Source organism: Pecten maximus, chromosome 11, assembly GCF_902652985.1.
Source record: "Pecten maximus chromosome 11, xPecMax1.1, whole genome shotgun sequence".
Lineage (NCBI taxonomy): Eukaryota > Metazoa > Mollusca > Bivalvia > Pectinida > Pectinidae > Pecten > Pecten maximus.
The window spans coordinates 36,566,549-36,625,754 of record NC_047025.1 but is presented as its reverse complement, the minus strand read 5'-3'; the positions used below and the strand labels follow the sequence as shown (position 1 = coordinate 36,625,754).

Here is a 59,206-nt window from a genome sequence, read left to right as displayed (position 1 = left end):
ACACCATACAACTGTTTCGTCCTTCTAGGACTCGTCAGTGATGTTAGGGACATCATACAACTGTTTCGTCCTTCTAGGACTCGTCAGTGATGTTAGGGACATCATACAACTGTTTCGTCCTTCTAGGACTCGTCAGTGATGTTAGGGACATCATACAACTGTTTCATCCTTCTAGGACTCGTCAGTGATGTTAGGGACATCATACAACTGTTTCGTCCTTCTAGGACTCAACAGTAATGCTAGCAACACCATACACATATTTGGTCCTTTTAGGACTCATCGGTGATACTAGCAACACCATACAACTGTTTTGTCATTCTAGAACTCGTCAGTGATACTAGGGACATCACACAACTGTTTCGTCCTTCTAGGACTCGTCAGTGATGTTAGGGACATCATACACATATTTGGTCCTTTTATGACTCATCATTGATACTAGCAACACCATACAACTGTTTTGTCCTTCTAGGACTCATCAGTGATACAAGCAACAGGGAGGTGCAATAGTCCGATAATCTAATAATCATGATTTCAAGATTTGTTTCAAAAGAAAGTAAAATTCCTTTGTATAGTCTGAATCCTTTCCCTACTTAAATGAATATATTTACATCTCTCCCTTCTTCAGCTAAGTAAACTCTGACTGCGAATAAATTAGTGTAAACGCAGTGAAAAAATATTAAACGGAATAATAAGATAATATCATGACAATGTAATAGCCTACCCATGACGTCGTCTCTTTGTAACGTAACGTTACGAAAAGTCAAATAGACGGCGTCATTTTGAAAGGACTGATCAACGTAGTTTTAGCGTTTTCTGTTATCTGATGATCTCTGTACAAAAATCAAACGTCTAGAGAGTATTTTGTCAAAAAACTAGACTGAATACTGCGGAAATGGGTGCATATTTAAATTATTAGGTAGGCTAACAACAAATGGCTGAAGCATACAGCTATAGAACATTCGACCACGTCACTACTAAATCATCTTCGCTAGCCAACGCTTCTGAGTTCGTGGAGTGTAACGTAATCAGAAACTTTGACTAGCGAAGATGCTACTAAATATATGTCAATACTGTCAATACTCGCTGTACTTGAACAACCATAGTTAATCCGAGACAGAAACTATGGATTGTGAACATATCAATTAATTAAAAACGTAAAAGGCATTAAACAAAAATGTTGAGTTTTTTCTTTAAATTTGTTAACAGTAATGGTGACTTCACGGAGATTCGCTGGAACTATATTATTTTAGCAACAAACACATCCAAGCTTTTATTTTCTTTCTACGGAATTTCAACGATTTGTTTGAAATGTATTAAACGATGTTTTTATTGCGTTTACGGAGGTATATTTACATTCTGTGTTGCAGTTGCCTATATGTCGTTAGTAAACCAAATTGTATTCATGAGACTGTATACTACAATTTACAGTGATTCGGTCAGAGTAGGGATACAGCCCCAGGTGTTGCTGGTCAAAACAATGGCCGCCAGTTACTTTCGGTCTGGAGAACTTTCGAATGCTAGCATTTATAATCCACAACAAAAAATTAAAGCCACTTCACAAGTTATGAGATTAATATTGTATAATTAAAACAAAATGCAGTCAACACAAAATAACTATAAGCGCCGTTCTTGATCTAGAAAGTATCAAAATGTCAATGTCGTCACACTCACAGGGGCTCGTTTCCGATTTTTCAGAAATGTAAGATACGGCAACATTAAAAGTCCAGTATTTTATTTGTTTTTTTTTTTAATTAGAAAATAAAAATCTTCTAAAAAAAATTGCGAGTATCGACATGGTTTCCGATTATGTATGTATATAGGATTTTAGTTTTGTGGTTATTCACTGATGTCAAAGGCCTACCTTACAAAATCGAGCCCCTGTGAAGTTGAAAATCGTCTGCTAGGCCCAAGATGTGACTGGTTAGTCTTAAATCAGTTTCGAACGAAATATCCTTGGAATCGTTTTCACCTACTGTCAAGACGACTTTCATTTAGAATTTAAGAACTGATATTCTTCTGAAAATAACGTACGTAAATCCAGTCGATAGAAACTTAAGTATTTCCGAGGAATCGAGTCTGTCCTGTGCAATACCCGTTCAAAACCGCATCACTTCTAAATGTTAACCGTATAGCATTGCGCCGAAAAACGGCTTGGATTTCAAACTATTGGAAATTATGCAATTGTGAATAATTTGACGATATCTACAAACGTATATGAAAAAATGAATAAAGCCAAATTTGTGCAAAACCATCGTATGTGTTTGCTATTAATAACGACACGAAGGACTATATTATTCCTTCTGGAAATTTCGGCTGTTCCGGTATTTGAACTAGATGACGTCAGTGATAGGATAAGCGGCAAATTTAAACGCGTCATAATCTACAGTAAATAAAAAAATCTTAACGAATGTAAATATAAGCACTGAACTGTTACCAAATGGTAGTATACAGTCGATATGAATACAATTTGGGTGACAGATAAATATTTCATGTCGCCCTAACGGGCGACATTCTATTTATCTGTCACCCAAATTGTATTCATATCGACTGTATACTACCATTTGGTAACAGTTCAATGCTTAAATGAACGCATGGGGATATATACATATTCAATATATAGTGCTAACGCGCTATATAGAATATGTCTGTATCCCATTGCGTTTATACCACCTTAAACACAATAAAAACTTGTCCAAACCCTATTAAGATGTGAAATACAGGTTACAGGTGGACGATGACAGAAAGAAGTGTAAATGGACGGTAATTTCGATCACGCACGCCGCTTGTAAACATGTATGATGGAGTTGACCATTCCTATGAAATTTCGATCACGCACACTGCATGTATTTATGTACAATTGTAAATATGTATGATGAATGTTGAGCAACCCCACAAAATTTCGATCAGGCTCGCCGCATGTAAACATGTACAGTTGTATGATGGATGTTGAGTAACCCAGCACACTCTGCGATTTCTCAAGAAAGACAAAGGACAAGGTGTGTCGTAATCCAGTAACTGCTTGAGATACAAGATCATCATAATAGACATCTCTCCATTGTTAAAGAGGCTTGCCCGCAGAGAGATCAGAAAAATTGGCTAATAGAAAAAGATTTTTTACACATGACAGATTGTTGGAATTGTTGAGTTTTTCATTTTATTTTCCTTATAAAACGCTGAAAAGTGATATTAAAACCTCATTTTTTAAATATTATTTATTTAATCGCAACCCGCAATAAGTCCCCGCTATAAAGCGGAGTCTAATTTGATTGACACATCAAAGAAACAAGCACGTGCACAGTGCCGCACAGTGATAACTTCAACGGCAGCGGCGATTTACAAAGAAGATTTGCCGTTATATTCCATACATTTCCCTCTCAGGTTGAGTTTTAAAACGTCTTTTAAATACATATTCTGTAATTGTTTTTAAGAAATAAAGTCGGAAAGCCTCTAATTTTGTCACATAGAAACGTGTACTGAAGTTTATTTAGTGATCGGAGATGTGCCGTTTACCGGTCCGTCTGCGGGTAAGCCTATATTGTTGGATTCCGACTTCTTGTCGGCAATATTCGCCAAATTCAACAACCTCAAATCTCATGTCCAGATCGTATTCAAACATATTTGTGCTGATACTGTTCACACTGTCCTCTATGCTACTGGCCACCATACCAGTCACTCTGTTCAACCTGTGACGTCATAGACTGAAGAGTTCCAAATCAGCGTGACTGACCGATACGCTGATTAGCAGTCGATCGACAGGTGCAAATCGCGTACTTCGATGTGCGATATCTCGGCACTCGGCCAACCGATTTTGATGCGGTTTGCGACATTCTTCTTTGGTGGTTACAAAGAATAACATATTTGATTATCGTTTTTCGTTCAGGGTACACTTTAATCTAGATTTAAAACTATACCCATGTGGGCGGTGGGGGAGTTGCCTGCTACTGACTGGATAATGGGTCGTGAATCGGGTAATTTGATGATTATTTTTAAATACTTCGTGATAAAATGATTCAATCATTGCACAACGAATCGAATCTAAATTCAAAATCTTGTTGGAAAAATCTTAAAACTCTATGTGGGTTTAACAAATCCACTGACATACCTATACTCAAAACTAATGACACTTACATCGACAACGACATGGACAAAAGCGAGGCACTGAATGACTTTTTTGCTAGACAATGTTTTCTTGACGACAACAACACACCGTTACCACCTATTGACGGACGAAACAACATCGTACATAAACTCGACATAATCTCTATTACAACTGAAGACGTAAAAGACGCTGTTTCACAATTAAATGTTAATAAAGCTGTCGGTCCTGATCTTATCCACTCACGTATTCTTAAAGAAGCTACCAATCAGTTATCCCAACCGTTATCAAAATTATTCAATATACATTAAGACTAGGCCTGTTCCCTTCAAAATGGAAAGTTGCAAATGTTATACCAGTTTTCAAAAAGGGTGACTCTTCTTCTGTAAATAATTATAGACCAATATCCCTATTGAGTATTCTAAGTAAAGTCATGGAAAGATGTATTTTCAAGTATCTCTATAATCACTCACACACTAACAGTATATTAACTAAACACAAGTCAGGATTTAGGCACGGCGATTCCACTATAAACCAGTTGGTAGACATAACTAATAGATTTTATTCGGCAATTGATCATGGCAAAGAAATTCGGGTTCTCTTTTTTGACATTAGCAAAGCATTTGATAAGGTATGGCACAGAGGTCTTCTTCATAAATTAGAATATATAGGTATATCACTTACAAAGCCCTACAATTTTTTCACAAATTATTTACATTGACGTCAACAATGTGTTGTTATAAATGGTGCTTCTTTATCTCTTAAAACTTTGTATGCTGGAGTTCCCCAGGGGTCTATTCTGGGACCAATTCTATTCTTAGTTTTCATTAATGATATTGTTAATGAAATTACTTGCGATATTCGTATTTTTGCAGATGACACAACACTTTCCATTGTAGTAGATAATCCCATCGCCGACTCTGAACTTCTCTCTTCTGACATAACAAAAATTTCTAACTGGGCTAGTTCTTGGCTTGTTACATTTAATCCTAACAAAACTGAATCATTGATTATTTCCAAAAAAACTTTACAAACCTTTTCATCCAACTCTATATATGCTTAACACCCCTATTTCTGAAGTTGAACACCACAAACACCTAGGTTTAAATTTTAGTAATGATGGAAGATGGGATGAACACGTTGATACAATAATTAATAAATCACAGTCAAAACTTGGAATTATGAGAAAACTAAAATTTTTATTAGATAGATCTTCTCTAGAAAAAATATTTATATCCTTTATAAGACCCTTAATTGAATACGGGGACGTGGTTTGGTCTAACATCCCACAAAACCTTTCAAATTTATTAGAAAATATCAATATTGAAGCCGCAAGAATCGTCACTGGCTCGACACGTCTAGTTAACACTGACAAACTTTTACGAGACGTAGGTTGGGATACACTTGAGACAAGACGTAGACACCATCGACTGATATTATTTCATAAAATGTATCATAGCCTAAGCCCTTCTTATTTGTCGAACCTTATTCCTCGTCTTACTGACCATCGCTATCAGACAAGACAGGCTAGAAATATACCTACGACTTGGCTGTAGCAGTCTCTCACAACACCTCTTTCTCAAAAATATTACTGATAATCCTCTTTGTCACTGCGGTGAAGTAGAATCTCCTGAACATTTCCTCTTTCATTGTCCTCAATATACTCGTATTAGAAGAGAAACAATACATACCCTCCCTTATAATGTTAACTTAAAGTCTGCTCTCTGTGGGGACAATACTCTTCTTCCAGATCAAAATGAAGACATATTCCTTACTGTTCAACGTTTTATTCTAGAAAGCAGACGCTTCTCAAATTGATATCGTATATCAAGAGCTCGATCGGGTGATTCTTGGAGCTTTATCTGTCTTTCAATGGCATCATATCTCTAAATATAATATATATATAACATGTTTATCATAATAATGTATTAAATAGAATATGCGCCAACATGTATCATGTACATACTGGTACTGACACAGTTGGGACATGGATTAAGATTTTGAATTATGATTTTCATTATTACCTAATTTTACTGGTTTAAACTTTGTATTAAACTTACCATATCCATGCTCTTTTGACTTACCGTCGCCTGTATATATTTTGCTATTTCTTTTATAAGGAGACGAATTAATATAAGCTTTAGGCTTGTTTTCGAATCCTTACATTCATGTAATGTGTACAACTTTGCTGTTTACAAAATAAAATACTGTTTAAACCAAATACTTCCAAGTAAAATGTTTTTTTTGTTTTTTTTTACCAAAGGCCCCCGATATACACCAGGAAATACTATATATATATATATATCAGGTCCATTCTCTTGTGAAAATATCGATTTCAGGTCCATTCTCTTGTGAAAATATCGATTTCAGGTCCATTATCGGTAATTCAACTGAGACGGTAGGCCCGTCCGAGAATCGCGAATGATTGAAAAATTAATTTGAAATACTTCTCGGTCAAATAAACCCCTAATATTGTACATATGATACAGTATGACATCGAAGAACATATAATTGGGTCCATTCTCACAAAATATATATAGTGGTATTTGGGTGAATTATATGTGTATTTGAATATATTTGAATATATTTGAGTGGATTTGAGTGTATTCGAGTATATTTGAGTGTATTTGAGTAAAAGGAAGCCGGTGTAACGTTGAAAATGGACCCCCCATGGAAAAATTTCAACGTTAAAAATGGAACCGGGACGCCGTGGAAAACGTCATCTCCTATGAAAATGAATTCCATCAGGTCTCTCTTTTTTCCACGTGTAGCCTGTTGAAAACGGAACCCGTTGAAAAGTGAGTCATATATTGTTGCTATGAATAACAGCACTGTTATAAGATACAAGTCTGTACACATTTAACAAGCAAAAAATATTGATCGATATTGATTAACAATTCGATCTTTGGTGACCCACATACCTTTGGTACGGGTTCCGTTTTCAACAGGGCCGTTTTCGTTTTTGCGGTCCAAACCGACGGACCAATTAGACCGGTGTTGTTCGTTTATGAAATAAAGACGGACCTGATGATTTTATATTGTTTTCAAACGAGCCTTGACAAAGACTCACAAGGCCTGTATTAACATTTGCATGTCCGTCAAGATACTGTACTGATATATGTTTGAAATGTTACATTTAAAAAACGAACAGGCCCCAGGTTAGCTGTTAATTAGGACGTTAATCGAAATAAACCAAAATATATTCGCATATTACAAAACTGCCTTTCTTAAACTATAGGATCTGCGATACGAGGATGATAATGAGTTTGCGGAAATCACCGTCAAGACTGATATCAAGTTTTAATTTAACGTCGGTACTCCAGTAGGCTACATGGTAAACAAACTTGATTTGATTTGTTTGAACATGTGTCGGAGTGAAATGAACTCTTGAAAATATTGAAATTTTGTTATGACAAGCATTGCTAGGGGTGAGGGTGACAAGCAACGCTTGTAAACGTAGAAAATTATACCGGCGCACCGTGCAACAGTGGAGGGCTGTGCTCTAAATCCGGATATATTTTGAAGTCGTGTTCTATTATTAGGAAATCTTATACACACATATTGATGACGTTTCACACATTCGGCTTTCCCCGGCGACCTCGAGTACATTGCGTAAGTATTGTGAATAGGCTGTTATTAGTGCATTAATCAGTTCTGAATAATTTTCCTACCCTTTGTGACATCAGTTGTTTCATTGTCGTTTAATAACACTGTATTATTTCAAAGTAATATAGCCTATATATAATAATTGACTAAAATAAAAATGTCTCAATGACCGACTGAGAGTCGCTTGCACCTGTCAGTACTGTGGCCAGTATTAAAACTAGCAGATATCGGGAAAGACAGGGACCATGGACCATAGGCACATACAAATCTTTAATGGCACATACAAATTTGAAATTCTTTCATTGATAAAAAAAAACCAAATGGCCCGCCCCTTGAGAATTTTAAACAGTGGTAGGTCCTAAGGGACCGATACACTGAACACTGGAAAAATAAGCATTTTATCTAATTGCATTAAGAATTCCAATTCTTTCATCAAGCCAACTGCACCGAAGTATTTATTATTATGTTTTGTATTGTTACACATTATATGGATAAATAGGCTTTCAGCCTGCGTCCATCATAGATACCTACATGTAGATCTAGCCCAACTTTCCTCTGGCCCTGTCTGGTGTCAGGGCCATAGGAAACTCGGGCTACCTAGATCCAGCCTTCCAAATTACTGATCTAGAGAGACAAAAGTAATTAACACACCCTTTCATAAAAGATAATTATTGTCATTGAATACATAAATGTGCATTTTTTTGTAATTCAATTCAACAACAAGGTGTCTCCAAAGTTCATCTGGCAAGATATTTCATCAAGTGTAGATGTTTTATCAGGTTGGGAAGTACCACAGGCATCGGCATCTGGTTAGTATTTATAGAAAAAAATGTAGGCGTAAGGGCATGTTTTTTTTCTAACCATGCCAACCAGCTGCAGATGCATGTGGACCCACTCCCCTATAGCTAAATGTCTAAAAAAAATCAGTATATGTGTAAGTTATAATTACTCACCTGTGTAGAAAAATGTGTAGTAAAACATGTCATGGATATCGAGGGGGATAACTCTTACAAAGTCTACTCAAACAAAGTTGGACATTCAAATGAAAATTCTTTATTCATTCTCTCTGGATGTAGCATTTTTATGGCAATGATGTTTATTTTCTCTGGAGGTGGCATTTTATGATAATGAATGGTTCATACCAAATTAAGACATGGTGTTTGGGTTAATATATCACAGAACACCACACTGCTATATTTAATTCATCTTTGGTTTCAGGAAGGTCAGTTAGCAAACCAAAACAAAAATGCAAAAAATGTCATTGTCCATCAGATCATATGATGTTCATGTCGTAAGAAGGTATACATTACTTCCTGTTTATTGTTAGATAGGTTAGCAGTTCTTAACAGTCCATACCGGTGGCATTGCTGTGGTCAGTAGGTCTCCTGCATCCTAAATTACCTGCCTTTTGTTCCTCTCTGTGTTTGTTGTGTTATCTGATGCCCTGGCCTGGACTTACTTGAGATATTAAGATGTTACCAAATAATAAAATTTTGTGTTTGTTTTGTAAAAGACTTTTTATGTGCCAAGAAAACCATTGATGCAGTGTGATTTTGGGACTCGACTTCACTATCTTTTCTTCTCTATAACTTTAATGAAATGTTGTTTTATGTTTGAAAACAGGGGATGATTTTGTGAGAAAAACACCTTAAGACTGATTATCATTGACATACTGTAAACATGTCTGACAGAGCCATTGACCCAAATCTACACACAGGACTCTGTAATATTTACATCAAACATTATGAAAAATGCATCACGGAGGTAAGATTTTATTTTAAATGTGATGTTGATATATATATATATATATATACATTGTATAGGATTCTGAACACAGATTTCACAGGCATGTACTGGTATTTATTAATTAGAGGTGAACTTAACTGATGACTTAATGTTATTTTGTGAAAAATGTAAGTTAATGTATAAGGACCAATTAAACTATATATGTAAATCCATTTTGTCACATATTAGTATCCAATGCATTTTAATGCAGTTTTTTTTTTTGTGTCATTACATACTTTATCTACCTCTACATCTATCTTTGATTAGAATAACTTATAAGTATTAAATGTAGGTTGACGATCAATAACTATCCCCAGTGTTAGTGGAGGTTTAATAACTGTCCCCAGTGTTAGTGGAGGATTAATAACTGTCCTCAGTGTTAGTGGAGGATTAATAACTGTCCTCAGTGTTAGTGGAGGATTAATAACTGTCCCCAGTGTTAGTGGAGGATTAATAAATGTCCTAAGTGTTAGTGGAGGATTAATAACTGTCCTCAGTGTTAGTGGAGGATTAATAACTGTCCTCAGTGTTAGTGGAGGATTAATAACTGTCCCCAGTGTTAGTGGAGGATTAATAACTGTCCTCAGTGTTAGTGGAGGATTAATAACTGTCCTCGGTGTTAGTGGAGGATTAATAACTGTCCCCAGTGTTAATGGAGGATTAATAACTGTCACTAGTGTTAGTGGAGGATTAATAACTGTCCTCGGTGTTAGTGGAGGATTAATAACTGTCCTCAGTGTTAGTGGAGGATTAATAACTGTCCTCAGTGTTAGTGGAGGATTAATAACTGTCCTCAGTGTTAGTGGAGGATTAATAACTGTCCTCGGTGTTAGTGGAGGATTAATAACTGTCCTCAGTGTTAGTGGAGGATTAATAACTGTCACAAGTATTAGTCGAGGATGGATAACTGTCCCTAGTGTTACTGGAGGATGTTTATAATATATCTTTCAGAATTCCTTCATGAAACGACTTATTCATGGGCCCTGTGATTTTTTAAAGGCAAAGATGTTGAGGTGCTTTGATGAGGAGGTAAGTCTAAATCCACGTTTGATATACCCATGTTTGAAGGATTGCGTTATGATAGGGCATTGTTTATGGTCTGTCTGTGAATAATTACTATTATACAAAATGTATATAGCTCTCCCAGATACATATTGTTCATATCTTGTATAGTTTTTAAGCACTAAAATAAAATAAAACCCTTTTTAATGAGTTTGAATTTCAGACATTTGATCCAAAGATCTTGTCTCAGTTAGTAAAATAGAATTTGTGTTGTGATAACATTTCCACACTTATCTTGTACAGAATATGATGGAACATGTTAATGAAATCATGAATTACAATGACATGGCTAACATACAAGGTCACAAAATAAAAGGTCAAGGCCACAGAATGCATGTATTTGTTGACATTCTGAGGAACAGTTGCACAGATTCAAACTAAATGCCATTGGACTAAAGGTCAATGTCACCAAGTTAATGGACAAGGTCATGATGAAAGACATCAACTTTTTTTTTTAACAAGTTCATGCTTTATTATGACATTCAGAATGGAAGGCACCCCCTGCAGGACTGGGGTTGGTTTCAGCACTGTCAGGACTGGGAATGGTTTCAGCAATGTCAGGACTGGGAATTGTTTCAGCAATGTCAGGACTGGGAATGGTTTCAGCACTGTCAATACTGGGGATGGTTTCAACAATGTCAGGACTGGGGATGGTTTCAACAATGTCAGTACTGGGGATGGTTTCAGCACTGTCAGGACTGGGGTTGGTTTCAACAATGTCAGGACTGGGGTTGGTTTCAACAATGTCAGGACTGGGAATGGTTTCAACAATGTCAGGACTGGGAATGGTTTCAACAATGTCAGGACTGGGGTTGGTTTCAACAATGTCAGGACTGGGGTTGGTTTCAACAATGTCAGGACTGGGAATGGTTTCAGCAATGACAGGACTGGGAATGGTTTCAACAATGTCAGGACTGGGTTTGGTTTCAACAATGTCAGGACTGGGGTTGGTTTCAGCAACGTCAGTACTGGGGATGGTTTCAGCAATGTCAGGACTGGGAATGGTTTCAGCACTGTCATGACTGGGGTTGGTTTCAGCAATGTCAGGACTGGGGTTGGTTTCAACAATGTCAGGACTGGGGTTGGTTTCAACAATGTCAGGACTGGGGTTGGTTTCAACAATGTCAGGACTGGGGTTGGTTTCAACAATGTAAGGACTGGGAATGGTTTAGCAGGACTCGGGTTGGTTTTGCTGGACTGGGGTTGGTTTCAACAATGTCAGGACTGGGAATGATTTCAGCAATGACAGGACTGGGAATGTTTTCAGCACTGTCAGTACTGGGGATGGTTTCAGCAACGTCAGTACTGGGGATGGTTTCAGCACTGTCAGGACTGGGGATGGTTTCAGCAATGACAGGACTGGGAATGGTTTCAGCAATGTCAGGACTGGGGATGATTTCAGCAATGTCAGGACTAGGAATGGTTTCAGCAATGACAGGACTGGGATTGGTTTCACAGGACTCGGGTTGGTTTTGCAGGACTCGGGTTGGTTTTGCAGGACTCGGGTTGGTTTCAGCAATGTCTTCTGTTCAGGGGAAATTTCAGGAATAAGATCTGCTGAATTCCAATGTGTGTTGATTGAACAAGGCCACTAAAAGTTGGAAATTAAGGATTTTCTTCGGTTAATGGGACATCCGAAAGAATTAATCTGCTGCTCCACTCTCAGCACTCATCTGTTTATCCTGTCATATCTTTCCTGTCTCCTCTGTCTTTCCTTGAAATCTGTCCCGATATGGTTGTACATGCTAGGGTGTTTCATCGTGATTTTCTGGGGCTCTCCAATGTAATCCGGGGTGATTGACATCTTTGTTTTATGATCTTGTCACAAAATTGTCCTGAACCAGTATTTTGTTCATGTCTATAAATGCTTGTATCAACCTTTTTCAAAGGTAATGAATATATAGCAATTACAGCAGTCAGTTTTAGTTTCAACATTCACATTTCTCCTTGTTTTAATTTCTCCCATTGTTATCCCTGTTTTTTCAGAGAATGGAAAAAAGTCGTGATAATAGGAAATTTCAAAAGAAACTCAGGAAAGAAAAGGAAGAGGAGCAAAAAGAACGACTTCGGAAAGCAGAAGAGTTAAAGAAAGCAGAGGAATTATCCTCATAAAGCTTGTTAAAAGGTATTTTACTGTCATTGTCAGGTGTCTTGTTTTCATTGATATTACCAAATACAAAACTCACGGACAGTAAAAGTCTACAGTTAAGTTGTTTAATATGGAGCATTCATCATTTCCACTTATACCCTTATAATGTTTTAGAATTTTTATGGTACAAGATATTTACTAGTTAAGTGAAGATTATTTACTGGGATGTTTGAGATAATAATTCAAACTCTAATTTGAATTTCAATTCATTTTACAGTTCTAGATTTGACAACTGGTTGGACACCATCAGCTAATAGTGACACCTGGTGGGATAACAATGTTAACTAGTGGTGACATCTGGTGGAATTATTAATTCATTTGGTAGCGACACCTGATGGGCTACAAATTCATTTATTTGCGATAGCTGGTGGAATACTTTATCTAATAATGGCAACACCTGGTGGTGCTACAATAACAATTAGTGGTGACACCTGGTGGGATTACAAATTCCATTTACAAGCAAAACCGGGCGGCACTATAAATTCATTTATTAGCAACACCCGGTGGGACTTTATATACACTATCATCTAGTGGTGACACCTGGTGGAGCTATGATATCAACTAGTGGTGACACCTGGTGGAGCTATGATATCAACTAGTGGTGACACCTGGTGGAGCTATGATATCAACTAGTGGTGACACCTGGTGGGGCTATGATATCAACTGGTGGTGACATCTGGTGGAGCTATGATATCAACTGGTGGTGACATCTGGTGGAGCTATGATATCAACTAGTGGTGACACCTGGTGGTGACACCTGATGGACTTACATATCAACTAGTTGTAGTACTTGTTGGGGCTTCAATATCAACTGGTTTTGACACCTCAGTAACCTGGTGCGACTTGAATTGGATGTGGAATCGCTTTACTTTTGTTATATTTGTGTTTCTCAGTGTAATGTTACGTGTGAATAAGAGAGTCTAATTGTAGTGTTTGAAGATTGTCTGGAGAAAGATATAATATAGATCATGTATGAACAATGAAGAAATATCAAATATTTTCAATAAATAAAAATGCTTTATAATTGATAATGAATTAATTTAGTATTGTTTTAGCCCACGATCATCAGATGGTGGGGTGTTCAAATCAACCTTGGTCTGTGATCCGAAATCTTTCTCAAATCTTGATCTCTTATGTAGGTTATGTTGGTCCCTCTATATCTACACTTTAGTTGCATGACTGTGATAAATGTTTGGAGGGATTGTAAAAACAAAATGATTGACAGTTTGCCATTTTGAATTTTGACAGTTGAAATTTGTTACTGTTTTTTTAAAGAGTCTTTCTTAATTTCTTTGATTTCCTTGGTCCATAGTTATGCATGTTAATTTTGAGATTGATTGGAAACAAAATGGTCTGTGATCCGAAATCTTTCTCAAATCTCGATCTCTTATGTAGGTTATGTTGGTCCCTCTATATCTACACTTTAGTTGCATGACTGTGATAAATGTTTGGAGGGATTGTAAAAACAAAATGATTGACAGTTTGCCATTTTGAATTTTGACAGTTGAAATTTGTTACTGTTTTTTTAAAGAGTCTTTCTTAATTTCTTTGATTTCCTTGGTCCATAGTTATGCATGTTAATTTTGAGATTGATTGGAAACAAAATGGTGGACATGTCATTTGCGGTTTCTTCTTTGCTGGTAGTTGTACATGTTTGATACTGAAGACCGAAAGTACAGTAATTGTTTCTATACGTCCCATATATCACGGGCCGGAGGCAATATGATTAAAAGACAAAAGAACCGATTAAGAAGTTTCAGTGTTGGACGCCAAAATCCCTCTTAGATCATTTGTTGTAATTGCTTGGTAAGAAATTTTCATTTGCCAACCATCTAATGAGCATGGTTTTTTTTAATTCGCCCTTTGTCTAGATCTGTTGTCTTCAGCCACAGTTCTGCTTGGTGTATTCAGTTACGAGCCTGTCCCGATTTCATCTGTAGGTTTCCTTTGGTCTCTAGTTGTGAATGTTCAATTTCAAGATTGATAAGACGTCCTCCCCTGTGTATTGTTAAACATCCTATCAACAATTTTGGCAATTTAAGGACAGCCTCTCCTGTGTATTGTTTAACGACCTATATGCATCAACAGCTTTGGTCATTTAAGGACGGCATTTCCTGTGTATTGTTGAATGGCCTATCAACAGTTTTGGTCATTTAAAGAGGGCATCCCCCGTGTATTGTTTAACGACCTATCAACAGCCAAGGAAGCCTCCCCAGTATATTTTCCCCGTTATATCATTACCTTGGTATACAGCTACCACTGTATATTTATACATGAATACATAGATCTGTTCTGACAACATGCATACAATATGGACATTATTTATAACCCTTTCAAGACCTTTCCATTGTTTGGTTCTACATTTGCGGAGCAGCTGGCCTTGAAATTTGACCTACTCTTAAGAAAAAACTTATTTGGAATTTCAACTCGCTCAACGAGCTATGTTGTCTTCTGACAACTCTTGTTCTACACGGGGGCACCATACTTGGTTTACATACTCTAATGAGGTCTAACTCCAGTATTCCATTGTTCTCCTCAATACAATACAATCTGCTTTATTATCTTTTCGCATAGATGTTTATCGAATATAAGCTTTCTATATATATGGTAACTCCAATATCTTTCGGAGTCCACAAATTGTAACTGTTAATGTGATGTAAAAGTTGTAGCTGAATTTATCCATCTCTAAACGTGCATCATTTTACATTTTCCGGGTGGACGTGAAGCTGTCGTGTTTCAGACCATTTTCTTAATTCCCCGGTGTCGGGACTGCACAATTAAGTGTCCATACCCGTGATTGTTACACTTAGCACATCATATACATACAAGACAAAATGAAGTGGTCCAGCTACCAATCTCTGTGGAATACTACTGAGTAAGGGATTCCGATAATGAATCCTAACAAGCAAGAAACATTCCCGCAACGCCACATTTCTCGAGTTTATCGGAGGTATTCATGAAATCGCAGTATGTGACAAACTGAAGTATCACCGATCTATTAAGAACAGGTACTGAGTGTTTACTTGTATTTGCCTTTACAATGTATATCGATGACTGTACAGTCACTTTTACCTAGCTTTGATAACGTAGCTCTGGACGACGGACGGACAATTTCTGACAGATGGTCGTCGTCAGAGCATTGTAGGCAGAGTATGAATATTCGTTCTAACTTTTACCCAGAGGGAGTTTGTGTGTAAAAGTTTTCAATGCAATCATCTTGAATTATATCAATGGCACTTGGAGGATATTTGCCCCCCCCCCCCCCCCCCAATCAATAATGGGAAGATAAAAACTCCAAATAAGTCTGTCCTTTCTTGAATCTCGTAGGTACAATCCATTTCCACTCTAAAGTATCATTTTTGGCATTGGAAGTTGAGTGTTCGTTCATGGGAAGTCGATCTTTTCAGTGTATCGTAAAACTATGATTTAAATTGGATTGATGGGAGGAATGCCAGGGGTAGTCCGGTGGCGAAGTGATAACACAGTCGCCCCTCACCTTGATGGGAGGAAAGCAAGGGGTAGTCCGGTGGCGAAGTGATAACACATTCGCCCCTCACCTTGATGGGAGGAAAGCAAGGGGTAGTCCGGTGGCGAAGTGATAACACATTCGCCCCTCACCTTGATGGGAGGAAAGCCAGGGGTAGTCCGGTGGCGAAGTGATAATAACACAGTCGCCCCTCACCTTGATGGGAGGAAAGCCAGGGGTAGTCCGATGGCGAAGTGATAATAACACAGTCGCCCCTCACCTTGATGGGATGAAAGCGAGGGGTAGTCCGATGGCGAAGTGATAATAACACAGTCGCCCCTCACCTTGATGGGAGGAAAGCCAGGGGTAGTCCGGTGGCGAAGTGATAATAACACATTCGCCCCTCACCTTGATGGGATGAAAGCCAGGGGTAGTCCGGTGGCGAAGTGATAACACAGTCGCCCTTCACCTTGATGGGAGGAAAGCCAGGGTAGTCCGGTGGCGAAGTGATAACACACTCGCGCCCCTCACCTTGATGGGATGAAAGCCAGGGGTAGTCCGGTGGCGAAGTGATAACACGGTCGCCCCTCACCTTGATGGGAGGAAAGCCAGGGGTAGTCCGGTGGCGAAGTGATATCACAGTCGCCCCTCACCTTGATGGGAGGAAAGCCAGGGGTAGTCCGGTGGCGAAGTGATATCACAATCGCCCCTCACCTTGATGGGAGGAATGCCATGCGTAGTCCGGTGGCGAAGTGATAATAACACAGTCGCCCCTCACCTTGATGGGAGGAAAGCCAGGGGTAGTCCGATGGCGAAGTGATAATAACACAGTCGCCCCTCACCTTGATGGGATGAAAGCGAGGGGTAGTCCGGTGGCGAAGTTATATCACGGTCGCCCCGCACCTTGATGGGAAGAAAGCCAGGGGTAGTCCGGTGGCGAAGTGATAATAACACATTCGCCCCTCACCTTGATGGGATGAAAGCCAGGGGTAGTCCGGTGGCGAAGTGATAATAACACAGTCGCCCCTCACCTTGATGGGATGAAAGCCAGGGGTAGTCCGGTGGCAAAGTGATAATAACACAGTCGCCCCTCACCTTGATGGAATGAAAGCCAGGGGTAGTCTGGTGGCGAAGTGATATCACGGTCGCCCCTCACCTTGATATGAGGAATGCCAGGGGTAGTCCGGTGGCGAAGTGATATCACGGTCGCCCCTCACCTTGATGGAATGAAAGCCAGGGGTAGTCTGGTGGCGAAGTGATAACACGGTCGCCCCTCACCTTGATGGGATGAAAGCCAGGGGTAGTCCGGTGGCGAAGTGATATCACAGTCGCCCCTCACCTTGATGGGAGGAATGCCAGGGGTAGTCCAGTGGCGAAGTGGTGACAAAACCACCCACCTTGATGGGAGGAAAGCCAGGGTAGTCTGGTGGCGAAGTGATAATAACACAGTCGCCCCTCACCTTGATGGGAGGAAAGCCAGGGGTAGTCTGGTGGCGAAGTGATAACACAGTCGCCCCTCACCTTGATGGGAGGAATGCCAGGGGTAGTCCGGTGGCGAAGTGATAATAACACAATCACCCTCACCTTGATGGGAGGAAAGCCAGGGGTAGTCCGGTGGCGAAGTGATAATAACACAATCACCCTCACCTTGATGGGAGGAAAGCCAGGGGTAGTCTGGTGGCGAAGTGATAACACAGTCGCCCCTCACCTTGATGGGAGGAATGCCAGGGGTAGTCCGGTGGCGAAGTGATAACACAGTCGCCCCTCACCTTGATGGGAGGAATGCCAGGGGTAGTCCGGTGGCGAAGTGATATCACGGTCGCCCCTCACCTTGATGGGAGGAAAGCCAGGGGTAGTCCGGTGGCGAAGTGATAACACAATCGCCCCTCACCTTGATGGGAGGAAAGCCAGGGTAGTCCGGTGGCGAAGTGATAATAACACATTCGCCCCTCACCTTGATGGGAGGAAAGCCAGGGGTAGTCCGGTGGCGAAGTGATAACACAATCGCCCCTCACCTTGATGGGAGGAATGCCAGGGGTAGTCCGGTGGCGAAGTGATAATAACACAGTCTCCCCTCACCTTGATGGGAGGAATGCCAGGGGTAGTCCGGTGGCGAAGTGATAATAACACAGTCGCCCCTCACCTTGATGGGAGGAAAGCCAGGGGTAGTCCGCTGGCGAAGTGATATCACGGTCGCCCCTCACCTTGATGGGATGAAAGCCAGGGGTAGTCCGGTGGCGAAGTGATAACAGTCGCCATTCACCTTAAGGCTACATGGGGTTTCCTAATCCTATGGTACTCGGTTGTTTCACACAGTAAGGTTTATCGCACGCTTCAACAAGAGTGCGATCTGATTATAAGTCTCTGGTCACCTAAATCAGCTGTTATATGGCTATGTTTACTACGTACTTCGCCTTAACATCTGAAGGTGCTTCGATCAGGGTCAACGTTCAGGCACAGGTGCCTGACTCGTTTTATAAAATAATAACATATAAGAGTACAAATAAATGAGATTAAAACGAGTCGGGCACCTGTGGTTCAGGAGACCTTTCGATTAGCCAATCACATTGCTGCTTGCAAGATCTGTCCAGCGCTTCGATATTTCTCGTGACGGCAATCGGAACACCTCGCCTCCGTCTGCGAACAGAAAATGACGAGGGGTTCCGATTATCGTGACGGTACGCTTAGTTTTGATAAGATCCGAAAGTAATCGAACAGAGCTCAGTGATGCAAAACAATATGGCGGTGACAACGGCGCCCTTGAAATTGCACGGATTTTGCAATATGTGTATACTACGCGATTTTGCTTTTGCTTATATATTGACACACGCAGATGGAACAACGCCAGTTCAAACGTTTTATGACTATATCGCTTCATTTAATTCTGCCATCTTTGTCGCATCTTTTGTTGCTTACCAAAAGCAGAGACATACAAAATGTATATACAGAAGTTTCATTGAAATCGGCCCTTCGGTTTAGGAGTTGTCCGGACAAACTTAAAGTTAGGGCTTTTATCGGAAAACCTGTTTATAGTGACCAGTTGTCATAGCAACCAAAATTTTGAGAAAAAAAGAAAGTGGCATGCACATCTACACATGGTCCGTATATATGTCTCTGCCAAAAGGTAACCAAAGTCTTTGGAAAAATCATTTCTGATTGGCTAATATGTAATGAGCATTCATTGTCACGGTCGTCTCCTGAACGTGACCATAATCGGAGTTCAGACGTAGTACGCAGTAAACGTAGCCATGTAACAGCTGATTTTCATAGGATTGATTAATATAAGTTGATATAACTTTTTTCACAGTTGTTGAAAAATATCTAAAACATTTGTCATGTCCCCAGACTGTGGCATACCAGTCACTTATTCTCCCTGCTTCACGCTCAACAATACAAGCGATAACAAACACATATGGACCAAGAGATACAGTGTCATTGTGTCCGTGATGCGACACTTCAGTAAAATGGTACTGAAAAGTGGTCTTTACGTTTATCCTATCCAAGTTAGCATCATACAAAAACTGTCTGATGTTGTCGACAGGCAGCGGCTTTAACAGCCATCATACCGAACCATTCTAACGTTTTTACCTGTACTGAACTCTCCTGGCTCTACAATTTATTATACTGTTTCAGACAGATCGATGGAAATTGTCTAAGGCTTGTTCACCGAGAAAAAAGGGAAAAACGATTCTTTTTGTGGACTTATTTTTATTTGAGTACAGGAAAACAAATCCACTTAACACTAAAACATTAAGGAATGGTGGTGTATTACACTGGTTTAGTCGATGTTTAATGTCACAAAACGACTAATTACTGCAATAGTTCAAACTCTCAGCCAACATCAATGCTACTAATTACTATAAAATTCCTGAATAACATTTTGTCTCGGGTATTCCCTCGACAAATACATAAAGCACATCTCAATATATATATCATCCGTCACTTTGTTCCAAGTTTTTGGACTTGGTTCTTCGTCGTCCAATCAGAGTTATTATTGGTAATTAACGTTCCATGGATAGACATTTGATATGATACAGTGTATTAAAATAATTAAGTACATGAATATCTGTAATACCGCACATATACCCGTGAGTTTGAGTTATATCCCACTTTCTACCACAATAGTTGGGTGTTATTCAACTCTCAATGCATGAAATAAGCATTACAACTGTCCACAGAATGTAATCATGTGGTTCAACGCGTTTTGATTGGCTAACACTTGAAGGCCGCTTCACAAGGTCCCGGAAATGATAACGCACAAGAAGTAGTTTGCAGTTTTTGTCATTTGTTAGAAATATATATTTATCATTTTTTTTTTGCTTTGAAAGGAATAAAATTACTCAATGTTTGTTATGATTTGCAATAAATTGTAATATTTCCATATATTTCCGAAAGTGTCAGTTTTGCCTACAGTTAGCGGCATTTTCCTCTTAGACCATATCCTTATACCCACCATATATCATGAAAACTACACAGGTTGACACAAAACAGGTCCATTCATCCTCAGAGTAGCTTTTCTGATGTGGTTGAAACAGGTCACACAAACTTGTAGTTGTTGTATATGATATTTCGTTCAAACGTTAGTTATTTATTTTTTTGAAAAACGACAAACTCAATGAAAGAATTATCATATACAACAATCATCCGTCGTGTAACCACTATTTAACATCTTTAGTTAATATTAGATTATTTTAATCGGAATACTTTAATGAGTATCTGCACCTGGGTATATAACTCAAAATATAAACTCACAACGACTTACAACATACATTAAAACCTTATCAACCTTGACAATAATGTTCAACACGATACCAATGGCAAATGATCGGTGTAAAATATCAAAGGGTCATCTGACATTTGTTTGGCAGTTTTGGAGTTTTAAGTCTATATTATACATGCATGATGATTTTTAACTTTTCCCTGGTAACATACGCGATGTCAAAAGTGAAAAACTAGAATACGACTTTCATACTATCAAAGCACTGAATGGTATTACACAAAAAGGTGGCACGATCGCCCATTAGCTATTTCTATAAAAATAATTAAAAATCAAAGGAATCATGACAAAAAAAGTTATCTAGGACGATGATCCAGGAAGATCATGATATTTTGTTCTGAATAAAAAAATCATTATGGCGTCATGATTACAACTTAAAACAACAATGAGGACAACAGGGTTAAAAATGCTGCTGACACATGTACAACCATCCATTTACTGACGTCTAGAGATATAGAACTTCACAGACACACGACGTCGCAATCTCTCAAATCCTAAAACAACGCCACCGTCTCTCCGAATATACAGTACGGTGTTGAATCACCAAACACACTTATTGTATTATGTACATGTAAAGATCTCCAGTTATACAACGCTATTTACAAATTTGGGTTCAAATCATGTCATATTATCACAAACTATCCTTGACTCTAATTGATGAAAATTTAGACACCTATTTTGGCTTTCGGTCACTTGCAGAGACCTCAATATTGAAGTATGTCGCTATAATAAATTGATAGTAAGTGTCCGGACGAGAGAAGGCCCGGGTGAATTTAGCCAATGAAAATTTTATTACATTCTTTAAAACTGTGAGTGATGTTATAAAATCAGGAAGCTCGGGTAGTTCATTATTTCAGTATACCGTAGTAGAATACAGTAGTATCGATGTTTCCTGGGAGACGGTCGGTCTATCGGATTCTGTTTATCGTAGAAGTGCCAGGACGAGCAGTACAGTGCTGGTCAGGACGCTCACACTGGACACGACGTTGGACTGACCGTTACACATGTCTCCTCTACACTTGCACACCTTGTGATTGGTCATTTTCTTACATTTGCTGGAGAAGTATTCCTCGTCCACAGCTGCGTCCGAGCCACACTGCCGAACCACAAGAGCTGTAAATATAAATACATGTACCAAAATAAGGAAACGTATATGCCAGCATGTCAGTGGGCCAATCTAATTAAAATTAGACTTGTAATGTCCGCTCCTCTTCAATACTCTACGATACACTTCAATACATTCCAGCGTTGAAGAGGCATTTCCTTTACGCATTTGTGTGACTGCTATTTCTCACTTACTTGCTTATTCAAATGTACAATTGCATTGCAGTGTATCGTAGAGTATCGAAGAGGAGTGGAAATTACAAGTCTACTTTTACTTAGAGTGGTCAGGATGTATCGTGTATTTAGACGGAGAGGCGGTGTTAACCATGTATACCCCGGTATTTGGTTCAGTGGTCAGGATGTATCGTGTATTTAGACGGAGAGGCGGTGTTAACAATGTATACCCCGGTATTTGGTTCAGTGGTCAGGATGTATCGTGTATTTAGACGGAGAGGCGGTGTTAACAATGTATACCCCGGTATTTGGTTCAGTGGACAGGATGTATCGTGTATTTAGACGGAGAGGCGGTGTTAACAATGTATACCCCGGTATTTGGTTCAGTCCACCGGATGTATCGTGTATTTAGACGGAGAGGCGGTGTTAACAATGTATACCCCGGTATTTGGTTCAGTGGACAGGATGTATCGTGTATTTAGACGGAGAGGCGGTGTTAACCATGTATACCCCGGTATTTGGTTCAGTGGACAGGATGTATCGTGTAGTTAGACGGAGAGGCGGTGTTAACAATGTATACCCCGGTATTTGGTTCAGTCCACCGGATGTATCGTGTAGTTAGATAGAAAGACGGGGTATACAATACGGCGGGGTATACAATACGGCGGGGTATACAATACGACGGGGTATACAATACGACGGGGTATACAATACGGCGGGGTATACAATACGACGGGGTATACAATACGACGGGGTATACAATACGACGGGGTATACAATACGGCGGGGTATACAATACGACGGGGTATACAATACGGCGGGGTATACAATACGACGGGGTATACAATACGACGGGGCGGGGTATACAATACGACGGGGTATACAATACGACGGGGTATACAATACGGCGGGGTATACAATACGGCGGGGTATACAATACGGCGGGGTATACAATACGACGGGGTATACAATACGGCGGGGTATACAATACGACGGGGTATACAATACGACGGGGCGGGGTATACAATACGGCGGGGTATACAATATTACACATCTCATATTATGTATACCCCCCGGTATTTGGTTCAGTGGACAGGATGTATCGCCGACAGTTTGGAGATTGGTATCGCTATATCTAGAGAGGAACTACACGGACATTTCTCGGACTTTAGATGAAGGTTCCTAGAGAGGAACTACACAGACATTTCTTGGACTTTAGATTAGGTTCCTAGAGAGGAACTACACGGACATTTCTCGGACTTTAGATGAAGGTTCCTAGAGAGGAACTACACGGACATGTCTCAGACTTTAGATGTAAGTTCGTAGAGAGGAACTACACGGACATTTCTCGGACTTTAGATTAGGTTCCTAGAGAGGAACTACACGGACATTTCTCGGACTTTAGATGAAGGTTCCTAGAGAGGAACTACACGGACATTTCTCAGACTTTAGATGTAGGTTCCTAGAGAGGAACTACACGGACATTTCTCGGACTTAGATGTAGGTTCCTAGAGAGGAACTACACGGACATTTCTCGGACTTTAGATTAGGTTCCTAGAGAGGAACTACACGGACATTTCTCAGACTTTAGATTAGGTTCCTAGAGAGGAACTACACGGACATTTCTCGGACTTTAGATTAGGTTCCTAGAGAGGAATTACACGGACATTTCTCGGACTTTAGATGAAGGTTCCTAGAGAGGAACTACACGGACATTTCTCGGACTTTAGATTAGGTTCCTAGAGAGGAACTACACGGACATTTCTCGGACTTTAGATGAAGGTTCCTAGAGAGGAACTACACGGACATTTCTCAGACTTTAGATTAGGTTCCTAGAGAGGAACTACACGGACATTTCTCGGACTTTAGATGAAGGTTCCTAGAGAGGAACTACACGGACATTTCTCAGACTTTAGATGTAGGTTCCTAGAGAGGAACTACACGGACATTTCTCGGACTTTAGATGAAGGTTCCTAGAGAGGAACTACACGGACATTTCTCGGACTTTAGATGAAGGTTCCTAGAGAGGAACTACACGGACATTTCTCGGACTTTAGATGAAGGTTCCTAGAGAGGAACTACACGGACATTTCTCGGACTTTAGATGAAGGTTCCTAGAGAGGAACTACACGGACATTTCTCGGACTTTAGATGAAGGTTCCTAGAGAGGAACTACACGGACATTTCTCGGACTTTAGATGAAGGTTCCTAGAGAGGAACTACACGGACATTTCTCGGACTTTAGATGAAGGTTCCTAGAGAGGAACTACACGGACATTTCTCGGACTTTAGATGAAGGTTCCTAGAGAGGAACTACACGGACATTTCTCAGACTTTAGATTAGGTTCCTAGAGAGGAACTACATGTACACGGACATTTCTCGGACTTTAGATGAAGGTTCCTAGAGAGGAACTACACGGACATTTCTCAGACTTTAGATGAAGGTTCCTAGAGAGGAACTACACGGACATTTCTCAGACTTTAGATTAGGTTCCTAGAGAGGAACTACACGGACATTTCTCGGACTTTAGATGAAGGTTCCTAGAGAGTCACTACACGGACATTTCTCAGACTTTAGATGAAAGTTCCTAGAGAGGAACTACACGGACATTTCTCGGACTTTAGATGAAGGTTCCTAGAGAGGAACTACACGGACATTTCTCAGACTTTAGATTAGGTTCCTAGAGAGGAACTACATGGACATTTCTCGGACTTTAGATGAAGGTTCCTAGAGAGGAACTACACGGACATTTCTCGGACTTTAGATGAAGGTTCCTAGAGAGGAACTACACGGACATTTCTCAGACTTTAGATGTAGGTTCCTAGAGAGGAACTACACGGACATTTCTCAGACTTTAGATGTAGGTTCCTAGAGAGGAACTACACGGACATTTCTCAGACTTTAGATGAAGGTTCCCCTAGGTCCCTTGTAGTGTCTATTCAATTTTGGAGCTGATCGGGAAAACAAAACTACCGACAGGCAGCTATTTTGGTTTTGACAGTTGAAGCTGGTTATCGTTACTTCTTGAGAAGTACTGGAAGGATATTTCTCAAATTAAACACGTGGTTCTCCTCAGTCCTTGGGATTGTCCTTACAGTTTTGATTGTCTGATCGAGAGAAAATGTCTGACAGGCACCCATCTTGGATTTTGACAGTTGACGTTTGTTATTACTACAATTGTATTTCTAAACAAGAATTCCATGGAAGTTGATGTGTCGCCTGTGCAGCATGTTGTGATATTCCGAAGAAAGTGATGCAATTAAAACAAAAAGGAAATATCTGTTTTGGTTTTTTGAAGCTCATACAACATTTTGAATTCCAGACAGATAATGCACATATATGACAGGTATCGCACAGATACACATTTTCTTTTTTAGTAAATCTGTATGAAGTTTGGGTTTGATCAGCCAAAGGTTGAGTTATCTCATGGAAACCTCTTGTGCGGACGACGCCGACATTGTGATCCATATATGTCTCCTGCTTTCATATAAAGGTTATTCTTAGATCTTGTTTAGATTTCATATGAAGGTTTTCCTAAATATCAAATAATTAAGAGGGGAGAGAGAGCCAACAACGGAGAGGTAGAGAAAAGGACGGTCTTACAAAGAACCAATACAAACCAACAATAACTAATAAATGATCAAGTAACGTCTGTTTAATTCCAACAGAATAACGATTTATAGGCTTGGGACATATCACTGGAGATGTTATTAAGATGACCCTTGAATGTGGCCGGTATTTATAGTTCGTCTAGTCGGTAGGTGGGGCAGGGGAAAAGTGCATTAAGTCAGTAGGTGGCGCTAGTTTATATATCATTTATTCGGTAGGTGGCGCTGGTTTAAAGGACATCTAGTTGATAGGTGGCGCAGGGTTATAGTACATTTAGTCGATATGTGGCGCTTGTTTATACAAATGTTGTACATCTAGTTGGTAGGTGGCGCTGGTTTATAGTGTATTTGATTGGATGAGCGAGATTTAAAGTCTATCTGGTTGAGATGGTGGGGAGTTTATCGACATAATCCTTGATGGCTACTACTTACTATGAAACTCATCGTTGATCCTCTTGTCGCACACACTCGAGTTGCATTTCACTCCATAGTCGTTAACGATCTTGGTGTCCATGGTCACCCCGCAACCGGTCACGCGGTCCGACCGGCAAACCACACACATGCCCGCCCAGGCTGCAGTACAGAAATCAGTCCATTAAAAACAAGCTATATTATATCTATAACAGAAAGCATTCCATTAAAAACAAGCCATATTATATCGATATGTTTTTGATTAATTCATGGTTCGCAGCTCTTGATAGCTATTCAGTTATCCAATTGAACAGCATCAATACAGAGAAAGAGAGGACGACTACACATTGTATTTCTTTAATAACCCAATCTATAGTACGATGTCAATGTATAGGTATGCAGATCGATTATCATAAATTTTAAATTGCCGTCCAGTATAAATGTACCTGTCCCAACTACACACCTGACATGGGCACTATTCCGCAACTTGATGAAGTATCACACAACCATCTGTTTTACAGGAATGACTTTTTTAAGTTAAGATATGATGAAGATGAAACAGCAATTGTATTATTGAATTTCTTGCCATGCCAAGACATTAATAGTTTTATTGAATTTCTTGCCATGCCAAGGCATTAGTTGTTTCATTACGACGACGTACATCAGTCATGACTTATATTTGGAACACCTATAATTTAAGGATGTAAACGAGTATCCATGGTAATGACAATACCAACCAACTTGTTACCCTTAACCCTACCTCACCTCGCATTACAATAAGTATATGAAACGGTAAGATCTGTCAGGACTTCCCATAGTATTACAGTAGGTATATAAAACGGTAAGATCTGTCAGGAATTCCCATAGTATTACAGTAGGTATATAAAACGGTAAGATATGTCAAGACTTCCCATAGTATTACAGTAGGTATATAAAACGGTAAGATCTGTCAGGACTTCCCATAGTATTACAGTAGGTATATAAAACGGTAAGATCTGTCAGGACTTCCCATAGTATTACAGTAGGTATATAAAACGGTAAGATATGTCAGGACTTCCCATAGTATTACAGTAGGTATATAAAACGGTAAAATCTGTCAGGACTTCCCATAGTATTACAGTAGGTATATAAAACGGTAAGATCTGTCAGGACTTCCCATAGTATTACAGTAGGTATATAAAACGGTAAGATATGTCAAGACTTCCCATAGTATTACAGTAGGTATATAAAACGGTAAGATATGTCAGGACTTCCCATAGTATTACAGTAGGTATATAAAATGGTAAGATCTGTCAGGACTTCCCATAGTATTACAGTAGGTATATAAAACGGTAAGATCTGTCAGGACTTCCCATAGTATTACAGTAGGTATATAAAACGGTAAGATATGTCAGGACTTCCCATAGTATTACAGTAGGTATATAAAACGGTAAAATCTGTCAGGACTTCCCATAGTATTACAGTAGGTATATAAAACGGTAAGATCTGTCAGGACTTCCCATAGTATTACAGTAGGTATATAAAACGGTAAGATCTGTCAGGAATTCCCATCGGGTAAGATCTGTCAGGAATTCCCATCGGGTAAGATCTGTCAGGAATTCCCATCGGGTAAGATCTGTCAGGAATTCCCATAGTATTACAGTAGGTATATAAAACGGTAAGATCTGTCAGGACTTCCCATAGTATTACAGTAGGTATATAAAACGGTAAAATATGTCAGGACTTCCCATAGTATTACAGCAGGTATATAAAACGGTAAGATCTGTCAGGAATTCCCATAGTATTACAGTAGGTATATAAAACGGTAAGATCTGTCAGGACTTCCCATAGTATTACAGTAGGTATATAAAACGGTAAGATCTGTCAGGACTTCCCATAGTATTACAGTAGGTATATAAAACGGTAAGATCTGTCAGGACTTCCCATAGTATTACAGTAGGTATATAAAACGGCAAGATATGTCAGGAATTCCCATCGTATTACATATATGAAAGTAATTGTTCATTTTGTTCATCTAAATGATATTTTTACTGGGTATTTTAATTAACTACATACGTGTATTCATAATATTCAGAAAAAAAGGCATTTGCGACAAGTAGTTGTCTGTTTGCATATTTTTTAAAAATATAGATACAATTTTCGTCTCAATCTCTCCTACAATATATAGATTGCTCCTATATTCCCGTCTTTCCTGAGACGTTTATCCGACACTTTAAGTTATGTGTATGGCAGGGAATCTCCATCATACAAATTTGATGAATGGAATTACCTTCTTGTTATTCGACACATCTCTACCGAATGCCAAAGGGATTTGCCACGAATTCCCAGCCCACGAGCCAAATGTATGAACATGTATGATACTTTAATACTTATAATAGTGACCGTGGGTTGGGAATATTGTGCCAAGTCCCCGCGCCGATTGTGGTTTTCATTTCTTATTTCTACTTTTTTTGTCGATCATGTAATAGCCCACTTAAAATTAAATTTCACCACAGTGACAGACGAAGACAACAATGGAACATGGTAAATCTCTTTTATTTCAACTACAACAATAGTGTACATTTGAATAAGCAAGTTAGTGATAGATAACAGTCACACAGTTACGTAAAGGAAAGCCCTCTCCAACACTTGGAATGCCTCATAAAGGAACGGCCTCTCCAACACTTGGAATGCTTGTAAAGGAAAGGCCTCTCCAACACTTGGAATGCCTCATAAAGGAACGGCCTCTCCAACACTTGGAATGCCTCATAAAGGAAAGGCCTCTTCGACACTTGGAATGCTTGTAAAGGAAAGGCCTCTCCAACACTTGGAATGCCTCATGAAGGAAAGGCCTCTCCAACACTTGGAATGCCTCATAAAGGAAAGGCCTCTCCAACACTGGGAATGCTTGTAAAGGAAAGGCCTCTCCAACACTTGGAATGCCTCATAAAGGAAAGGCCTCTCCAACACTTGGAATGCCTTGTAAAGGAAAGGCCTCTCCAACACTTGGAATGCCTCATAAAGGAAAGGCCTCTCCAACACTTGGAATGCTTGTAAAGGAAAGCCCTCTCCGACACTTGGAATGCCTCATAAAGGAAAGGCCTCTCCAACACTTGGAATGCCTTGTAAAGGAAAGGCCTCTCGAACACTTGGAATGCCTTGTAAAGGAAAGGCCTCTCCAACACTTGGAATGCCTTGTAAAGGAACGGCCTCTTCAACACTTGGAATGCCTCATAAAGGAAAGGCCTCTCCGACACTTGGAATGCCTAATAAAGGAAAGGCCTCTCCAACACTTGGAATGCCTAATAAAGGAAAGGCCTCTCCAACACTTGGAATGCCTTGTAAAGGAACGGCCTCTCCAACACTTGGAATGCCTTGTAAAGGAAAGGCCTCTCCAACACTTGGAATGCTTGTAAAGGAAAGGCCTCTCCAACACTTGGAATGCCTAATAAATGAACGGCCTCTCCAACACTTGGAATGCCTTGTAAAGGAAAGGCCTCTCCAACACTTGGAATGCCTAATAAAGGAAAGGCCTCTCCAACACTTGGAATGCCTCATAAAGGAACGGCCTCTCCCACACTTGGAATGCCTTGTAAAGGAAAGGCCTCTCCCACACTTGGAATGCCTCATAAAGGAACGGCCTCTCCAACACTTGGAATGCCTCATAATGGAAAGGCCTCTCCAACACTTGGAATGCCTAATAAAGGAAAGGCCTCTCCAACACTTGGAATGCTTTGTAAAGGAAAGGCCTCTCCAACACTTGGAATGCTTGTAAAGGAAAGGCCTCTCCAACACTTGGAATGCCTTGTAAAGGAAAGGCCTATCCAACACTTGGAATGCCTTGTAAAGGAAAGGCCTCTCCAACACTTGGAATGCCTTGTAAAGGAAAGGCCTCTCCAACACTTGGGATGCTTGTAAAGGAAAGGCCTCTCCAACACTTGGAATGCCTTGTAAAGGAAAGGCCTCGCCAACACTTGGAATGCCTAATAAAGGAAAGGCCTCTCCAACACTTGGAATGCCTCAGTAAAGGAAAGGCCTCTCCCACACTAGGAATGCCTTGTAAAGGAAAGGCCTCTCCAACACTTGGAATGCTTGTAAAGGAAAGGCCTATCCAACACTTGGAATGCTTGTAAAGGAAAGGCCTATCCAACACTTGGAATGCCTAATAAAGGAAAGGCCTCTCCAACACTTGGAATGCCTCATAAAGGAACGGCCTCTCCAACACTTGGAATGCCTTGTCAAGGAAAGGCCTCTCCCACACTTGGAATGCCTTGTAAAGGAAAGGCCTATCCAACACTTGGAATGCTTGTAAAGGAAAGGCCTATCCAACACTTGGAATGCCTAATAAAGGAAAGGCCTCTCCAACACTTGGAATGCCTCATAAAGGAAAGGCCTCTCCAACACTTGGAATGCTTGTAAAGGAAAGGCCTCGCCAACACTTGGAATGCTTGTAAAGGAAAGGCCTATCCAACACTTGGAATGCCTTGTAAAGGAAAGGCCTCTCCAACACTTGGAATGCCTTGTAAAGGAAAGGCCTCTCCAACACGTGGAATGCCTTGTAAAGGAACGGCCTCTCCAACACTTGGAATGCCTTATAAAGGAAAGGCCTCTCCAACACTTGGAATGCCTTGTAAAGGAAAGGCCTCTCCAACACTTGGAATGCCTCATAAAGGAAAGGCCTCTCCAACACTTGGAATGCTTGTAAAGGAAAGGCCTCTCCGACACTTGGAATGCCTTGTAAAGGAAAGGCCTCTCCGACACCTGGAATGCTTGTAAAGGAAAGGCCTCTCCAACACTTGGAATGCCTTGTAAAGGAAAGGCCTCTCCAACACTTGGAATGCCTCATAAAGGAACGACCTCTCCACCACTTGGAATGCCTTGTAAAGGAAAGCCCTCTCCGACACTTGGAATGCCTTGTAAAGGAACGGCCTCTCAAACACTTGGAATGCCTTGTAAAGGAAAGCCCTCTCCGACACTTGGAATGCTTTGTAAAGGAAAGCCCTTTCCTAACACTGGAATGCTTTGTTTTTTTTCTTACGAATGCTTCGCTATTTTTGCTACTGGTACACAAAGAGACTTCAGTTTCGACAACAATTGGGTGACCTCACAAGGAATACAAGACGGAGTTCGTTCGGCTTCATTGAGGTTAGAACATAATATACCAATCCAAAGAAAATCCAGGACCAAGTTATAGTGAAAATGGGCGACATTTTTATCGTGTTGTCAATGCGACCTAATGCCGTATTTGCCTCTATCTGTTACAATACTTTAGCAAGAGACGCTATTTAATCACAAAGCTCTATACCGAACGCAGTATTCTCTCAAGTTTAGGAACTGTTTTATTACTGACATTATTATATATCGAATCTTGAGAATGTTGCGGTAACCGTATAGATACATTGAGAAACACTTCATATTTTCTCAACTAAAGTTCTCACACATGTAATAGAATCGTATCGTGACGAATGTATAACCTAGGTTCAAACGTTTAACATGACCTGTAACTAGTATGTCACGTGATCATATAGTGACGTTGAACTTGCTGTACATCATCATTGCCACTGCTGTATCCAAAATCATGTTTCTTCACTGAAACGTTCAACAACTTTGCTTTTCATTGACATTCAACATGGACTTGACAATAGGGCAATAGGACACACATTTGGGATCCAAACTTACAACATGAACTGATATATTAAACGGTTTCTTATCTTACAGGGAACATCTTACAATACGCCATTGGACTGCAAACAATCACTGGGTAGCTATATATATAGCTATATAGGTATGTACTTGTTCTAACCTATAAATATACACTGACATGTATTGCATACGTGTACCGATATAAATACATAATCATACGACAAGACTAGCTATCATTATCACCTCAACCAGTAAATCCTCTTCTACCTCCAACACAATATGGCTATAACGGTGATAATTATATAACAGGTTATAATGGTGATAATAACAGGTTATAAAGGTGATAATTATATAAAAGGATTGTACAATGTAACTGTAACATCAAAATGTCAGTTCTTTGCCCTTTGTTATTGCCGTTGTGCATACATCCATTGTGGCATTCATTGAAAGTTACGGGCGAGAGTTATCTCCCTTAATACACAAAATCATATTCACGGTTTGAGCCTTGTGGGACAGCAACATTTGTGGTCGAGTGGAATACTTATTTTACAATGTTGGACATGACACACATTATACAAAAATAGTGAAATAACACTTTACAATACAATACAGAACATCTATATAAAATAAGCAAAGTTTAACTGACAAATCTATAGCATTGCATATACACCCCTGTCCTCTCCGACCTATGGCAGCTGATTCCTAAGGTCCTGTCCTGACCAACAAAATGTATATTGCTAACTCTCCGATCATCGTCTGGTCTTTTCAGTACTGCTTTGATAAATAAAATGCATCTCCCTGTCTGCTTACGGTCTTATTCAGAGTTATATACCTTAGCCTCCCGTCCTATTCTGAGTTACATAGTGTACCCTCCCGTCCTATTCTCTGTTATATAATGTACCCTCCCGTCCTATTCTGAGTTATATTATGTACCCTCCCGTCCTATTCTGTGTTATATAATGTACCCTCCCGTCCTATTCTGTGTTATATAATGTACCCTCCCGTCCTATTCTGTGTTATATAATGTACTCTCCCGTCCTATTCTCTGTTATATAGTGTACCCTCCCGTCCTATTCTGAGTTACATAATGTACCCTCCCGTCCTATTCTCTGTTATATAGTGTACCCTCCCGTCCTATTCTGTGTTATATAATGTACCCTCCCGTCCTATTCTGTGTTATATAATGTACCCTCCCGTCCTATTCTCTGTTATATAATGTACCCTCCCGTCCTATTCTGAGTTACATAATGTACCCTCCCGTCCTATTCTGTGTTATATTATGTACCCTCCCGTCCTATTCTGAGTTATATTATGTACCCTCCCGTCCTATTCTGTGTTATACAAGAGGCCCAATGGGCCTGTATCGCTCACCTGGCTCTACAGCAACTTTGAAGTTGATTGAGTTCATTTCTACAGATACTATGCTGATTATCATAGTAAGCTAGGTTTATTCATACTAATAAATTTTCTAGTCCTTCATTCCAGCATTTTATTGGCCTAATATCTGGTCTAGGAGGCTCTTGGCTATCGCAAAATTATTGTTTACAGATTTAAGCAGATTTCACCCGTGATCTTAAATGTAGGTCAAGGGTCATTCATTTGAACAAACTTTGTAGCCCTTCACCCCAGCATGCTACAGGCCCAATATCAAGTCCCTGGGCCTCTTGGTTATTAAGAAGAAGTCATTTGAAGAATATAGCCTATTTGACCCATGTGACCTTGAATGAAGGTCAACATCATTTATTTGAACAAACTTTGTAGCCCTTCACTCCAGCATGCTACAGGTCCAATATCAAGTCCCTGGGCCTCTTGGTTATTGCGAAGAAGTTGTTTGAAGATTATAGCCTATTTGACCCATGTGACCTTTAATGAAGGTCAAGGTCATTTATTTGAACAAACTTTGTAGCCCTTCACCCAAGCATGCTACAGGACCAATATCAAGTCACTGGGCCTCTTGGTTATTGAGAAGAAGTTGTTTGAAGATTATAGCCTATTTGACAAATGTGACCTTGAATGAAGGTCAAGGTCATTTATTTGAACAAACTTTGTAGCTCTTCACCCTAGCATGCTACAGGCCCAATATCAAGTCACTGGGCCTCTTGGTTATTGAGAAGAAGTTGTTTGAAGATTATAGCCTATTTGACAAATGTGACCTTGAATGAATGTCAAGGTCATTTATTTGAACAAACTTTGTAGCCCCTCACCCCAGCATGCTACAGCACCAATATCAAGTCGCTGGGCCTCTTGGTTATTGAGAAGAAGTCGTTTGAAGATTATAGCCTATTTGACAAATGTGACCTTGAATGAAGGTCAAGGTCATTTATTTGAACAAACTTAGTAGCCCTTCACCCCAGCATGCTACAGGCCCAATATCAAGTCCCTGGGCCTCTTGGTTATTGAGAAGAAGTCGGTTGAAGATTATAGCCTATTTGACAAATGTGACCTTGAATGAAGGTCAAGGTCATTTATTTGAACAAACTTAGTAGCCCTTCACCCCAGCATGCTACAGGCCCAATATCAAGTCCCTGGGCCTCTTGGTTATTGAGAAGAAGTCGTTTGAAGATTATAGCCTATTTGACCAATGTGACCTTGAATGAAGGTCAAGGTCATTTATTTGAACAAACTTTGTAGCCCTTCACCCTAGCATGCTACAGGCCCAATATCAAGTCCCTGGGCCTCTTGGTTATTGAGAAGAAGTCGTTTGAAGATTATAGCCTATTTGACCCATGTGACCTTGAATGAAGGTCAAGGTCATTTATTTGAACAAACTTAGTAGCCCTTCACCCCAGCATGCTACAGGCCCAATATCAAGTCCCTGGGCCTCTTGGTTATTGAGAAGAAGTCGTTTGAAGATTATAGCCTATTTGACCCATGTGACCTTGAATGAAGGTCAAGGTCATTTATTTGAACAAACTTTGTAGCCCTTCACCCCAGCATGCTACAGGCCCAGTATCAAGTCACTGGGCCTCTTGGTTATTGAGAAGAAGTTGTTTAAATGAAAAAGTTGACGCCGGACGGCCGGACGGACGGCCGGACGGACGGACGGACGGACGGACGACGGACGCCGCACCATGGCATAAGCTCACTTGCCCTTCGGGCAGGTGAGCTAATAATGTACCCTCCCGTCCTATTCTGAGTTACATAGTGTACCCTCCCGTCCTATCCTGAGTTATATAATGTACCCTCCCGTCCTATTCTGTGTTATATAATGTACCCTCCCGTCCTATTCTCTGTTATATAATGTACCCTCCCGTCCTATTCTGTGTTATATAATGTACCCCTCGTCCTATTCTCTGTTATATAATGTACCCTCCCGTCCTATTCTCTGTTATATAATGTACCCTCCCGTCCTATTCTGTGTTATATAATGTACCCTCCCGTCCTATTCTCTGTTATATAATGTACCCTCCCGTCCTATTCTGTGTTATATAATGTACCCTCCCGTCCTATTCTCTGTTATATAATGTACCCTCCCGTCCTATTCTGTGTTATATTATGTACCCTCCCGTCCTATTCTCTGTTATATAATGTACCCTCCCGTCCTATTCTGAGTTACATTATGTACCCTCCCGTCCTATTCTGAGTTATATTATGTACCCTCCCGTCCTATTCTGAGTTATATAATGTACCCTCCCGTCCTATTCTCTGTTATATAATGTACCCTCCCGTCCTATTCTGTGTTATATAATGTACCCTCCCGTCCTATTCTGAGTTATATTATGTACCCTCCCGTCCTATTCCGAGTTATATAATGTACCCTTCCGTCCTATTCTGAGTTATATAATGTACCCTCCCGTCCTATTCAGAGTTATATAATGTACCCTCCCGTCCTATTCTGAGTTACATAGTGTACCCTCCCGTCCTATTCTGTGTTATATAATGTACCCTCCCGTCCTATTCTGTGTTATATAGTGTACCCTCCCGTCCTATTCTGAGTTATATAATGTACCCTCCCGTCCTATTCTCTGTTATATAGTGTACCCTCCCGTCCTATTCTGTGTTATATAATGTACCCTCCCGTCCTATTCTCTGTTATATAATGTACCCTCCCGTCCTATTCTGAGTTACATAATGTACCCTCCCGTCCTATTCTGTGTTATATTATGTACCCTCCCGTCCTATTCTGAGTTATATTATGTACCCTCCCGTCCTATTCTGTGTTATACAAGAGGCCCAATGGGCCTGTATCGCTCACCTGGCTCTACAGCAACTTTGAAGTTGATTGAGTTCATTTCTACAGATACTATGCTGATTATCATAGTAAGCTAGGTTTATTCATACTAATAAATTTTCTAGTCCTTCATTCCAGCATTTTATTGGCCTAATATCTGGTCTAGGAGGCTCTTGGCTATCGCAAAATTATTGTTTACAGATTTAAGCAGATTTCACCCGTGATCTTAAATGTAGGTCAAGGGTCATTCATTTGAACAAACTTTGTAGCCCTTCACCCCAGCATGCTACAGGCCCAATATCAAGTCCCTGGGCCTCTTGGTTATTAAGAAGAAGTCATTTGAAGAATATAGCCTATTTGACCCATGTGACCTTGAATGAAGGTCAACATCATTTATTTGAACAAACTTTGTAGCCCTTCACTCCAGCATGCTACAGGTCCAATATCAAGTCCCTGGGCCTCTTGGTTATTGCGAAGAAGTTGTTTGAAGATTATAGCCTATTTGACCCATGTGACCTTTAATGAAGGTCAAGGTCATTATTTGAACAAACTTTGTAGCCCTTCACCCAAGCATGCTACAGGACCAATATCAAGTCACTGGGCCTCTTGGTTATTGAGAAGAAGTTGTTTGAAGATTATAGCCTATTTGACAAATGTGACCTTGAATGAAGGTCAAGGTCATTTATTTGAACAAACTTTGTAGCTCTTCACCCTAGCATGCTACAGGCCCAATATCAAGTCACTGGGCCTCTTGGTTATTGAGAAGAAGTTGTTTGAAGATTATAGCCTATTTGACAAATGTGACCTTGAATGAATGTCAAGGTCATTTATTTGAACAAACTTTGTAGCCCCTCACCCCAGCATGCTACAGCACCAATATCAAGTCGCTGGGCCTCTTGGTTATTGAGAAGAAGTCGTTTGAAGATTATAGCCTATTTGACAAATGTGACCTTGAATGAAGGTCAAGGTCATTTATTTGAACAAACTTAGTAGCCCTTCACCCCAGCATGCTACAGGCCCAATATCAAGTCCCTGGGCCTCTTGGTTATTGAGAAGAAGTCGGTTGAAGATTATAGCCTATTTGACAAATGTGACCTTGAATGAAGGTCAAGGTCATTTATTTGAACAAACTTAGTAGCCCTTCACCCCAGCATGCTACAGGCCCAATATCAAGTCCCTGGGCCTCTTGGTTATTGAGAAGAAGTCGTTTGAAGATTATAGCCTATTTGACCAATGTGACCTTGAATGAAGGTCAAGGTCATTTATTTGAACAAACTTTGTAGCCCTTCACCCTAGCATGCTACAGGCCCAATATCAAGTCCCTGGGCCTCTTGGTTATTGAGAAGAAGTCGTTTGAAGATTATAGCCTATTTGACCCATGTGACCTTGAATGAAGGTCAAGGTCATTTATTTGAACAAACTTAGTAGCCCTTCACCCCAGCATGCTACAGGCCCAATATCAAGTCCCTGGGCCTCTTGGTTATTGAGAAGAAGTCGTTTGAAGATTATAGCCTATTTGACCCATGTGACCTTGAATGAAGGTCAAGGTCATTTATTTGAACAAACTTTGTAGCCCTTCACCCCAGCATGCTACAGGCCCAGTATCAAGTCACTGGGCCTCTTGGTTATTGAGAAGAAGTTGTTTAAATGAAAAAGTTGACGCCGGACGGCCGGACGGACGGCCGGACGGACGGACGGACGGACGGACGACGGACGCCGCACCATGGCATAAGCTCACTTGCCCTTCGGGCAGGTGAGCTAATAATGTACCCTCCCGTCCTATTCTGAGTTACATAGTGTACCCTCCCGTCCTATCCTGAGTTATATAATGTACCCTCCCGTCCTATTCTGTGTTATATAATGTACCCTCCCGTCCTATTCTCTGTTATATAATGTACCCTCCCGTCCTATTCTGTGTTATATAATGTACCCCTCGTCCTATTCTCTGTTATATAATGTACCCTCCCGTCCTATTCTCTGTTATATAATGTACCCTCCCGTCCTATTCTGTGTTATATAATGTACCCTCCCGTCCTATTCTCTGTTATATAATGTACCCTCCCGTCCTATTCTGTGTTATATAATGTACCCTCCCGTCCTATTCTCTGTTATATAATGTACCCTCCCGTCCTATTCTGAGTTACATTATGTACCCTCCCGTCCTATTCTCTGTTATATAATGTACCCTCCCGTCCTATTCTGAGTTACATTATGTACCCTCCCGTCCTATTCTGAGTTATATAATGTACCCTCCCGTCCTATTCTGAGTTATATAATGTACCCTCCCGTCCTATTCTCTGTTATATAATGTACCCTCCCGTCCTATTCTGTGTTATATAATGTACCCTCCCGTCCTATTCTGAGTTATATTATGTACCCTCCCGTCCTATTCCGAGTTATATAATGTACCCTTCCGTCCTATTCTGAGTTATATAATGTACCCTCCCGTCCTATTCAGAGTTATATAATGTACCCTCCCGTCCTATTCTGAGTTACATAGTGTACCCTCCCGTCCTATTCTGTGTTATATAATGTACCCTCCCGTCCTATTCTGTGTTATATAGTGTACCCTCCCGTCCTATTCTGAGTTATATAATGTACCCTCCCGTCCTATTCTCTGTTATATAGTGTACCCTCCCGTCCTATTCTGTGTTATATAATGTACCCTCCCGTCCTATTCTGTGTTATATAATGTACCCTCCCGTCCTATTCTGAGTTACATAATGTACCCTCCCGTCCTATTCTGTGTTATATAATGTACCCCCCCGTCCTATTCTGAGTTACATAGTGTACCCTCCCGTCCTATTCTCTGTTATATAATGTACCCTCCCGTCCTATTCTGAGTTACATAGTGTACCCTCCCGTCCTATTCTCTGTTATATAATGTACCCTCCCGTCCTATTCCGTTTGTCGTCCGCTATAAGAGTGTAGTATTGTAGAGATTATGATAGCGGACGTAACTCCCTAGACCTTATGGACATTATTTAAATTAATGTTTTCGTCTCCCGGGATTTATTCTGACTCCATTCGGAGTATTAGGATGCACTTCCTTCCCTCCTCCTGATCTCACTCTGACTTATCATAAATATACATCCAGTATCTATAGGTAACAGAACACCTTTCCCTTAAGAACCTGCTCTGACTTCAAAGACCACGCCCTGACTCCGAGACCACACCCTGACTCCGAGACCACGCCCTAACTCCGAGACCCCCTGCTCTGGCTTCAATGACCACGCCCTGACTCCGAGACCACGCCCTGACTCCGATACCCCATGCTCTGGCTTCAATGACCACGCCCTGACTCCGAGACTAGGCCCTGACTCCGAGACCCCCTGCTCTGGCTTCAATGACCAGGCCCTGACTCCCAGACCCTGATTCGACCTGCTCTGACTTCCAAAACCACGCCCTGACTTCAATGATCACTCCTTGACTTTCAAGACCACGGCCTGATCTTGATAGGACTTTAAAACCCTGCTCTGACTTCTAAGGCCGAGCACCGATGCCCCGATCTGACTTTAACGACTCTGCTCTCACTGATACGCAACAGAACACATTTACTGCATGTCGCTTCTCAGTTAGACCCTTCTCAGTTGGACCCTTCTCAGTTAGACCCTTCTCTGTTAGACCCTTCTCAGTTAGACCCTTCTCTGTTAGACCCTTCTCAGTTAGACCCTTCTCTGTTAGACCCTTCTCAGTTAGACCCTTCTCAGTTGGACCCTTCTTGGTTAGACCCTTCTCAGTTAGACCCTTCTCGGTTAGACCCTTCTCTGTTAGACCCTTCTCAGTTAGACCCTTCTCTGTTAGACCCTTCTCAGTTAGACCCTTCTCAGTTGGACCCTTCTCAGTTAGACCATTCTCAGTTAGACCCTTCTCTGTTAGACCCTTCTCAGTTGGACCCTTCTCAGTTGGACCCTTCTCAGTTAGACCCTTCTCTGTTAGACCCTTCTCTGTTAGACCCTTCTCAGTTAGACCTTGGCTTGATATCGACGTCGCTCCCCAGTTTTCGACCCATCTGAAACAGACCCAACCATGCCATCTTTCTGGTATGGGAAAAGTTTTTGGATATAAATTCCCTTCACAATACCATGAAAACCTTATATTCTGGTGCCTGACTATACATTAACCAATTAGACAACATTTTAAATTAATTTAACTTAAAAACAACTGCATACAACAAGTAGTTACATAGATAACTGGTATCACACAATGTGTTGTGAGGTAAATCGGAGGGTCCGGAGACCTTGGTCCATATGTATCATTTGGTAGGAATTGGGCGTATTGCCTACGACAGTAAATCAATGTGTCTGGTCCCCTAGGGATCCAGCTATATTAATATTAGATAGCTCAAACATGTGTGTACCAAACGTACACGTGAAGAACAATTAAGGATTCCGTCCCCAGAGAACAGTTATTCAATATAATTAAGTGTTTATTTCGACTCTAGCTGAGCTACACACTGTACGTTTGTGATACCCCAGTCTTAAAATAAATGCTCGTTTATAAAATAACTCGGGTAAGTAAGTTCGCGTTAAAGTATCAAAACGAATTCTTTCCAGACAGTAAACAGTTTGCAGTTTTTATAATGTATTTTAAACTCTCCTATCCATAATTTCAGTATCATGTTCATCAAAATTAAACTGGTGGACACATGTCCCTGAACAACGATCTTTTTAAAAAGTCGATCTCGTTTAGCTTACTAAACAAAACGTGAGCATTTTTCATCATCACCAATAGGTGATCCTCAATCATATAACAATGTATCTCCACGTCACGTGACAGTTATTGGGCTTCTTAAGGTAGTCTCGAGAGTAAACTGAGCATTTTAACACTTTTCACAGTATACAAACATTTTAAACCCCTCCCTTCCCCCTCCCTCTATATATAGCTAGGGTTTTCATGAATCACGTGGGTAACACTGTAGTGTCCGTATTAGCGTGTGGTCAATGGCCGTTGGAGGAACATGTGAACAGGAGGGTCATCGTCGCTGTTATCAGCATGATCATCGGGTTGCTGACCAGTCCTCCCTGACCATTACATCCGTCTCCTACACAGCGACACACACTGGTATGCATGTAGTCCTTACAGCCAAGCGGCAAGTTACTATTGGCGGACAGATTGTAGTTACAGCCTCGGACAACCAACTCTACAACAAACAAGGTCAAGGTTACAGTCTCGGACAACAAACTCTACAACAAACAAGGTCAAGGTTACAGTCTCGGACAACAAACTCTACAACAAACAAGGTCAAGGTTACAGTCTCGGACAACAAACTCTTCAACAATGTCAAGGTTACAGCCTCGGACAACCAGCTCTACAACAAACAAGGTCAAGTGTACAGCCTCGGACAACCAACTCTACAACAAACAAGGTCAAGGTCACAGCCTCAGACAACCAACTATACAACAAACAAGGCCAAGGTTACAGCATCGGACAACCAACTCTACAACAAACAAGGTCAAGGGTACAGCCTCGGACAACCAACTCTACAACAAACAAGGTTAAGGTTACAGCCTCGGACAACCAACTCTACAACAAACAAGGTCAAGCGTACAGCCTCGGACAACCAACTCTACAACAAACAAGGTCAAGGTCACTGTCTCGGACAACCAACTCTACAACAAGGTCAAGGGTACAGCCTCGGACAACCAACTCTACAACAAACAAGGTCAAGGTTACAGCATCGGACAACCAACTCTACAACAAACAATGTCAAGGTCACAGCCTCGGACAACCAACTCTACAACAATGTCAAGGTTACAGTCTCGGACAACCAACTTTACAACAAACAAGGTCAAGGTCACAGTCTCGGACAACTAACTCTACAACAAACAAGGTCAAGGTTACAGTCTCGGACAACCAACTCTACAACAATGTCAAGGTTACAGTCTCGGACGACCGACTGAACACCAAACAAGGTCAAGGGTACAGCCTCAGACAACCAACTCAACACCAAACAAGGTCAAGGTTACAGTCTCGGACAACCAACTCAACACCAATTAAGGTCAAGGTCACAGTCTCGGACATCCGACTCTACAACAAACAAGGCCAAGGTCACAGTCTCGGACAACCAACTTTACAACAATGTCAAAGTTACAGTCTCGGACAACCGACTCATCACCAAACAAGGTCAAAGTCACAGTCTCGGACAACCAATTCTACAACAATGTTAAGGTCACAGCCTCGGACAACCAACCCTACAAGAAACAAGGTCAAGGTCACAGCCTCGGACAACCAACTTTACAACAATGTCAAAGTTACAGTCTCGGACAACCGACTCATCACCAAACAAGGTCAAAGTCACAGTCTCGGACAACCAATTCTACAACAATGTCAAGGTTACAGCCTCGGACAACCAACCCTACCAGAAACAAGTTTAATGTTACAGTCTCGGACAACCAACTTTACAACAATGTCAAGGTTACAGTCTCGGACACCCGACTCAACACCAAACAATGTTAAGGTTACAGCCTCGCACAAGCAACCCTGCAAGAAACAAGTTTAATGTTACAGTCTCGGACAACCGACTCTACAACAAACAAGGTCTAGGTTATAGTCTCGGGCAACCAACTCAACACCAAACAAGGTCAAAGTCACAGTCTCGGACAACCAATTCTACAACAATGTCAAGGTTACAGCCTCGGACAACCAACCCTACAAGAAACAAGTTTAATGTTACAGTCTCGGACAACCAACTTTACAACAAGGTCTAGGTTATAGTCTCGGGCAACCAACTCAACACCAAACAAGGTCAAGGTCACAGTCTCGGACAACCGACTTAACACCAAACAAGGTCAAGGTCACAGTCTCGGACAACCAACTCTACAACAAACAAGGTCTAGGTTATAGTCTCGGGCAACCAACTCAACACCAAACAAGGTCAAGGTCACAACCTCGGACAACCGACTTAACACCAAACAAGGTAAAAGTCACAGTTTCGGACAACTAACTCAACCACAAACAAGGTCAAGGGCACAGTTTCGGACAACTAACTCAACCACAAACAAGGTCAATGTTACAGTCTAGGGACAACCGACTCAACCACAAACAAGGTCAAGGTTACAGTCTCGGACAACCAACTCAACACCAAACTAGGTCAAGGTCACAGTTTCGGACAACTAACTCAACCACAAACAAGGTCAAGGTTACAGTCTAGGGACAACCGACTCAACCACAAACAAGGTCAAGGTTACAGTCTCGGACAACCAACTCAACACCAAACTAGGTCAAGGTCACAGTTTCGGACAACTAACTCAACCACAAACAAGGTCAAGATTACAGTCTCGGACAACCAACTCAACCACAAACAAGGTCAAGGTTACAGTCTCGGACAACCAACTCAACCACAAACAAGGTCAAGGTTACAGTCTCGGACAACCAACTCAACCACAAACAAGGTCAAGGTTACAGTCTCACACAACCAACTCTATAACAAACAAGGTCAAGATTACAGCCTTAAACTAAAAACTCAAACTTGAAAGAAAGTGGTTATTACTTTACCTTGATTGTACTCGTTGGTGATTATCTTCTTACATCCCACTGGGAATAATGAGTCGTCACACTCCGAGATATAATTGCTTTTCTCTCTCTCGGCCACATTAAGCGTTCTTCCGCAGACCGGGGTCCGGTCGGACCGGCAGTTGTAGCAGGACAGTGTGTCACCTGGAAATTAACAACCACGCTTACAATTAAAACCACATTTAACGTTCAGCTATATCAGATAAAACTAACGGTTACTATAGCATACAACTTAGTGTTTATATCGCAATCATATCTAATGATGGTACGCAATAGTTCAGCGTGATACAAATTGAAATGAAATTGAAACTTAATAATGGCAAGAACATAATTATGTGTAGAATTACTTAAAATAACATAATTACACAAAAAAGAACGATTTAGTGAAAATAATAGATGAAATTATATATACGTGTAGGTTTGATTGACGTACCAAATTAAAACGCAATGATAGTTTTAACCTGCCAATAATAGCTTCCAACATTACAAGAGAAAACAAAGAAATAAAAGCAAGCGACATGCAAGCTGAAAATTAGAGGTATCCCTGCTAAAATAATCATATCTGACCGACTGAAGCAAACGAGAACGTCTGTCCTCAGAGCGAGTTAGTTTGTTAGGTTGGTTAATACTGATTACACATGTAAGTGTGGACATGCATGTTATCAATTAAACAGTCGATCGGACAGAAAGCTCGGATATAATTTGTTACTTTCGCCGACTTTTTTTTTTACGATGGTTCAGACACTGTTACATACAGGAACTACTCGTCAGTATCAAGTATTTCACGATATTCAGACAGAGGCCCAAGGTTGTCTGGTTAACGAACATATTGTTGATTGGTTGGGATGTTCCGACAGACGTCCGGGACAGATATACTTAGTATTGCTGGACATACTGTTAAGAATGACACGGATGTCCTGACAGACGTCCACTAAATACATATGATATTATTCGTTCGTCTGTTTTGGATATGAATACAGTCCTGCATGGGAAGTATATATTGTTATGGACAGACATGTGATGTGGAATATACAGCTGGATACATGTCGCGATAGTATTTATTAGTATAACACCAAACATCTGCAAGCGACATTCACAAAAAACAACGCCATACCACCACTATACACAGCAATACACATTACCATAGGACCACCATCACCATTACCATACACCAGCGTCCATACTGAATACAAGAAAGCACACATGCGAGCATTGCTTTAATCAAACGATTGCTTTAGAGTTGTTACTTATCGTTATGATTATGGGAACAGCCATGCGTTTCAGTTGATTACATGCACAATTTGCTGATTTTGATAAAGTAGACAAAAAAATCTAACCTGATGTTGCAGATTAAAAAAAAATCTAACCTGACGTCACAGATGATTAAGATTAAGTACTTAAATAACATTCGATGTTGAATCAGATGTGGGATATGAACTAAGACTTAGGAAAATATTTAATGTTTGAATCATATAAGGGATATGAACCCAGACTTAGAAAAATATTTAATGTTGAATCAGATGTGGGATGAACTATGCTTAGGAAAACGTTTGATGTTGAATCAGATATGGGATATGAACCAAGACTTAGGAAAATATTTAATGTTGAATCAGATATGGGATGAACCAGATTTAGGAAAACGTTTGATGATGAATCAGATGTGGGATATGAAACCAGACTTAGGAAAATGGTTGATGTTGAATCAGATGTGGGATGAACCAGACTTAGGAAAGCGTTTGATGTTGAATCATATATGGGATGGACCAGACTAAAGAAAACGTTTGATGTTGAATCAGATGTGGGATGAACCAGACTTAGGAAAATATTTAATATTGTGTGGGATGAACTATGCTTAGAAAAACGTTTGATGTTGAATCAGATGTGGGATATGAAACCAGACTTAGGAAAATATTTAATATTGAATCAGATGTGGGATGAACCTGACTTGGGAACAAGTTTTATTTCAATAAGATGTGGGATGAACCAGACGTCGGGAAAAACATTTTATATTGAATTACATGTAGGATGAACCAGACTTAAGAAAAACAATTCTGCTCAATTAGATGGGGGATGAGCCAGACACGGCATTTAAAATCCTGAACTACAATACCGAATAAAAAAAACGTGACTGAAAAAGTTGTTGTAACCAGACAAGGAGTATCACGATTATAAGCCTGCCTTAGAACCTAAAGTACAAACCTTCATTAGAAAAGGTTATATGTCAAAGCAAGACAGCAAACAGTCTCAACACCAGACAAAGCTAGAACTCTGGACGACACAGTATATGTTGTTAGTAGCGCACATAAATGTTATAAATCTGAACGATATGTTGTCAGTAGTAGGGAGAAATAAAACTCACTTTTTGTTCCAATGGCTGCCTCCAGCAAGTCACGTGGCAACGGAAGACAAACGTGTTTTGATTGATGGTTGTAAAATTTATTGCAAAAAAGTAAACTAAATCTGAATTGGCATTTAGCCCCAGAGAATGGCTGTCTCCACCGCACTGTTTCTCACCAACTATTTACCTACACCTGTATTTCCATTTTTGTTTGAGATACTTCAATCGAGTTTTACATTTAATGACGTGAAATCGTTTATGTATTACTTTCCATCTGCGTAATGCTGTAGTATAATTTGAAAGGTTTGTAGTAGAAAGGAGGTATTATTTTGTAGTTCCATATATCCTGACGCTATTCACTGAACTAGCTGTGATAATTTGTCATCACTAGACTTCATTCTATAAAATCACGTGCCTTTTGAAACTACAACCTCAATAGTTTGTCAAAAAGAGCTCATGGGGTATTTAAAGCCACATTGGGCAGAGATTGTGTCAGCTGTTCAATTGTTCAATTGGCTGTCAGTTTATTAGGCAATCGTTTCGTTCGGACCGTCTCGGCATTGTTTGATAAGTAACGAACGTTTGGGGGTTATTTTCGCGATCGATGTGCATTTTAAACTTTTGTACATGTCCAGTAAACACCACTTCACAAAACAATGCGCGTGGGCGAATTTTTTCACGTATAGCTCCCCTACAGGCGGAATGGCTACCTTTACAATACAGTGTAAATATTTATCTTCAATCTTTCACTAACAAGTGAGGTTTATGCACATAAAGAGTCGTCCTTACCAAGAGAAAATAAATTTACATAATCTTTCGTCACAAAACATCCGGTTGACTGTTGACTGGTTTTAAGCCATTCGTTCGTTTCGTTAGTATGTGCGATGTTTGGCGAGAGATTCCTTATCGTGAATTCAAAGTTCATGTAACTACAATGTATTATTCATTTCCCGATTTTAAGGGCAACCGGTGTGGAGCCTACGTTAATCTGTCATTCATTGGTAAGGTCTGTTCTAAGATGCTTTCGATAAACAAGCATTTGGCATGTGTAATGTCGTGATGAGCCAAATCTGTACACCAACACAAACCGATACAAAGTATTTTGTTAAATGATTTTTTCTTCTTTGCCCATTTGATTACAGTTCATTATACGTATACACTCGATAATATACAGATAAGTATTTGTAAAATGTTGATTGTTGGGCAATAACTTCTTCATATTAAGCCATATTGAAATATTTCAATGTTCAGTATCAGTCACCAACATCAGAAATGTCGATACAAGTGTGCTAAGATTTGTGACTGGATTCTAAAATCGGGCTTGTACTAAAGGTATTGTTGCCTCGTCTCCACGTAGTGGCACGGACTATTTTGGGGGAATAATAACGACGTAGTATAATCTCCCCAACGTATAGAACACCCTCTCAACCTAGCTAGCTTGTATCGTTACATCCCCTTTCTGTTGTGTAGCTTACTACTATGTTGTTATTGTAAATCATGAATGCTGTTAAATTCATTGACTTAAATGTTTAACAAAGTTCAATAGAAGGCTCTGCCTGTGGCACACATCACACCAGTAAATATCGTACTGTATCTAGAACATAATCACAGTTTAATAGCTCATCTCCCTATACACCGGGCAGTTTGCTGCTCATCTCCCTATCGAGGTGCCCCGGAGTCACTGTCATTTCGTCCAGGTATGTTTATATACCAGACATATCAACACGTCGTGGAGTCTACGGTAATGTTGGTGTTCCCTGTCACACATACACATACATTAACGGATACATTTCTGACAGTAGTAAATACATAGGTTAATATCTGGCTTTAGGCAAGGTGGGAAACTGCTTTATGTTCCTCGGGAAAAAGGCCATATACAATGTTTATTGTATAGGGGATACAACTAGGCGACAATTGCACACCGCCAAACCCCGCCAAACTTCTACAACCAGGGGACAATTACACACCGCCAAACCTTTATAAGTAGGGGACAATTACACACCGCCAAACTTCTACAACTAGGGGACAATTACACACCGCCAAACCTCTACAACTAGGGGACAATTACACACCGCCAAACTTCTACAACTAGGCGACAATTACACACCGCCAAACCTCTACAACTAGGCGACAATTACACACCGCCAAACCTCTATAACTAGGCGACAATTACACACCGCCAAACCTCTACAACTAGGGGACAATTACACACCGCCAAACCTCTACAACTAGGCGACAATTACACACCGCCAAACCTCAACAACTAGGGGACAATTACACACCAACAAACCTCTACAACAAGGGGACAATTACACACCGACCAAACCTCTATAACCAGGGGACAATTACACACCGACCAAACCTCTACAACAAGGGGACAATTACACACCGACCAAACCTCTATAACCAGGGGACAATTACACACCGACCAAACCTCTACAACTAGGGGACAATTACACACCGACAAACCTCTACAACTAGGCGACAATTACACACCGCCAAACCTCAACAACTAGAGGACAATTACACACAGCCAAACCTCTACAACTAGGCGACAATTACAAAACGCCAAACCTCAACAACTAGGCGACAATTACACACCGTCAAACTTCTACAACTAGGGAACAATTACACACCGTCAAACCTCTAGAACAAGGGGACAATTGAAAATTACACACCGCCAAACATCTACAACTAGGCGACAAACACTGCACTAAAATACTACACGTATGGGACTATTCACAGCGCCATACTTCTATAACAAGGAGACAATCTCACAGCTCAAAACTTCTATAACTAGGCGAAATTTTCACTATAACAACGGGACAATTGTAACAATAGGGACATATATCTTAACAACGAGGCAACTGTATCAGGTATCAGTGTACAAAACACTAGACAAATGAAACAAGGCAAATGTTTCTATCATGAGCACAAGTATTACTATTACTATAACCACGGGACAGTTCTAAAAGAGGCATTTATCCATCACGGGATGGAGAGTTGTAACATAGTCAGCTACTCCACCTACGGGACGGACAGTTGTAACATAGACAGCTACTCCACCCACGGGACGGACAGTTGTAATATAGACAGCCACTCCGGACACGGGGTGGACAGTTGCAACATAGACAGCTACTCCACCCACGGATCGGACAGTTGTGTCATAGACAGCTACTCCACCCACGGGACAGACAGTTGTAACATAGACAGCTACTCCACCTACGGGGCGGACAGTTGTAACATAGACAGCTACTCCGCCCACGGGACGGACAGTTGTAGCATAGACAGCTACTCCACCCACGGGGCGGACAGTTGTAACATAGACAGCTACTCCACCCACGGCACGGACAGTTGTAGCATAGACAGCTACTCCACCCACGGGACAGACAGTTGTAGCATAGACAGCTACTCCACCTACGGGACAGACAGTTGTAATATAGACAGCTACTCCACCCACGGGACGGACAGTTGTAACATTGACAACTACTCCACCCACGGGACAGACAGTTGTAACATAGACAGCTACTCCACCTACGGGACAGACAGTTGTAGCATAGACAGCTACTCCACCCACGAGGCGGACAGTTGTAACATAGACAGCTAGTCCACCCACGGCACGGACAGTTGTAGCATAGACAGCTACTCCACCCACGGGAGAGACAGTTGTAGCATAGACAGCTACTCCACCCACGGGACAGACAGTTGTAATATAGACAGCTACTCCACCCACGGGACGGACAGTTGTAACATAGACACCTACTCCACACACGGGACGGACAGTTGTAACATAGACAGCTACTCCACCTACGGGACGGACAGTTGTAACATAGACAGCTACTCCACCTACGGGACGGACAGTTGTAACATAGACAGCTACTCCACCTACGGGACGGACAGTTGTAACATAGACACCTACTCCACACACGAGGCGGACAGTTGTAACATAGACAGCTACTCCACCCACGGGACGGACAGTTGTAACATAGACAGCTACTCCACCCACGGGACGGACAGTTGTAACATAGACAGCTACTCCACCCACGGCACGGACAGTTGTAGCATAGACAGCTACTCCACCCACGGGACAGACAGTTGTAGCATAGACAGCTACTCCACCTACGGGACAGACAGTTGTAATATAGACAGCTACTCCACCCACGGGACGGACAGTTGTAACATTGACAACTACTCCACCCACGGGACAGACAGTTGTAACATAGACAGCTACTCCACCTACGGGACAGACAGTTGTAGCATAGACAGCTACTCCACCCACGAGGCGGACAGTTGTAACATAGACAGCTAGTCCACCCACGGCACGGACAGTTGTAGCATAGACAGCTACTCCACCCACGGGAGAGACAGTTGTAGCATAGACAGCTACTCCACCTACGGGACAGACAGTTGTAACATAGACAGCTACTCCACCCACGGGAGAGACAGCTGTAATATAGACAGCTACTCCACCCACGGGACGGACAGTTGTAACATTGTCAGCTACTCCACACACGGGACAGACAGTTGTAACATAGACAGCTACTCCACCTACGGGACAGACAGTTGTAACATAGACAGCTACTCCACCCACGGGACAGACAGTTGTAGCATAGACAGCTACTCCACCCACGAGGCGGACAGTTGTAACATAGACAGCTACTCCACCCACGGCACGGACAGTTGTAGCATAGACAGCTACTCCACCCACGGGACAGACAGTTGTAGCATAGACAGCTACTCCACCCACGGGACAGACAGTTGTAATATAGACAGCTACTCCACCCACGGGACGGACAGTTGTAACATAGACACCTACTCCACCCAGGGGGCGGACAGTTGTAACATAGACAGCTACTCCACCCACGGGACGGACAGTTGTAACATAGACAGCTACTCCACCCACGGGACAGACAGTTGTAATATAGACAGCTACTCCGCCCCCGGTACGGACAGTTGTAACATAGACAGCTAATCCGCCCCCGGTACGGACAGTTGTAACATAGACAGCTACTCCACCTACGGGACGGACAGTTGTAACATAGACAGCTACTCCACCTACGGGACGGACAGTTGTAACATAAGACAGCTACTCCACCCACGGGACGGACAGTTGTAACATAGACAGCTACTCCACCTACGGGACGGACAGTTGTAACATAGACAGCTACTCCACCCACGGGACAGACAGTTGTAACGGGCAGCTGTAACATTGACAGCTACTCCCAACCACGGGACGGACAATTATAATAGGTGTCCCTGTCCCAACCACGAGGCAATTGTACAATTGTGACAAAGGGCATTTAATACCCAAACCTGAATGGCGGAGCGTAAAAAAAAACAATACAAAACAAACCATTCGTCACAATTCCTAGGTAAAAATGCCTTTTATAAATTCCTCCTAAATATAATATTATAACACAAAGATAATTCTACTTTTTATTATTTTTTATTTCAAATGGTATACTTTTTAAACATTAAGCTTACTGCTACCTAACATATAGCGACCTTAACAATCCAGTTGACGATGTAGGAACATTCTGAAAACTAGAGTCTAATATGAGTGCAGATAGTTGTGTGTTAATTATGTGGTGTAAATTAATCATGTATACCGATGCATGTTAATCAATGCCTTAATTGTTCTCTGTGATAACGACACAAGAAATACACTGACTCGTCAACTCTATTAGAACATCTGCATTTGTATATAATAACATCCCAACACTCTTACATCTTGTCAATGCTTTGGATTCTTTATATTATGATTTTGGTCATAAATATAATTTGTGAAACTCAGTTTTACGACAGCAGCACTAAAGCAACACTCTACAAAATGCTATTTTGAAAATTGAATCTTAAACATCAACTGAAAATTGAAAGTATGTCAAGGTCGTTGGTTTGAAGAAACTTGGTGTCTTGTCATTCCGGCATGCTACTATAAAACGTCCATTTAGGAAGTGGATCAAACGGCGATCAATAAAACGTCGATTTAGGGCCGAACAAATAAAATTCCCTTTTTAAGGAGGGCAGCAAAACTCCCGAGCATCAATGGTTCAAAACGAGGCTGGGCCAACCTAGCCAGGACGATATTAATAAAGCATCGATGTCTACGAGGAATCTCAAACTGACACCAACCGACTTAAGTACCGACTAATTACTAGAGTCACAGATTCTGTGTGAATGTTTTGAAACTTTATTACTCATATATTATACATTCACTGTCACATTATTCCATAAGTCGACCGAGTATTTGATGCGTTGATTTATTTGGGAGTGTCCAGAAAGGTATTTACTACGGAGAACGCTACTGCCTGTTTACGCGATGTGCATAAATTCCTTTTCGTATGTCACGAACTAAATGTTGAGATGGCAATTAACTTGATCAGGTGCCGCCTCAGGCTTTCCTTCAACAGAAATCTACATACAATGCTGTTTACTAGTTAATTACATACACGTATATACACCTGAACAGGTAAATAACTGTTCGTAGGAGGAGGAAACAGAAACATGGAAATGCTGAAAATTTCTATTTTATTATAGTTCAGGTTCAAATCAGCAGAGTTTAGAATTCCGACGCAAGATAAGGGTTCATTATTCCATCAGGATCTTTAATAGGTATAAATTTTCAATTGAATTCAATTCAGTTTATTTCATTATTAGTGCTAAATTTAAAACCACAAAAAACGTGCATAGATTCGCTAGACAGCACTGATCGATGGTCCTTAGCCAATTGATTGATCTACGCAATTACCACTCACAATTTATTCCCCATATAGCTTGTTTTCAAAATGCATACAAATCGCGATAATAAGCTCAGACAAAGTTGCTGTACAAGAGACAAAACAAGAGGTCCAAAGGACCTGCACGTCCTCCACAATCTTTTGTGTCCGAGCTACAACGCGGATAAGGTCAAATTTAAATGACATAATGTATAGCAATACTCTTGATCTACATTTATCTACGACTTTTAATGTAGCTCAAGATATTTGAACAAATGCATTCAACTCTGACCTTGAATTGTTGCTTTCAAGGTGGCACGTTTCCGGAAGTTTGTAAATTTTGGCCAATAATCATGTCGTATAAAAACTGAAACTAGGCATCTATTTTGTATGAGAGGAGAGCTCCTCGATGCCCAGGAATTTCGTTTACTTTCTCTCTGAAGTGACTGTAACTCTGGAGCATCACGATGACGTATGACTCATATTTTTTCTAGTGTTCTTCAAATTACTTATTATATCCTTATTTTAAACATCTACTCCACATGTCCCCAAATCATTTTACAACTGACGTGAACATTGTCCCTAGATCTCCGACCCATTGTCCCCTAGATACCCGACACATTGTCCCCTAGATCCCCGACATATTGTCCCCTAGATACCCGACACATTGTCCCCCTAGATCCCCGACATATCGTCCCCTAGATACCCGACACATTGTCCCCCTAGATCCCCGACACATTGTCCACTAGATACCCGACACATTGTCCCCCTAGATCCCCGACATATCGTCCCCTAGATACCCGACACATTGTCCCCCTAGATCCCCGACACATTGTCCCCCTAGATCCCCGACACATTGTCCCCTAGATCCCCGACACATTGTCCCCCTAGATCCCCGACACATTGTCCCCCTAGATCCCCGACACATTGTCCCTAGATCCCCGACACATTGTCCCTAGATCCCCGACACATTGTCCCTAGATCTCCGACACATTGTCCACTAGATCCCCGACACATTATCCCTAGATCCCAGACACATTGTCCCCTAGATCCCCGACACATTGTCCCCTTGATCCCCGACACATTGTCCCCTAGATCCCCGACACATTGTCCACTAGATCCCCGACACATTGTTCCTAAATCTCCGACACATTGTCCCTAGATCCCCGACACATTGTCCCCTAGATCCCCGACATATCGTCCCCTAGATCCCCGACACATTGTCCCCTAGATCCCAGACACATTGTCCCCTAGATCCCAGACACATTGTCCCCTTGTGGGTATTTTGTGACATTACAACCGACACAGTAAATATTAAGCATCCTCAGCTCTAATAAAACATTGTCTTACTCGCCATTTTTTTATGAATTAATTAACCACATTCTGACTAATTAGCCACGGAGGTGACTGATGTCCCGTCTGTTTATTGCCCAACAGTCCCTCATTTCAACATACCTCCCCATTTTTCTTTTGTTTTATATGTTTCTTTTTTCTGAATTTATGTGACACTTTCTTCCTGACGTGGATTGATCCGTTAAAGAACGCCAGTTGGCTGTAAATGCAACAGGTGGTATAACGGCCACCAAAACGGTCGTCGGACAATAAGAAAAAGGAAGGGCTCGTGTAAAGTAACAGGAGTAAAGGTCAGATGGGACAAGGTCTAAACATTAAAGAAATAGAGAAATAGTTAATACTTTGCGCGGAGGAAAATCATTCATCGGATGAAAACATTATATAACAATTATCCGATTCAAATGAATCAATGGATCGCTCCATCCTCTGCGTGATCACTTCACAAAGCGACACCCCCTTTTCTCCATATTGAACAGCCTATGTTAAAAGCACGGCTAGTGCATTCACAAATGGAAGGGTCCATCGGTTGTATACCGTGTAGTGATGGGAATCAGAATGAGACTGGTATAAATAAATCATTATTGATTCGTTAGAGCAGAGATGTTCACAATGGAACGCTCCAACTGGACCAACATAGTCGAGGTCATACGCGATTATCTTAAAGAAATGCTCTTTGTTGCCTCTGGGGGGGAAACTGACGATTAGTCATTCTACACAAGACAGATACAAGTGACCTTAAAGTACTAATCTGGGAAAAGACGAGAGTGTTCACTTAAAATATCCAGAGGTGGTTTGAACTAAGAAAATTAAATTCCTTTCAAGTTTCCAGGTGATCCTTACCGAGATTCTTCACTAGGAATTTCGGTCAGAGCACACAAATAGTGTAATCAAATACATATTATATTTTTTGTTATTTTAAACTGTTTTCTGGTAAATATCCGTGGTAAGATTTTTAGAGGTCATATACATTGTGATAACCCAGTCACGTGATCAGTCTTCAGAGTATACTAAAATGATGCTGTACACGAACACGACTCGTTACTGTTTACCAAAAACGTGTGTAACAGATGAAGTCTGTTCACTGCCATATATCTGATCAAAATCCTAATCCATGTATTTACCTACTCACATATTTTGTTTGCCAATTAGAAAGTCATGGAAACGCTATATATCAATCACAAATCAGCAATAATTACGTATACCTAGTTCATTAATTGATTACCATTTTAAATGCATATCTCGTATCTCCTTATTTAACAATGGGGGAAAACGCCCACAATATTGTAAATGCATAAAATACAAAATACCTACCTACGGCGGCCAAACTGCTGATAATCACGGTTGTCACAATAATATTCTGCATCCTGGATGGTTTTAGTTGATAAAAAAACGCGGCGTGTTGTAAGATTTTCTGTAGTCTGATGTCAAGGTGAAATGGACGCAATGTAGCACACACACACAAATACACACACGCATGCTCGTTAGGCCTATAGCCGCGCTTCAATCTGACAACGAGGGGCCCTTAAAGGGTAATCAAGACGTGCGCACCATAAACAGTGCTAATTGTGGATGTTATCCTGCAGGATAAAATGTTATTAAGTGATACAGACACGGGAAATGGAGGATGAGACATGTTATGGGACCGCCTGTCGCAGTATTTAGAATTTAGTGTGTGAAAGTGTCACCTTTCTAAAGATTTCCCCAAAACATCTCCTTCCACTCATAATCCTTTTGATACAACACATGGGGGGAAACTTGTATAAAGATGTGCTGTGACAATTTATACCCTTAGCGTCATCTCGCCATATACTTCGTGTATCGTAACATGTGTCTGTACCATGTAATATCATAGTCTACGTAACGATACGTTGTCAGAATGTAATCGAACAAGAAATAATGTTGAAAAGTGAACATGTATACATATATATATATATACATATGCCTGAGAAGTAAAAGTGTGTACAATACAAATACAATACAATTCTTTATTAACGAATTCCAGCCCACATGGGGAAATATAGGAAATACAATCACAAAGAGGTAGAGTGGCCAAAAGACAGATGAATGGACATGTATTTATACTAATATAAATTACAAACATAAACAAAATTGTTTCAGCTAGATTAGCTACATTTATTACAAAATCATTACACAATGGATACAGTGATAGTTCGTATTGTTTTAAATTCGACATAATGAAATAAGATAACAACTTTGAAATACCCCCATCTTCATTATTCATCAACCAGATGTATTTTTGTTCTGGATCTGAATTTGAAAAATTGAGAGCTTACATACATCATAAATTAAATAGCTCCTTCCTATCAGCATTGTATTTAGTACATGATACTAGAAAGTGAAGTTTCATCCTCGATACAGCGAGTTTCACAGTGTGTACATAAACGTTCACTCCGGGGAATGTTTCTATAGCGACCCTTTTCTATCACGAGTCTATGCCCAGATATGAGAAGCTTAGCAATATTTTTTTCTTGCATGAACATTTGCTATAGAACTAGTATAGGGTTCAAACCCAAAATTACATTTTAGCTAAGGTAGCTTACCAATTGCCCATCTAATATTTTTCTCTGTTTTGATGCCATTTTTCAATATAATATTTTCTCATGTATTTTCTTATGAAACCTTTAAATTGAGTAGCACGCGGAAATCTGTCGACTGTGTTCTGCTGCATGTTTAAAGTAGATAGTGTATATACATGTTTCGGAGCTGAAATATATACACCTCTGATCTAAATATATAGCATTTGATTTTCAAAGTATTGAAAGAAAATGAGTTCATTTCAGGAGTCGAAAGATAACAAATTTCTACTTCTACATGTAATTAATAGGAAGGAGGAATGAAAAATAAACCTAGAGACCTTACCCTCGTTCCTTCCATTCAATAACACCTCTGTCGACGGCCAGTCTCTATACAGAGTTGGCATTCCTTATATTTCACTAATACCTTTATCGGCGGCCGGTCTCTGTACCAAGAACTCTACACAGAGTTGTCGTTCCTTACATTCACTAACACCTCTGCAGACGGCCAGTCTACACAGAGTAGTCGTTCCTTACATTCACCAACACCACTGTCGACGGCCAGTCTCTACACAGAGTAGTCGTTCCTTCCATTCACTAACACCTCTGTCGACGGCCAGTCTCTACACAGAGTTGTCGTTCCTTACATTCACCAACACCTCTGTCGACGGCCAGTCTCTACACAGAGTAGTCGTTCCTTCCATCCACTAACACCTCTGTCGACGGCCAGTCTCTACACAGAGTAGTCGTTCATTACGTTCACTTATACCTCTGTCGGTGGCCATTCTCTACACAGAGTTGTCGCTCCTTACATTCACTAACACCTCTGTCGACGGCCAGTCTCTACACAGAGTAGTCGTTCCTTCCATTCACTAACACCTCTGTCGACGGCCAGTCTCTACACAGAGTTGTCGTTCCTTACATTCACTAACACCTCTGTCGACGGCCAGTGTATACACAGAGTTGTCGTTCCTTCCATCCATTAACACCTCTGTCGACGGCCAGTCTCTACACAGAGTAGTCGTTCCTTACGTTCACCTATACCTCTGTCGACGGCCATTCTCTACACAGAGTTGTCGTTCCTTAAATTCACTAACACCTCTGTCGACGGCCATTCTCTACACAGAGTTGTCGTTCCTTACGTTCTCTAACACCTCAGTCGACGGCCAGTCTCTATACAGAGTAGTCGTTTCTTACATTCACCAACACCTCTGTCAACGGCCATTCTCTACACAGAGTAGTCGTTCCTTAAGTTCACTTTACCTCTGTCGACGGCCAGTGTCTACACAAAGTTGTCGTTCCATACGTTCTCTAACACCTCTGTCGACGGCCAGTGTCTACACAGTGTAGTCGTTCCTTACATTCACCAACACCTCTGTCGACGGTCAGTCTCTACACAGAGTTGTCGTTCCTTACATTCACTAACACCTCAGTCGACGGTCAGTCTCTACACAGAGTAGTCGTTCCTTAAGTTCACTTATACCTCTGTCGACGGCCAGTGTCTACACAGAGTAGTCGTTCCTTAAGTTCACTTTACCTCTGTCGACGGTCAGTCTCTACACAGAGTTGTCGTTCCTTACATTCACTAACACCTCTGTCGACGGTCAGTCTCTACACAGAGTAGTCGTTCCTTACGTTCACTTATACCTCTGTCGACGGCCAGTGTATACACAGAGATGTCGTTCCTTCCATCCACTAACACCTCTGTCGACGGCCAGTGTATACACAAAGTTGTCGTTCCTTCCATCCACTAACACCTCTATCGACGGCCAGTCTTTACACAGAGTAGTCGTTCCTTCCATTCACTAACACCTCTGCAGACGGCCAGTCTACACAGAGTAGTCGTTCCTTACATTCACCAACACCACTATTGACGGCCAGTGTCTACACAGAGTAGTCGATCCTTCCATTCACTAACACCTTTGCAGACGGCCAGTCTCTACACAGAGTAGTCGTTCCTTACATTAACTAACACCTCTGTCGACGGTCAGTCTCTACACAGAGTTGTCGTTCCTTACATTCACTAACACCTCTGTCGACGGTCAGTCTCTACACAGAGTAGTCGTTCCTTACGTTCACTTATACCTCTGTCGACGGCCAGTGTATACACAGAGTTGTCGTTCCTTCCATCCACTAACACCTCTGTCGACGGCCAGTGTATACACAGAGTTGGCATTCCTTATATTTCACTAATACCTTTATCGGCGGCCGGTCTCTGTACCAAGAACTCTACACAGAGTTGTCGTTCCTTACATTCACTAACACCTCTGCAGACGGCCAGTCTACACAGAGTAGTCGTTCCTTACATTCACCAACACCACTGTCGACGGCCAGTCTCTACACAGAGTAGTCGTTCCTTCCATTCACTAACACCTCTGTCGACGGCCAGTCTCTACACAGAGTTGTCGTTCCTTACATTCACCAACACCTCTGTCGACGGCCAGTCTCTACACAGAGTAGTCGTTCCTTCCATCCACTAACACCTCTGTCGACGGCCAGTCTCTACACAGAGTAGTCGTTCATTACGTTCACTTATACCTCTGTCGGTGGCCATTCTCTACACAGAGTTGTCGCTCCTTACATTCACTAACATCTCTGTCGACGGCCAGTCTCTACACAGAGTAGTCGTTCCTTCCATTCACTAACACCTCTGTCGACGGCCAGTCTCTACACAGAGTTGTCGTTCCTTACATTCACTAACACCTCTGTCGACGGCCA

General features: G+C 41.0%; 1 protein-coding gene and 1 long non-coding RNA gene across 4 annotated transcripts; one reads left to right on the top strand and one right to left on the bottom strand.

Annotated features, from left to right (window-relative positions):
• The first annotated feature begins 7,602 nt into the window (after positions 1 to 7,602).
• On the top strand, positions 7,603 to 13,726 carry LOC117337909. Of its 2 annotated transcripts, none has more exons than XR_004534914.1 (5): positions 7,603 to 7,708; positions 9,326 to 9,466; positions 10,439 to 10,516; positions 12,536 to 12,674; positions 12,916 to 13,726. It is a non-coding gene; the product is annotated as an uncharacterized LOC117337909 (long non-coding RNA). The 2 variants fall into 2 exon arrangements; XR_004534915.1 differs by lacking the exon at positions 7,603 to 7,708 and adding an exon at positions 8,493 to 8,511.
• An 8,018-nt stretch (positions 13,727 to 21,744) lies between these two features.
• Positions 21,745 to 55,464, bottom strand: LOC117337095. 2 transcript variants are annotated; one of them, XM_033897882.1, is made up of 3 exons: positions 55,266 to 55,439; positions 26,261 to 26,401; positions 21,745 to 22,054 (listed from the first exon to the last, which is right to left on the bottom strand). In XM_033897882.1, the coding sequence occupies exons 1-3, from the start codon at positions 55,315 to 55,317 to the stop codon at positions 21,864 to 21,866; spliced, it is 384 nt and encodes a 127-aa protein (XP_033753773.1). In that variant the 5' UTR covers positions 55,318 to 55,439; the 3' UTR covers positions 21,745 to 21,863. The 2 variants fall into 2 exon arrangements, with proteins under 2 accessions (XP_033753773.1, XP_033753772.1); XM_033897881.1 differs by lacking the exons at positions 21,745 to 22,054; positions 26,261 to 26,401 and adding exons at positions 40,444 to 41,175; positions 43,530 to 43,691 and having other exon boundaries at positions 55,266 to 55,464.
• Between the last annotated feature and the right edge of the window lie 3,742 nt (positions 55,465 to 59,206).

What these genes read in the sequence shown, in the direction of transcription:
- LOC117337095 (XM_033897881.1), bottom strand. Translation starts at nt 55,317, where the DNA reads ATGCAGAATATTATTGTGACAACCGTGATTATCAGCAGTTTGGCCGCC. An exon ending in CAGCAGTTTGGCCGCCGTAG is followed by an intron (nt 43,692 to 55,265) that starts GTAGGTATTTTG and finishes GTTAATTTCCAG; the next exon opens with GTGACACACTGTCCTGCTAC. An exon ending in CACCAACGAGTACAATCAAG is followed by an intron (nt 41,176 to 43,529) that starts GTAAAGTAATAA and finishes TGTTTGTTGTAG; the next exon opens with AGTTGGTTGTCCGAGGCTGT.